Raw genomic sequence first — 72,089 nt, forward strand, 5'->3', positions numbered from 1 at the left:
AGAATGACCACCAGTGGAGAGGCTCCCAGTGAATGAAGTCTAGACCTGTTCCCATGACACTCACAAAACCATATTTCTATCAGTTGAGACATCTGCTGCAATCATTATCTTGTTATTGCATGAGGACTGATAACATAGAACGAAAGCTAGGGAAATAGCAAAGCAGATCATAAAACAAGCTCACCCTCCAGACTCCAGAGTCCAAGGACAGGAGTTTCTGGCCATAAGAGCAGTTGTTCTTGTTCAGATGAAGTTACAAGAATGTACTTTGAGATACATATATGATTACACTGAAAGTAAAACAAAAGCTTTAGATCCATAAGTGATACAGGCACAAAAAAAATGCCCAGGGACTAAGCTGGTAACTAAAAGTCACCATCTAATGACTTAGAGCATGACACTTTCCCCAAATGAAGTTTTTGAGAGAATAAACTAAAAAAAAAAGAGAGCCAAGGACAAACCATCTTATAAGAAACAGGTATTTTAAAACCTACTTTGAAAATATTTTTTCTCAGCTGGAGAAGAAAGGCTAGAGAATAAAACACCCATCTGTAAATATCTTATAGCTTTCCTTATGCAACAGAGAAGTCTGATTTCTGCAGGACACACAATTAAATTAATGTTATTTTTATTTCTGTATCAGTCTGGCAGGATAAAGTTGTATTTTTCTCCTGGTCACATGATCCCATACCCAGCTCCCATAACATACTTGCACCTTAATTGCTGCTTAGATTCTGTGACATTTCAGTGGGCGCAAAAAAGGTAGGAAACAGAAGCTTAATTCAATTAATTAAATAGAATGGGCCCCACCGACTGTTAATGTTGTATCCATGCTTCTTAGCATCAGTCCTGAATTCAAGTCTCCATTTTTCTCGAAGATGGAGACCTGAAGTCAGCAGCTGCTTTTACACCTTGGAAAACTGAACTGCAATAAAGAAAAAAAGAAAAAAAAAACCCTCCAGAAATGAGTACATTTCATTCTACTTTGTCTCTGAGAACAATAAACAAAAGATTGATTAATGCTGCTTGTGATACTTGTGCTTGTGATATTGAGAACTGTGGAGATAAATACGTACATTACTTTATCTAATCATGCTGTATACATATTTGATGCCATCTGGCATCAGATGGCAAGAGGATTACCTCAATGCAACAAATGTCAACAGTAGTAGCATCTCAGAAGATCTGTTGCTCCATCATGTGACACTTGTGTGTGTTCAACTGCTAAAATTATCTTTCTCTGATCAACTGCTCAAGCAGAGCTACTCTTGCCAGTCATCTGCTGTTGCAGCCATGCTAATGAACATGGCTGAGAGTAAGCAATAATAGACTATCCTTCCCCAAAGTGAAATTGGATATTTTTCCAACTTATTACCAACCAAGACACTCATTTGGTTGTAATTGTGCTTATGGCTGATGTTATAGTAAAAGCACATGCAACTGTCTAGGTGTGCTGCTGAAAATCACCTTTGAACAGGGAAGTTGTAATCCACAGAATGACTGGCCTAACATGAGCATAGATCTGGTTGAGGAGACATTCCTTCAAAATAATTGGAACAAGGTGAGGAGAAAGCAGAAAATCACCCTCTAAATAGCTTGAACACATAGCCAAAACTATTTAGAAAATCCTTCTGGGAAAGTAAAATTAAAATCAACTGCATGAGCTGTGCAAAAAGAGAAGTGCAGCATCTGATAGAGTCTGATCCAGAACGGGTAGTTGTAGATACTGGGACACACCAACAGATCACCATCATACAAGGAGAGGATGTGCTTGGTAGCAGAGCTTGGGTTAGATCCTGCTTATCCAGATCAGGATCCTGGTGCCTTCCCATCTCAGGTATTTGGGTTTCCTCCTTGAGGAAACCAAGGCATAAGGAATGATGATGTACTCTCTGAGTCTTAGCTCCTTGTAAAGACTGGGAGGAGAGGAGGGAGTGCAAGACCAGAGGCTCAGAAGCACTTATGGATTTACCAGCATAGATACAAACCATGTAAGTTGCAGCCACTGAAATGGCGTATTTTCAGATTCTTCAGTCTAAATTGAAGTTTAGCTTCAGTTAGGAAAGAAGCCAGAACAAAAAAGTAACAATATATTCTCCAGGATTACAAAGGAAAACACAGCAGAAGATTTGATGTATAAAAGCATCAGTAACAAAATATCTGCTTGTCCCCCAAAAGACAGAAGGAAACCCCATTTCTCAGTTTCTGCCTAACAGGCTTTTGTTTATGAAATACAGAATTAAATTAAATCCTAAATGTGACTAACATCCTTAACTGAATTAGAGAGGAAGGCAGCATTAACTGTGAGAAGAAAAGCTCTTTTCCTTCAGGCTACGTTTTCAGCTCTATTGGTATAACACCATGGTTCACCAGCTTGCACCCCGAACAAAATTTTTTATCTAGAAAAGATTTCTGTGAGACATGCTAGCCTAAGGCACTACAGTACATTGTTTCTTCTTGCTAATTTCCTGCAATTTGCTGACAAAGGTAGCTCTTACTAAAACCAGCTTGAATCAGGACATGACTCTTGTTAGTGCAAACAAGTCAGTGAAGAAGCCTCAGAAGCAAAGGCATGTGGTGGATATGGGGCCTTAAAGTGCTCTATCCATCTTAGAGATTACTGTGTCCAAGAAATATCTCTTGCCTTGATATGTCTAAATATCTTAGGAAAAGCTTCAGTTTCATTTCAAGAGGTGGCTGAGTCAGTACAAGCCCAGGGATGTTGCATAAAGATGTGGAAATGGAAACAGAAGCTGGTGTGGGTGCTGGGAAACATGAATTATCTTATGTTATGAAGTTGTTCTAGCACCACCATAATTTTCCCTTGTGAAAGCAGGGGGTGTTGTAAGAAATATCCTTTAAATTGGACCACTCCAGCAGGTATTTGTTTAACACACTTTTTCTCATTTGTTTTGAAAAAAAGCTTTATCAATGTAAAAAAATCCTTTGGGACAATTAGCTGTATAGCAAAGTTAGCAATAGTTCACAATCTATCTGGATGACACTCCTGGTGTGTCAGGCTGCCTTTTCTGCAAACAGAAAACATGTTGTAGCAGGGCTGCCAACTGTATAATGTCAGGGCCCATATGGACTGCAACAGCTTTGCTAGGATTCACTTACTTTCTTTTCTAGCTGAGCAAGCTAGAATCACTAACTTTCAACCAAGAGTCCTGAAAGAGCTGGCTGAGATCTTTCAGCTGGTGACTTTTTGCTGAGCATGATAGGGGAATGAACAATGGATGGTAACTACGGCTGAGTTCCAACCACAGTACCACGTTCTCTTCACTATCATATACAAACCCTTCACATATCATTCTATAATCATATGAGTGTGGCGGGTGCAGAAGAATAATATTAATTTCACCCTTTTGGTCCTACCTGAGGAAAGGGTTCCCATTCCACCCAGCCACTCTTTGCATGGGGACACTAGTGTTATTGATAATCTGGACGATACTGTCCCCTTTGCAGCACTTTTACTTACATAGTCCAGAACTTTCAATTCTTCAGGCAGAGCTTGACTTTATTCACATGATAGAATACTATTAAACAGCTATCATCATCTCACTGTTTTTTGACTTCTGTGACATCATTATCATTCCCAGTACCCTCCTCCCCCAAAAAGAAGGAAAAAGCTGAGATCTGAGTATATTTTCAGAAATGCTGAGAACTCTGAATCTGTTCTCACTTTCGGGGACCTTGACAAATGATTTGTTATAAAATGCAGTGGGTCGAATATGTGTAATCTGGCAATGGTCTGTTTATGAACCCATCACACTGGCTTGAAGTAATCCTTAATTTGAGGTGAGATGCCATTCTACGTTGTCAGGTGTCGTGGTTTCAGCCCAGCCGGTAACAAAGGACCACGCGGCCGCTCGCTCACTCCTCCCGCCCCCCCTCCGGTGGGATGGGGGGAAGACGGAGGAGAGAAAAAAAAACAAAACTGGAACCTCGAGGGTTGAGATAAAGGCAGTTTACTGGAACAACACAAAGAAATTGCAACAACAACAACGGTACTAATGAAAAAGTATACAAAAAGAGTGATGCACAGTGCAACTGCTCACCACCCGGGACCCGACGCTTTGCCACTTCCCCCACCGAAAGTCAAGACCACCCCCCGGCCCGCTCCCCATTTATATACTGAGCATGATGTCACATGGTATGGAATAGCTCCTTGGCCAGTTCAGGTCAGCTGCCCCGGCTATGCCCCCCCCCTCCCAGGTTCCTGTAAAAAAAAAAATTAACTCTATCCCAGCTGAACCCAGGACATCAGGTTATACTTATGTGGAGCAGATGTGCTGCACATTGATGTATTCAAAAGTGTAACATCTTGCTAAATAAAAATGAAATGTAATTTTAGCCCAAGGTCATTATTGCTATTCCTTAATTTGTGCTTATTATAAAAAGTCCATCAACTGTATCTCAGTGGTCCTAAAAAGTGCCTTGGGATTGTCTAATCTATTCTGCATCTTACATTTCTAATATTTTCTTCTTCTGCTTCATAAGGTGTAGCTTTTTCATAATACAGTGATGCATACCTCTGCAGCTGATTTTAGTATTCTGACTAAATATCCTTTTTTTCCTGCCTTGTGAGGTTAATGGGCACCTCTGTGGATTTTTGTTGACGTGTACCTCAAAGTATTTCTGTAAGCTTTCAGTGTATGCAGTGTAAATGTAATCTGATGTTTGGATCTGTTAGACTAAGACCCAGGAATCATGAACAATTGTGGCAGTATCAGTATATTGACCTACTTTGTCATATACTGTTGCATTGCAAGAGTCTGGAACACAGACTTTCCTCACACACACACAAAAGTTAGTAATAATGATGTTGAATTAGACAAAATTTTAAAAAATAAACATGAAGGTGAAACTCAGACCTCATTAGATTTGAAATAAACTCTTGCATGTGTAAGTGAATGTCATAATCGCTGTGTAACCGGACATGGTGACCTTTGTGCATATTTTCACAAATTCTGTCAGGAAGATGTTTTGAAGATGAGTGGGTTTAAAAGGCAAAACCATACAAGAAAAAATCCTCCTAGATATTTAAGTATAAAAATACCATGTGTTGCTCAAAAAGATTACTAAACTGCACATGGCAGAAAGCTTGCAGACTCAGCTGGAAACATGCTCCTTGAGCATGGCTTATATGCTGTTCTTTTGCATCTATTACTTTTTTTGATATAGGGATCATAAGAACAGCTCTTCTGGGCTACATCGGATGACGAATAGCAGGCTGGTCTGATTTCTCATTTCTCTCTGGGTGCGGGCCTGTGGGACACCAGAGGACATGCCTTGCTGCTGACCTTGCGCCCCCTTGCCAATGTCTGGAAGGTGGAGGCCATCGCCAGCACCCATGGTTCATGTCCCCATCTAATTAAACCACATGGGGTAGGGGTTAACCCCACTGGATGGGGCTTGCTAGCAAACCTGATGAGGGCAACATGTTGGGGTCCTTGGAGGATGGACCATAGGAGACTGCATGGAGCAGAGGAAAGGGATATTCACACAGGGGGATATTCTCTCCCTCTCAGGCCAGCCTTCCTTGCTTTTCCCTGTGTGCAGTTGCCCTGAAACCTCTGCTGAATACCTGCAGATATCTGTCACCAGATTGGGTGCTTGGCTAAGGTACAAACTGAGCAAACCTAAACCCAAGCATCTCCCTCCTATTCTGTGAGGAGAGGTCTCCTCCACATGTGCTGCTGCTCCTGTAGCTGCCTCCTGACGGGGTCCAACAAGTAGACTCTGCTGCAGTGATGCAAAAAGCTCCAGAGAGAAATGACACTACTGAAAAATGTAAGTCCACTAGCCCTGCCGCTGAGTGGTCAAACTGGGTCTACTCCAGACACCTCTTTGACATCTTCAGTGGCAGAGTGGCTGCCTTCTCTTCTGAGGGGTAGGAGGTCACAGAAGTGGTGGCAGCTCACCTACTGCACTGCCAGGTCCCCGTGGTGGGATTACTGTTAACCTCATGGTCTGAGCGGCTGCAGCCAGCAGCCAGCCTTCCTTGGTGTTATACATCCTCATGGGCACCCAGTTCTGGATGGGGATTTTAACTTCACCTTATGGGGGTGGATCAAGACAGAGAGGTATCAGGCTTTAGCAGATGCTTTCAGATAGATCACAAACCATGTAGCAGATTTGGTAGCTCACATGTATACAATACCACCTCTTTCACTTGTTTTTGGGTGGGAAATGGCATATCAAGCCAGTGTTAGTGAACCTGTGTTTAATGCTTTAACATCACGTGGGTCTGACATAGGCTGACCTCTTCCACAAGCTGCTGCCTCATAGTCACAGCTTTTTCTGTTACATTTCAGTACTTGGGATCAGCCTCTTGGCAGATTAACCAAAACTTGGCAGAGGATGTGAGCCTTCTAATTGCCCTGTAGAGTTCTGGCTTCCTTGGAAAAAGGAGAGGCACACCTTTTCCTAAACCTCAACAGTGGTGAGACCTTTGTTGTTACCCACTAGGGCACATCTTATATTCTTACTCTCAGGGCATTTGAGCTACCAGCACTCACACTGGTTTTGTCTTCTTTCAGCTTTTGCACTGGCACCTCCTTTCTCCTTCCTGGCCAAGGGTGCTCTCTTCAGACATGTTCTGGATGCTCCTTGCAGCCTCCCCAGAGGAGCAGTCCACTCTTCAGCAGGATTCCTGATGTGCTGTGCAGTCAGAAACTTTGAGGGTCCCCATGCTACAGACAGCCATTGTCATCCGGTCATTTGGGTGATGATGGACAAAGAGTGGTCAACAGAGGGTGAGGTCCTTACTACCTCAGGGATGAAGGATGGCAGGAGAGAGCAAGTCCATGGCTGTAGTAGGCAAAGACGAACGGTGGCACTGGAGGTGAAGGAGCCATGCCTGGAGAGATGTCCCCCAAGACAGGTGATGCTGCTGGGAATCTGGCAAACAAAAGCTGATGGCTGGGCTGGGGCTGTGGGGGCAGGCTCTGAGGACAGTTAGTGTGCCCTCCCTGGGCATGGAGGAGGGGACAGCAACAAGGCAGGGGAGTCCCTGCCTGAGCCTGGCTGTGTTTCCTTCTCTGGGCTGCCTTTGTGGATGGGGAGAGACATTCACCTTCTGTTGTTTTTACCCTAGTATCAACCATGTTAAACAACAAAACTGTGTTTATTATTTAATAAACAATTAAAACATCTGCTTCTCTGGGCCCAGGTTAAAGATTTTCCATCACAATACAAAAGAATGACAAATAAGCCCTGAAATGTTATTCTAGCCCATTTTTAACGACATTACCACAGATAGCCTTGCAGACATGCCAGAATGGGATGCCGTGACCTCGTTCAAAGCATTCCCTCCAGCTGCAGAAGCTGCCTTGAGCTTTGGATGATTTATTTCCCTTTCTCCCCTAATTAGACTAGATTTTCTGGTTCTGTTCAATGTGACTGTAGCGTAAATGGTTACTCACACCTGACCCTACCAGTGTCTGTTCAGCCCCCTCCCTCTGCCATCTTAGCTGGCCCAGAATTCATTCTGAGAGCCTCTAGCATTTGATAATATTTAGCAATAGATCATATAGAAGGTGTTTTATGATTAATGATATTTGGGAAAATATATACCCTGAGAAGTTTTACACCCTGTCTGTTCACATGCCAGCAAGTGAAGATTTGCGGAGTGAGGTAGTGTCTCTTATTAAACCAACTGACACAACAGGAAAAAAAAAGAGAAATACTTTGGAGCATTCAACATCTTGTTCAAGTCTTAACCAGCAACTGCAAATTTCTAGCTAAGTTCTGGCTGAGAATAGCTGTGCTGAGTTTCACTTATTTTTTTAAATCAGTTTGAAATAAAAGGATGTTTACTAAAAATGTGAGGTGTGATGACTATTGTGGGGTAATAGACATTGCTAGAGCAAGGAACAAATAGTCAGTGGGAATCCAGAGTCGGTCTCTGAATTAGCTCCATGGTGACCTTGCGGACCAATTGCCTATCAGCAGCTCTAGCGGTGTTTCCTTTCGTTTTCATCCCAAAGGAATTTTCCATGCTCTGAAATTGCAATGCAAGCCAGTCTCACAAGGGAGGACAGTCAGAAGACTTGCTTTAAAAAAAAAAAGTGTTCTTGATTTTCACTAAAAGTAGATGCTCCTGATGAAGCCAGCTTTTCCTCCAAAATCTCTGAAGGGCCCAAGAGTTCTGATGAATTGGTTTTCCCCAGAAGCTGAACAAAAGTGCTAAGCCTTCATTCTCTCCTTCAACCACAGATCCAGATGGAGAGAGCTCTTACAGAACAGCACATTTTTTTAGGGCAGGATCCTTTCAAACTGCAGGTCAACCTAGAAAGAAGAGGCTGCCAATGAAGGAACCTTGGTGTGGATCATCAAGGTATAAACCAGGCTTCATCTACCACCAGCAAGGCCTGAACTCAAATTCTAGGAGCTGCGAATGCTGCGTTGGTCTGCCACCTGCACATCTGAATGAGGGAGATTAAACTACAACTTTGTTCCTCAGTGAACTTGTTTTTCCAAAGTCAGATTTGGACTCTGTCACTGATCCTGCTAGAAAGAAGGCCCCATGCAGGTGCTGGCTGACATTATGTGATGACAGGCTCACCACATGCTCTTGCTGACCCCTCTAGCTACTAGCTTCTTCTGTGTTTTGCTGCGTCAAGACTGCACATGGCACAAAGGTTTATGCACGGTCCTTATAGCTCACAGAAAGCCTCTTGAACAGACTTTCCTAACTCCTCCTAAAAAACAAAAATCTGACTTTTGTCTAAGGTTATGACCGATTGCCCTACTCTGAAGTGGCTAATTGCCCAAGGCTAATTGCCTTTAAGAAGAAGAGCCCTGAATAAGAAGACCTGAAGAACTTTTCTTTCATTAAAACACACTATTTTAACAGGCATGTCTCCACACGATAGGAGAAAATGAATGGAAACTAACCCCATTTTATGCCTTCCCCAGTCTCTCTGAGACACAACTCCCTTCCACCTGATGCACATGGGATAGTTATTCTCCCCAGAGGGAGGTAGAGGCAGGTCCTCTCCTAGGCTTCAGCTAAGCCAAGAGTTGAGGAATGATTCTGTACTTTTCAGAGGAGTGATCTCCAAACTGGTGAGGAACAGAAAAGTGAAGATGTCTTGCCTTGCCCTATTGATATATCTTCTGAAGCTCCCAACAGGTGGATGTAGGCCCATGTTGAAAGGGAGAGCTGCTTGCCCATAAGTGCAAGTCACATTATGGTGTCAGGACTCAAGGTGAGTGGGTTTATACTGCAGCAGCGTATCATCAGTGTATATTGCACAGTGCTTCAGTGCGCTGGCTCTGTGAGCAGACAGAAACTGAAGGTATGCTGAGTTGGCCACCACTTGAAGAGGTTTGGGCTCCCATTTCCTGGTAGAAACAGGGTAAAAAATAGGACCTAATGGGGGAAATTAAGGCACTCTTAATCAGAGAAAGGCTCTGATAAGTCTGTGCCCTGGCTTACAGAGTCTGCACTTATGAATTGACTATCATGGTCCTGCCTGTTTGTGACCTGCCCCAACCTTTCAGAGAAGGTTGCTCTCCAAGGAAGGAGTCAGCTAGAGATCCCAGCACCTCAGAGCTGGGCAGCCAAAGCATTTGCAGTCAGAGAGAGTAATGGGGCTTGGACATTTATTCCAGGCATGTTGAAAGAACTGGGAAGCCCTGAGACCAAGCTTCAGAGCTTCTGTGTGCTGGGAACTGAGACTTTCTGACGTTAAGCAATGAGCAAATCCTCAGCTAGTGCACTTCCAGACTCCCACCTCTGCCAAACAGCTTGTGTGTCCTAGGATTTTCAGCTGGAGGGCCTAGCAAGTTAGAGCTACACCAAAGCCTGTGTTTCCCAGCAAAATAATATTTAAAGAAAAGATCAGAACTTGAATACTGAAAATGACTGAGCAGAAGCTGTGTACAGTTCCTAAAATGAGTGAGAACCACCATTAAGATGCAGCTGTAAGGAAGGAAAGTGAGTTCCCAGGTCAGATCTACCTTGCCTTTTGAAGCATAAGGGCTCTCCTTTCAGAAATGTCCTCTGTTGGGAGCAGTCTGTCCATTTCTGAAGAAAAAGGCAGAACAAAAGTCAATGTTTTGAAGCTTTGGAAGCTTCAAAATGGTTGTGAATTGCATTTTACCAATTCATGCAAGTTGGTGCTAGATCAACTAACAATCAGGTGAAGTCTCTCTCTGTCTTTGGAAAGGAAGATCAGACTGAAAGGGAAGTGTAGTCCCTTTGCATTACAGGCAACGAGATAACTACAGAAAGAAGGGACCACCTTGGACTAAATATTTCCTGTGCAAAAGCCCAACAGTTTCAAAATATAGTGTGAGAAGAAAAGAGAGGGATCATTGATATTTCAGTGTCATGCATACATGCCATAGGCAGGTATGCACAGTTCCCAAATGTCTTCAGATACTGAACCATGTCTCATTCTGCAAGAAAGACAGAGCATCCCTGAGAGAATTCCTTCCTGAGGCTCCTGGAGTAATCACTGTAATCGTGAACACTGGGCCAGCATACAGAGAAGTGGTACCTTGGAGGCATCAGTGCTCCTTGCAGGCATGCTGCACCCATCCTGGGCTGCAGAAGACTTTCTGGAGTTCACAGGAGCTCTGGGCTTACTAGGAGATGCTTTATTGCCTGTGAATCAATGAACTAACTCCCTTTCCACACATTAAATGTCTTATTGTACAAAGTCTAAGGAAAGACAGAAGATGGGAAGAGATATTTAGACATTTTTAATGATCTCTTTCCATGCCTAATAGGAAGAGGCTTAAACGTTGGATTCCATAATGCTTCAAAAAACCTTTTTATAAGTACTGACTGGGGTGGATACAAGTAGCCATATTAACTGTGAAACTGTCCAGTCCCTGCTTGAAAGTTTTGAATTTTGTAAAATCTCAGGGCAATGAACTCAAGTTATTAATCTGCAGATGACTGAAACCACCTCTGTGTAATGATACTTCATGACTAGGCATGTTTATATCGATGTGATGCAAGCTATGCACGCACAGATCACAGTAACTCCAAGGTGATATGCAAGTACAGATGAACAGTGTATCAACTAGTCAAATTAATAAAGCAAATACAATTTACAACTGTTAAAAATTAACAGTAATGACCTGTGCTTGGGATGTCCTGTGCATTTGGTCTCTGTCTGTGTCCCTACTATCTCAGTAATATTTGCACCTGTTTGCTTATGAGACTGTGTAAAGTTTATGGACTGGGTGGGATGGAGTATTCTTCTGGGAGTTTTCTTTGCCATGGTAACCCCTGAACTCACAAACTCACAGCCTGGGATATCTTTGAGCATAGCTCTTCAGCTTAAACAAGTTCAACTTCTATCAGCCTCTCTTTTTTCTACGCACTTTATTAACACAGAAACACATATCCCAAAAATCTTTCCGTTCCTCGGTGTGCAAGCACTGCCCTGCTATGATCACCAAATTTTTAACCTATGAACTGCAGATGGAATTAGGATCTGTCTTTCATGCACTCTCAATCCTGCAGCTGATCCTGCAACATATTCATAGTAGATCAGCAATTCTGCTGCCCATCCTCTCATACTACCCTGGGTGGATGATTGAGCAGATTGGGCGTTGCACGCAAGATGAACTGCTGGCAGGTCCTACAGCTCAGCAGTGTATCTTGGTACAACTGCTTTTTTTATCCAAATGCAAAAGTGGAATGATGGCAGTCACCTGCTGATCCTGGCCCATTGATTTCTCCTGCTTTAAGCCAGCCTACCTTGAAAACAGGGAAGGGGTCAATCAAATGAACAGCAAGCCAAGTAAGTCCTGGGAATGCAGAGGCATCGCTGTGGAACACCCTGGCTTAGCAGGACCTGCCTTTAGCTTGCTGGATCCGGCATCTTTTTATCTCCTTTCCTTGCCTGAAGCAGAGGGTGGGAAGGGAGGCATCTGTCTTGAACATATCTCCCTGCAGGAAAGTCTTTTTGGGTAACACAGAGCTAATGCAGGTCCAGGAAAAGAGGTATAAGTTCATGATCTTTGAATGTGTGGTTTGCACATTGATGGATTGGCCAGAAAGGCAGAGGCAAGAAAAGATTTCAGCAGAGGGTCCCACAAAGGGACAGGAAAGAAAGGAAGGGGCTACTTTTACAGTAGGTTTTAATGTCTTCATCTCTACTCATTCTGAGCTGGACAGGAATTTAATATGTTTTACTTAGGAAAGTTCCATTTTGTAACTGATGTAACAGAAAAATTTCTGAAGATTCTCCAAATCTTATCCTTTGTTCCTAGATAGGCTAAGATTTAGGTATACAAAAAGCATTTATGTTTTACTACTATTGTAAAGACATAGGTGGATAGACCATGAATTACATCACAAGTGTAAATGTCCATCTCAGCAACAAATTTATCAAAGTGCCTGTCAGTATTGCTTGAGCAAGAGCTAGAGGAACTGGCTACGAACAAGCACCAACACTTACAGTCTTTTTGATAGCTTTTCAAACCTTACTTCTGCATTACAGCAGGCTAGGTGATGACAGGCTCAGAAGCAGGAGGTGAGAACCCAAATAACTAGTGATATTTCAGTCCAGATTGATTTAAGTGGTTTGTAAGAAATTCACTCATTTTCTTAAAAATGTCCTAGTAGTCATTATGTATGGTAATGGGCGTGCTGACATCACAGGGTTGGGGTTAAAGAGGAAAATATGCCACTTTCAGTATTTCCAATATATTTTACTTACTTGTCTTTTTGAATGCGTGCTTCATTTGGACTTGGCTTCATTCACAGATAAGCATTACTTTTGGTTGAAAAGTCTGTCTGTAACCATAGCCTAACCATTAACAGCCTAACAATTTTTTTTGAGCCTAAGAAGCACAAATAAATTATTTAAATGTTAGAATCCCTTTGAATAAAGACTGAGGAGCACTTTGCCTGTTTCTTTGTTGTTGTTGTTTGTTTACTTTGGGTTTTTTTAAGAAAAGGGCAGAGACGAACATTCAAATTCCTTTCTGTAACTTTGGGTTTAGGTAATGCATCCTCTTGTAAACATCCATCTTGGGGGTGTTTGCACCTCTCTCCCAGGAGATGGCAGAAGAGTCCTGATGATGGAAAATAACAGTCACCGCAAGCTATTTCGCTGGGTGCCTGTCTGATGTTTAAGCAGTGGAAAAATCAGGGAGCTGTTGAGGTACGATACTAATGATGAAAACCTTACAGATTTACAACCAAGGCTTTTCACGCTGTCTCTAAATTTATGCCGTCATGCTATGCATATTAGTGATGTGTTATGGCTTGATTTCATGTCATACATCCCTCTGGCTGAAGCAAAGTGAAAAGTCAGTTATAATGCATCAGCTGGGAGCAAAGGAGGTTGTAAAGGCCTGGGCTATCTGTCAGGAAGATCTTGGGTCAGGAGTGATGGGATGACAGTGTCAGTTTTTAGGTTAGAACTCAGATAGAAGGACTGAATTCCTTAAAATGAGGTCACAATAATCACATCTCGCAAGTCTGTGGGAGATGGCAGAAACTGGGACTGAGGGAGTCACAGTGCCACACTGTTCAGACAAAGCTCCTGCACCTGACTGCGTGTGAAGTGGGACTGTGTATGTACATCAGGAACGGGGCTTCCAGGCAGCCGCACTGGCACAAAGTGCATTGGACTGGCTGAGAGCGATCTGGAGCTGCTCCAGCTCAGGACTGATACCTGCTAAATGTCGCAACGTGACGTTGAGGTATCTTGCAAGCATAAGGCTGCCTGGTCATCCGCCAAGCAACAGTGGCAGTTCATCTTGTAAGATGCACCCAGCCCATGGAACTGTAGGGGGACCAGACGTGACACAGCCAACAAACCAAAGGCTGGTTTAGATGGCCAACATAAAGGGCACGGACCTCACCCTAACGGTTTCATACCTGGAGTGCTTCTCTGCTGCACAAGAGACCTGGTTCACATCCCTCTATCCTGAGCCAGATGTCCCAGCTCCTGGTAACATGCCCTGATCAGCAAGTTATAGGCTGTTTTCCAGCAAGTTGCTCTTGATCTACCAGACTAAACAGTCTCTCTTTAGCTCCATGAATATTTAACTGCTTCATAGGAAGCTAGAAATCTTTAACAGGCAGGAGAGGAAAAGCCTTATTGTAAGATATCTTAAATCTGCTGTTCAATGTTTTTTATGTAGGGGAGCAAAGATGATTCTGAATAACTTAATTGCCTTCTGCTCTTAGCTATCAATCAACTTTTGAAACCTACAGTTTCAAAAGTAAGCTGACTGATATTACAGATCTTACAGATATTACAGATCTACCCAGCAAAAATAAGGAAACTGAACACTAAGGGCATGTTTTAGACAATGCAGAGTTCATAAAGCAACAATTGCCTTAATTCTGCCCTTTAATGATACCATGATGGAGGAAGAGTAAAACCAATCTTCTGTATGTTTTAAACCCCACTTTATCTGAAACTATAAAATCTGCAGTCATAGAAGTAGTTTTACTGTGGTTTCTTTGTACAAAAGAGTTAAGGTTTAACTAGGTTACTTAGTCATGCTGCGTTTTTTTTAAAGTGTTATTTTTGGTTTTTTTTTTTCTCTGTGAGGTCTTTGCATTTACTGCTGCACACCTTGCTCAGATTGTAGTCTAAATTTGATTAATTCAAGAGTTTTCTAGAACATCAGAGGCAAAAGGCCCATAATGAATGATATGAAAATCTTCTTTTCTTTCAAGGTATATAAATAGCTTCCCTTTCATTTTAACAAAGAGCTTCTATCTCATTTTTCATAGATAAGTATAACACTATTGCAAATAAAGATCATGTGTGAAAAAATCTCACTTACTGGATCAAGAATCTAAACTATTTAACTGTTTCCAAGATTACCGTTGAAACTGAATTAATACTTAAAAAGGACATTAATCTGTCTATGACCCTGAAATGCTCTAGTGAAGGATTTTTGTTGTTACACATTAGCTCTGCCCAGGAATTTGTTAAAGCATTTAAGAATTCAACATTACTTGCCTCTGATGGTCAATAAGCCGTGAAGTTACCTCTACAAAACATCTTGCATATCAAACTAACACACAAAACTAAAAGAAAAAAGCGTCTTTCGGTATTTTCAAGCGGCAATTTGCATGATGCAGGTGCAATTGAATCTGGCTTTTGCTTCAAAATATTTCTGTTAGAACCTGATTGGCAGCCAAAAGTACCAAATTCAAAATTTAGCAACCACTGGATTGATCTCTGCTAAGAAGGACCTTAAGTTAAAAGAAATTGAAAATAAACTGCTGTTCACCTGGCTGAGCCTCCCTACTGAGAAAGAATAAACCAATGAGCTCAGTGAAGAACATCTTTTGAGTGGGGGACAAGGGCAACAGAAAGATAACCTGCTTTTTATATATAAAAAACCCAGTTCTCTTTTAAAAGTAACAGCTCTTGGCTGTTTTCTCTGGCATTTTGATGAGGCAGCCTCTAGTTCCTTGGACCGCTGTCCCCCTCGGGCAGTCACCCCTTGCTGACAGCTGGGAACTGCAGGACCAAAGGCTCTGGTCCAGATCTGCTGCGGCTGAAGGCACCATCCAATCTGCGTGGACCTGGCGGTGTCACCCCAGGCTGGCTCACGCAGCTTGCTGCATGCCCTCTCTGCAGCTGGATCTGTTCTCCTCAGCAGTGCAGGCAGCAGACAAAACTCCCCATGACTCCATGAGGAAAGCATCTTCTGTCCTTGCTTGCTTTGTCTATTGCCTAAGGCCAGAGGGACCCCTCGACATAGGTCCAGGAGATCAGAGGTAGATGGCCCATGCTTTACACATCCTCTCCACTTCAGAATGTCGTCTGTGTTCTTGCAAACTTCCTGTATATACATGTAGACCCTTTTAAAACAGGTTTTGATTAATTTCTGCCTTTTTTTTTTTTTTTTTTCTGGCTGCTCTCCCAGTTAGGGTGGAGTTCCTCTGCAAACAGCTCAGAGTGGAGCAGAAAGGGATGCTCAGAGGAGACATATTTTCTTCTGTCAGATCCTTCCACTGCAATCTCAGCTCTGCTAAAGGGACAGAGCAGGGCAGGGCTGTGCACAGACCGTTCTGTCTCTTGCTGCTGCTGGTCACTTGGGTTTTCTGCTTAGGAAGATAAATTTCTAGATTTTTATTTGAACCTGAGATTTTTTGTCTAGTTTAGCTTGAAAGTATTCCCATCTTCTTGGAGTAAGTGATCAAAGCTGTGGTCAGTGGGAGGACATGCCACAGGATACTCTGAGGCTCCATGTAATTCATCCTGGAGCAGAAGAGTGGCTTCCATTCAGGAGGAGATAAAAGTTTGCATGTTAACATTTGAAGGTGTCAGAACTGAGATGATGATGTTATATAAGGGGAATATGTAGAACAAAGGTCAGAGAAAAGGTTGAACAGCACTAAACAATTAGCAGCCTGGAATGGCATTTGCCTTCCTTCTTTCTTCTGCAGAAATTGGTCTCTGCTGGAAATGAGGTTAATGGCCTTCTCCCCACAGCAGGGATCTTGGATACAACCTGCCTTTCACCAGTTCAGGGATCACAGTAATACAGGAAACCACATTTGTAAAAGAAGCTTGTTTAGCTTGCTATGTTAAAAACGGACTCATTTTGCCATAATACAGAACCCTTAATTACAATGTCACTATTTTTTCAAGGAATGACTAAAGCATCTGAAGTATTCCCTAAGATCTTTGTCCTAGTTCACTTGGAATTAATTATTCTGAAAAACCTATAGAGTGCAAACTGTTCCCTTTGTCTGTGTGTATGGGTACACATGTACACCAGTTTAGCCGTAGTGGTCCCTCTATGGATAGAAGCTGTTCTTCAAGTTATCAAAAGCCTGGGAACTGTATGCCTATTGTCACCAGTACCATGAAAGTTACTTTCAGAAATTTCATCCTTGACTTGGCTGAGCACTTTTGGATTCAAAATATAAATACACCTTCCAGATTTACCATGTGCTTCACTGAATGGTTTTGATTATTCATTGACTATTGGTTTTTCATTGATTATTGAAATAATTTATTATTAATTTTATTATGAAACTCTCAAATAAAAGAAAGATTGACACAAGGTAAAAAGATTGCTTAGCAAGATTGTTAGCCTGTTCTTGTAATACACACATGAGATGCACAAATATAGGCAGTGGATCATGGATAGACTGGTTGTGGATAGATCAGCAAGGAGACTTTAGTGTGCTGTTCCAGACACCATAATGCAAAATGAGATCATAGCCCCCTGTGCAATGTATAGGTGAGTGTGGCAACTGGAAATGGATTAAGAGAAAATAATTTCAGATCACCAGTAAATAGCAGTGAGGACAATAATGCTACCCAATCTGCTTTCCTTCTGTGGTTTTGCACTGGCTACTTCAGGCTCTCTTCATGGGTAGACAAGTGAAAGCAGCATTATTCGTTCCACTACCTGTCCCACAAATGTTGAAAATTACTTATTTAAAGGGAAAAATAAATCTATTTTTAATTTTCAGTGGGACCACTTAAAATTAAATGATGTTGAAAACAACTAATTTTGTTGTTGCTCTGTCTTTGGAAAACTTTTTTTTTTTAACTCCACTGTGGATCTTTCATTATTTCACTTCAAAATCTTGCAAAATTGTCGTGGTTTAATCCCAGCCAGCAACTATGCATCACACAGCCGCTCACTCTGTACCTGCAACCCAGTGGGATGGAGGAGAGAATCGAAAAAAAAAAGAGAAGTAAAACTCATGGGTTGAGATAAGAACAGTTTAATAGAACAGAAAATAAGAAACTAATAATGATAATGATAACAATAATAAAATTACAATAGTAATAATAAAAGGATTGTATTATACAAGTGATGCACAATCTAATACACCTGCTGACTGATGCCCATTTAGTCCCCGAGCGGCAATCCCCCCAGCCCCACTCCCCCCAGTTTATATACTAGACGTGACATTGCATGGTATGGAATACTCCGTTGGCCACTTTGGGTCAGCTGCCCTGGCTGTGTCCCCTCCCAACCTCCTGTGCCCCTCCAGCCTTCCTGCTGGCTGGGCATGAGAAGCTCAAAAATCCTTGACTTTAGACTAAGCATTACTTAGCAACAACTGAAAACATCAGTGTGTTATCAACATTCTTCTCGTACCGAACTCAAAAACACAGCACTGTACCAGCTCCTAGGAAGACAATTAACTCTATCCCAGCTGAAACCAGGACAGCTGCCAAATCTCAGACGCTGATCTCTCCTGGACTTGTTCACAGCCAGGCCCATAGCCCAGGCAGCACAGACATAAACCTGCTGCCCTGCTCCAGACTTCCATGTGCTCTGCAAGCCTCTAGCCAACTATGCATGGAGCAGGAGTACATGAAGCAGGTGAGATGCTGAGACTCTGCATCATTGCCTAGCAGGGAATGCTGACCCAGGGACCCTGGCTATAGATCTTGTTCTTTTTCTACAGCCCAGAGCTGCAGCAAAGATCCCCCTTTCAGCATCAGAAGATTCCCCTTTGGGGAGTCTTGTGCTAGCAAGCAATAATAAAATTCTGATCACTGGCATAGCCTGTGGCATGGACCAGACCCACTTGGCTTCTGCTGTTGGTGGTAGGCAGCGAGCTGAGAAATTCTGGGTCAGGCATTACTCTGATTCCTCACATGGGGTATTGGATTCAACTGGCTAATCATCTTCCAGAAGACAGAACCTGATACTTCATACTTCACCCCACACGTGAACATCTGCAGATCACTTTACGTGATGGGAGCAGAAAGTCTGTAAAACAAATATGCAGAAAAGCAAACAGCACTGTCTGCCTCTTTTTGCACAGATGGCATCTTCACTGCAAAAGTGAAGATGACTTCTGTTCACTGTTTTTTTTCTTTATCCCCCCTCCCCCAGCTAGGTGATGAACATTACCAATTCTATTACTCCTAATGGAGATTTATTCTGAAATGGCTAGTCAACGCTCACTGCTGACTGCAACTCTTGGAAGACCTTTCACGTCTTCCTCTTGGTAAGATTATACAGCCTGGGAACTGACAAACCCAGTACCTACATAGATTCACACCTGCTCTAGATCAGCAAGGTTGTGTTTTTATTTTTCTACTAAACTTACAAACTGAAATTTCACCTGTGCCTCTATCTGCTGAGATAATGAATATCATTACATTTCCCTGAGATGACCTCCTGAAAGAAGACATCCTGTAAAAAAAAAAGCCAAGAAACATTGGAAATGTAACTGTTTTCATTCTTTTTGTTTCAGTTAAGGTAGAAAATCAAAGGGAAATTGAGAAGAGCATCCCAGGGAGTCTTTGCTCAGACCTGTGGTGAGGCTTGCAGAAAATCGTTCTAGATGACAGCATTATTATTTAAATCTCTGTGGTGGCATTGTTTAAACAGTGTGGCTATTAAACCAGATACAGAGTAGAAGGAGGCAGGGGAAAGTGCATCTTTTGGTGAAGAAAGGTGACATAAGATGGAGATGGGAAAGGAAAGGCAGCCATCATGGGCTTCATGCTTCAAGCACCTGCTTCCACAGTGCTTCTCCCAGGACCCTCTGAAAGGGGACTTTTAAATAAGTAAAATCTGAAATCTGTTTACTGGGAAACTAGCAAAGAATGAGTAGGCTTTTACTCTTGTCTTAGACATTCTGGCTGGGGGGCATTTTATTCGTATAGCAGCCTGCAATGCTTGTCAGTTGATATCCTGGCTATAGATGGAATTTTCCAACAAAAGATTGCATTAAACCTATATTAAAGCAGAGTTCAGACTAAAAGAACAGACCAATTGGGGAGGGTTAAAAGCCACCACAGGGATGTTGTTGCATGTGTGATAAATTCAAGAAATTCCAAGTGAATACTACACATCAAAATAATCCACCCATAGTTACGGAAGAAGAGACGTTAAAGCACTTCAGATTGCCCTAAATCTTGCCAAAAATGATGAGAAGTATTTTTGTGGTTCTGCTGCCAACTCATGCTATCTTTAAAAACAAACCCACATGTTCTGCAATATTTTGTGCCTAAGAAAGTAACTCAGCTGTGAAAAAAGTCTTATCTGTTTGTGTAGATTGTGTACTTCCCACTTATCCATATTTGAATGTCTTTCAAGTGTCACCTTAACTGAATACTTTGAGTTTATTGTGCTTGTTTTAAGAAAATTATCTCATCATGGAGTAATTACAACATCCTTGTAAGACTGATTGGAGAAAGACACACTCAGAGAGGAGTTATGAATGGCTCACTGTCCAACTGGGGTGTTGTATGAAGTGTGATTCTGCAGGAGTCTGTGTGAGCCAGCACTATTCAATATTTCCATTTAACACCTTGTATTGAACAGATTTTGCTTACATCTGCAGATGAAATAAAACTGTGAAGGAAGACTTATACTGGGAGACACTTCAGAGTAGGAGTGGTCTTTCCCGGCAGCCTGGACATGCAGTCCTTTATTTTTTAATGAAACTGTTGAACATGGGCAGGTACATGACATATAACTTCAGCAGGAGTACTTGGCTCCATGTAACCACATGGGAACTACTGGCCATGGAGCAGTTTTGCAAAAATCTGGGGATTATTATGGATTACAAATTTGATATGAGTCGTGGACCTGAAAAAAACAAAACAAACCAAATAGCATAACCAAGGGCTGTGGAGGGAATAGCATTTCCTTGGCTGGGGAGAGGAAGAAGAACAGTTCATTGACAGGTGAATGGGCAGGCCAGGCTAGGCTCCTGTCTGGTGTGCACTTTACAGAAGGGCACGTAGGTGGCTACTTCTGAGTTTTGGATCAGGCATCCAGATGCCAGAAAGTGGTGAGATTTAATGTCTTTCATTGGCATTTCTTACTCTCAACACCAGCTGTTCAGGATCTCATTTTGAAACACCTCTATCTCTTCATGTATTGGGCAGGTGATGTATCCTGACTCAGCCTCATGTGGCAGGATTGTCAGCTGTAGCTTGGCTTTGGTCATTCACACACTTCTGTAGCTAAGAAATCCCAGCTACCCTTCTTGTGGAAAAAACTGGGTCTCTTCCAGAGCCTCACAGACACTGAACATCATCACAAGACCAACTGTGTGCATGTTGGCAGCCCAGCCATGCTTCAAGTGGATGCACACTAAAGAATGCTTTTGCACTGAATGTTCTTACCTGGCATTTACCCAAAGTTCTCTTTAGTATTCCTCTCAATGTGGGTTGGTGCTTATGAAACATGAATTTGGACTTGCATAGGCTTTGCCAACTATTGTTCAGTGTTGCCAGCTGGACTAGGAGACGACAGTGGCAATTATCTGAGTTAGAATGGAAACCATCCTGTCTAGGCTGTCCATGGCCCAGGCTACCCTGCTTTTACCAACATCAAGAGATAGGCCCTCCAGTTTGTGAGGGGCATGGAGAAGGGTCACCAAGATGGTCAGGCCTGAGACACAAGGCCTATGAGGAGATGTGAGGTGGGGTGGGCTGTGTTAGGCAGGTGAAAAGGAAGCTGAAGGGTATCAAACTGTAGGTATAGCTTGAAGGAAATTACACAGGGCGACAGAGCCAAATGGTTTTCAGTGGTGCCAGACAATGCAAAAGGAACAACAGCCACAAGGTGTGTTTTAAAACATTCAGGCTGCACATTGGGGGAAAAGTGTTTCCTCAAGAGGATGGTGTAGCTTTGATACAGATCACCAGAGAGGTGGAGGATCTCTGTCCTTAGAGAGATTCAAGATATGACTACATAAATCCATGGCTATACTGATCTAGTATTGGGCACAGCCTTAACGTGAGGAGGAGACTCCAGTGATCCTGTCCCACCAGCCCTGCTGGGATCCTGTGACCGTGTTCTTTGAGGTCACTGTATTTCCAGGGCTGTGTCACAGAGCCACAGAATCACAGAATCACTGAGGTTGGAAGGCACCTCTGGAGATTGTCAAGTTCAATGTCCCCACTTAGGACAGGATTAGCTAATGCAAGCTGGCCAGGACTGTGTCTACTCAGGTTTTGAATATCTCCAAGGATGGAAACTCTACAACCTCTCTAGGTAACCTGTGCCAATGTTTGACCAACTTCTCAGTAAGAAATACTTTATGTTTAAGTGGAACTTTCTGTATTTAAGTTTATGCCCTTTGTCTCTTTTCCTGTCAGCGGTACCACTGAAAAGAGTCTGGCTTTATCTTCTGAACTCCGTCCCATCAGATATTTATGTACATTGATGAGAGTCCCCCTGAATCTTCTCTTTTTTTAGCCTAAAGAATCCCAGCTCTCTCAGAGCTCCTTGTAGGCATGGGGGGGGGTGCATGAAATAAGGGAGTTGGGAGCAAAATGCTTGCTGCATACATCATTATTGTCAAAGCATGGGACGGGTCTTGCAGGACAGGGTGTTCCTACAACACACACAAAGTGTGTTCATCCCTGCAGGCCCTGAGTATGGCGGTATAGATATGAGGTCCTCTGCAACACTTGGCCTGGACTGAGAGCAAAGACAAGAGGATGGAGTCTGGTGCTCTTAGAAAAAAGCAGAGGCAAAGGGAAATATTCCTAGTTTATACCTGATTGAAATGTTCAATGAGAAAGGAAACCCTTGGTCTTATTTATCAGTGAAGAAAATATCTGTAGAAGAGGATAGAATTGGCTGAGATTCAACACACGTGATCTGCAAAGCAATTTCACACAGATGCGGTATGCAAAGGATTGAGTAGCGTATAACCCTTTCTGTTTTATTCAGTGATAGGGAACAGTTTGGGAAACAGGAGTGTTCTTAGAAGACCCTACTTTCAGGTTTCTTTTCAAGAAACAAGCAAGGATTGGATGGGATCCTGTGACTGAATTCAGATTCTCAGCATATAAAACTGATACAGCTCAACAGACTTCATGGGACTAACTGCATGAATATTCAAAGAATGTAGCCAAATAGCTTAGAACAAAACCAAGAATCAGGATGAATATTCAGACCCTCATTCATAGCAGAGAAAAGCACCTTGTATTCTGGAGACCACTTTTTGACTGTGCCCACAAAACTATAGCTAATGTTGACACAACAGCAGGTGATATTTCCCACAAACCTGTAGTGACAGGAGCAAGCTTTCTGGATTCCCATCTCTGTGACCTTTGCTATACCCCTTGGAGCCACCTTTAGTATATGCCACTGCTCACAGGAGGAACACAGTGCTTGCAAGTCTGCAGCTTTTACTGGGGTTGTCTGCAAAATCCAAGACCTGCAGCTCTACGGGGATTAACGGGGACAGCACTTCAAATCCAGCTCTCTGCATAGTGATTTGTGTCACCTTCTGTCACCCCACTTGGAAGCTGCTGCCGATCTGGTAGTTCCCAGAAAAATCTGGACCCACAAATGTTCTGATGTCAATATAATCCTGAGAGAGAGAGGCTTATAATATCATCCCCCTCACACAAGTCTTAATCCTGTGAGTTGAAATTCCTTGTCATTGTACATGATGCTCCCCATAGCTCCCAGCCTGTGTGACTCTCTAAAGTGGAATAGCACTCTCTCAGTATTTTTGGACTTTGAGCATTTATTTTATGCTTTTTTCCCCAAAGATGGAGCTGCGAGACACAGTCACAATGATCTATTCCAGCTGCAGATTCTGTAAAGTTCTTGCTCAGTGAAGGTTGCCTGAAATTTTAATTTAATGCTTTGTGGGATTACACAAGGCACATCTTCCCAGAGCAGTGGAGCACACCATTCAGGAGAAGTATTAATCCCTTTTCAAGGCCAGGAGGAATGTGGGTGACAGGTGTCATGTAGGTTCTTGCCTATCTACCTTGATATGCCACAGAAGATCAGAAAAGTGATCTTTCCGTGGGAGAATGAAGGTCACCTGTAGACCCCTGGGGTTTTCATATCCTCAGAAGCATCAGTTCAGAGCAGAGTTGGGCCAGGGTGAGTCACCGCACACACCAAACAACGCATCAAGTATATCAGCATCTCTGATATCTCCAAATCTTCTCTGCCAAGTGTTCTCAAAACTTCAGTGAATACAGCCTCACAAACCCCTGTGCCAAACCTCACCAACCTCTGTGCCAGACAGAAAAGAAACATGGCTAACCCCATTTTTCAGGCAGGTAGAAATGAGAAATGTTGTGTTGAAAAGCTAGTGGGTAAAACATTACGGTAATATAGGGTACTATTACAAAAAACAGTTACAGTAGGCAAGAGAAGATAAGTACACGCCCATGTATATATTTTAGCCACTGGTGTGCAAACCAATTAACCCACAGGTCTCCTCTAAACCACAGCAGGCCCCATACAGTTCCCTGAGTTGACACACTTACCAGTGGCACACTTATCAGTCTTTTCTTGGATCATACAAAGCTTTCAAGGCTTATTAGTTGTGATCAGTTTTACTGTCTACTCAAGTTGCCTGGGAAAGCGAAATCTCTCTGCAAATCCCCAACCTCCTTGTGTCTGACACCAACAATTCTCCATTGATCCCTTCTGACATGTACCTTTGCTTCATCTCAAAGGATCCTTTCTTCATGTCCTTCAGCCAGATTAACAGTTAATAGTGTATGTTGTACACCCTTTTTCTCCTCCCTTGACCTTGAGGTTTATGGTGGGAGTTTATGGAGTTTGGAGTTTCTTTGATGCAGGCTCATGTTCTGGCAAAGATTTCCAGACCTTATTTTTCCCCTTACGTTTCACACACTAGTTGACTCCTCTTGACAGAGATGAAGTTCTGCTGACTTGGGAACCTCTGAAGATATTGGTCACCCAGGGATTTCTCCCTCTTTCCACAAGGAACTTTTTCCTGGGGCAAAAAGATGAGCCTTGAATGGGAACCCAAATGCTCTAACTTCTTCTAAAGCAGAAGTGCCTCTTTTTCTCAGTGAATTTTCCCTTTCCTGTTGGGGTGAAAAGCTCTTAAACCCATTAAGCAGTGCTTTCTAGGTTATTTTGGTTTCTAGCCCAGGCAGGGAGAGCACTACATCCTGCTGGTTCCCTGGCCAGGAGACCAGGCGAGGGAAGACTAAGGCAGAACAAATTCCTGCTCACCTAAAATGCATGATGGGGATGGATACAGGAGTGTGGGACACCACAGAGGATCCATATCCCACAGCACATGTAGCACAGAATGCCATAGGCAGGACTATGTTCTACTTCCTTGCCAGTTTTTGTGCAAAAAGACAGGAGGGGTTAAGCCTGGAGAGAGCACTGCTTTTCTTGTCTACCTGCAGCCTAAGTGGTAGTTCCCATAGTGAGTTTACAAGGATTTCTGAAATTGTGATCATGAGACCAGGAGTGAAATCACAAGTGGAAAATTCTGGCAATTCCAGCCATAATGTGCTGCTGTATTATCCCAGTAGTGAATGATGTAAGCAACAGCAAAGAGTTGCTTATATCATATTCATTAAAAAAACCCCAAACACCTTAATAGGCAATTTCTTTATCTTCAAGAGACTATATTTACATCTATTTACATAAATTTACAGGTTTTAATAAGCATTTACATCTGCGTACAAAATATTTGAAAAAATATATTTACTACAGTATCTTGCAGTGTAGGAGCAAATTGGGTTTGTTCTCAGATTCCAAATATAAAATGACTATTGATTCATCAGGAAAGGCTTCTCAGTTGTTCAAGTAAAATAAGCGTTAGCAGAATACAGTCTAAACAAAAAAAGGAAACTACATCTTTAAGCAACGCGATTGAAATCTCTTCCCATTTTAGTAGGTGTGGCTTCGTTGCCCCAGTACTTACTCTTTTCTAATATTGCTAAAAAAATCAGCACAGATGGCACATGAATTTCTATTGTAATATATAAATAGGAAAGACATTACTGTAAAACCTCCCCCCCCCCTTTTTTTTTGCATGTGCAAAACAGAAAAGTTGAGCCTTGCCAGACATATAATCAAAGGACTCCTCACAATAAAGCTGGCTCCTGTAACTTGTTTGGGGTTCCACAGGAAGCACACACTGCTCTTCCTCTCTCCTCATCTTCCTCACTTCTCTCCCGCAGGACCTCCAACCTGACCATAAAATACTGTGGGTAGCTATCCACCTGGGGTGAGGGGGCTCAGGAGATGTTTTGTAGGAAATCTCACTGTCCACAGCCTCTCTAACTCCCCAGATTTATGCTTGCTGTAAAAATATAGAGAGACCTTTTGCCATCTAAATGATCTCTCTGAGGATATCTGCGCCTAGTGCAATGCCACTTCTACTTTGTGCCATTTTGTTGAGTTATAGGGTTCAAATGTGCAATACCTCTAGAGCTGATGGAAACAGTGAGATTGTTAAGGTTTGACAGGTTAAAAAAAAAAAAAGGAAACTGGCTTGTGAATACCTTTGTAGGTGCTAAACTGAGTTATAAATCTTTAGAAAGACATGAGTCAAAACTAAAAAAATTCTGTATGAAAGATAACTGACAGATGAAGATGTTGAACCTACTATGATCATGGATGCAGTTCCAAAAGCAATATGTCCTAAAGTGGGATGACTAACCCACAACACTGCTGTATTTATGGTGACTGCACAGCCACTTTGCCAGAAATCTGAACTGTGGAAATTACTTTGCCAGTATTTCAGGTACAGGGAGTGGTTACAAATATGTTCTGTTACTCATGAATCCTGTATTTTGCCTGCTGGTTTTCCAATTACAAAGTTTTAGGGAAATACCTGCCTTTGCCAGAAATGTCAAAATTTACCTTATAGCCATGATGAATAATAGAAAAAAAAATAGTCAAGTGCTAGTAAAATTGCCTCAGATAAAATCAAAATAAATTGTTTATTATTAAACTCTTTTGTATAAAATTCATCTAATAAAACTGACAATTCTGCCATAAGCCCAGTGCAGTTCTGTTCCAGTTAATGACTGACTGGCATTTCACAACATCGCATGAATTAGAGAAAAGGATGGGGAAGCAGGTACCTGACAAAGCATAAACCTATCTATTAGGGAAGAAACTGCTTTCCTGGCAGTGTCAGGAGAAAGCTCTTCCTTCTGCTGCAGCTTTGTGTTCCAGACTGCACTGATGACCTTGATTCCCAGTGTAAAGACATGAGCGTATTGAGATCTCTTTCAACACAGCCTGAAATATGGAGCTAGATCTTCAGCCAAGAATAACTGGAAGGCCTCCAACCACTCACCCCAAATGTGTATGGCATTTTTTTTTTTAAGTAAAGAGGCTTAACCCGACTTGCAGAAGGGAAAACACATGGGCAGTGTTTGTTCTGATTCAGGAAGGTTTGTGAGATCGTGTCTTGAGCATTGCCAAAATGCTGTGTACCGAAGTGGGTATTAGCCAGTAATTTTTCATATTGGTGTGAGATGAGTAGCATTGGTCAGATGTACTCCATGATTCTTTCCACAGAAAGAAACACTTATGTAGTGTGAATACATTCTCCAAAGACAAAAACCAGATCAGTGGAAAGCTGAGCAGAGGATCATAGTCCTTATCTACCTATACCACGTCTATGCTTGTCATGTTTGTCAAGTCCCAGAGTTTTAGAAATGCTCCTACTGTTTCTTTTAATTCTAAGTTGGGCTGATCCAACCTGGCCACCAGGATAATAGAAATTTTTGTGGATGATGGGACTCCCACTCACTGCAGGGGAGTGTTCCCTACACTAGATCAAGGTGGCTGAGGCTTTGTCAATCCAAATTTTGGATAGAAGACCTCAAAAGGTGGAAATACCTCACCTCTCTGGTGACCTGTCCAAGGGCTGCAGAAACATTTGGAGAGAGACCTGTTCCTAAAAGCCACCCTGAACCTCCCAAGGTACAATTTGCGGCTGTTGCCCCTTGTTGTACTGTCTGGTACCACTTAGTTTTCCTCTGTCCTCTTTGTAATTGTCCTCCAAGTAGCCGTAGCTGCTAGTAAATCAGTCCTTCAGCCCTCTCTTCATCTGACTTACCCAGTTCAGATCCTACCACCTCTCCTTATAGTTCCTGTGATCCAGGCGTGATCATACTGGTCACTCTCCCTGAATTCTCCAGTTTTTCAGCATTTCAGGATCTTCCTGGGCAGCTGGGAAGAAGCAAGGGAAGATACATGGTAAAGCAATGAATTACAGAGGTCTTGTCAAACTGCTGAGATTATACGGCCCTGTTCACCTGGACACTTGACCCAAGTGCCCTTCAAATCTGAACAGGAGGCTGAATCCATGGCTTACCTTGTGGCCTTGATCTCTTCTCACACAAGAACCTAGCTGCTCTGCACTGGACATAATTAATACTTAGGGCCTTACTTACAGGAATGGATTTGCTATTTCTCTGAAACAAAATATATAGGAGGTTAATGGTCCCTTTCAGAAACCATCTGATATTGTTCAATCAAGGCAAAACAGCAGTGCTTCTGTGAAGCTGGCTGGATATTTTTACAGAATCACAGAATTGTTTAGGTTGGAAAAGACCCTTAAGATCATCAAGTCCACCACTAAAATATGTCCCCAAGTGCCACATCTACACCTCTTTTAAAAACCTCCAGGGATGGTGATTCCACTGCTTCCCTGGACAGCCAGTTCCAATGCTTGACAATGCTTTTGGTGAAGAATTTTTTCCTACTGTCGAATCTAAACCTGCCCTGGTGCAACTTGAGGCCATTTGCTCTTGTCCTATCTCCAGCCACCTGACAGAAGAAACCAGCACCCACCTCGCTACAACCTCCTTTCAGGTAGTTGTAGAGAGTCATAAGGTCTCCCCTCAGCCTTTCTTTCTCCAGACTAAACAACCCCAATTCCCTCAGCCACTCATCATAAGACTTGTTCTTTAGACCCTTCACCAGCTTCGTTGCTCTTCTTTGAACGTGCTCCAGCACCTCAATGTCTTGTAGTGAGGGGCCCAAAACTGAACACAGTATTCGAGGTGCGGCCTCACCAGTGCCGAGTACAGGGGGATGATCACTGCTCTAGTCCTGCTGGCCACAGTATTTCTGATACAAGCCAGGATGCTATTGGCCTTCTTGGCCACCTGGGCACACTGCTGGCTCATAGTCATCTGGCTATCAGCCAATACCCCCACGTCCTTTTCTGCCAGGCAGCTTTCCAGCCACTCTTCCCCAAGCCTGTAGCACTGCATAGGGTTGTTGTGACCCAAGTGCAGGACCCAGCACTGAGCCTTGTTGAACCTCATACAGTTGGCCTCGGCCCATCGATCCAGCCTGTCCAGATCCCTCTGTAGACCCTTTCTATCCTCAAGCAGATCAACACTCCCACCCAACTTCGTGTTGTCTGCAAACTTAGTGAGGGTGCACTCGATCCCCTCGTCCAGATCATTGATAAAGATATTAAACAGAACTGGGCCCAATACTGAGCCCTGGGGAACACCACTTGTGACTGGCCACCAGCTGGATTTAACTCCATTCACCACAACTCTTTGGGCCTGGCCATCCAGCCAGTTTTTTACGCAGCAAAGAGTACACCTGTCCAAGCCATGAGTGGTCAGTGTCTCCGGGAGAATGCTGTGGGAAATGGTGTCAAAGGCTTTACTAAAGTCTAGGTGGACAATATCCACAGCCTTTCCCTCATCCATTAAGTGGGTCACCTTGTCATAGAAGAAGATCAGGTTAGTCAAGCAGGACCTGCCTTTTATAAACCTGTGCTGACTGGGCTTGATCACCTGTTTGTCCTGTACATGCTGTGTGATGGCACTCAAGACAATCTGCTCCATAACCTCCCCCGGCACCAAGGTCAGACTGACAGGCCTGTAGTTCCCTGGATCCTCCTTCCAGCCCATCTTGTAGATAGGCTAACTTCCAGTCAGCTGACCTCCCTGGTTAGCCAGGATTGCTGATAAATGATTGAAAGTGTCTTGATGAGCACCTGTGGATGGATCCCATCTAGCCCCATAGACTTGTGTGTGTCTAAGTGGTGTAGCAGGTTGCTAACTATTTCCCCTTGGATTATGGAGGCTTCATTCTGTTCCATGTCCCTGTCTTCCAGCTTAGAGGGCTGGGTACCCAGAGAAAAATTGGTCTTAAAGACTGAGGCAAAGAAGGCACAAAGTACCTCAGCCTTTTTCTTAGCCTTTGTCACTATGTTTCCCCCCATATCCAATAAAGGACAGCGATTCTTCTTAGCCCTCCTTTTGTTGCTAATGTATTTATAGAACATTTTAAAATCGTCTTTTACAGCAGTAGCCAGATTAAGTTCTAGTTGGGCTTTGGCCTTTCTGATTTTCTCCCTGCATAACCTCACAACAAGCTTGTAGTCCTCCCAGGTTGCCTGCCCATTCTTCCAAAGGTCATAAACTCTCCTTTTTTTCCTGAGTTCCAGCCAAACCTCCCTGTTCAGCCAGGCCAGTCTTCTTCCCCCCTGGCTTGTCTTTCAGCACATGGGGATGGCCTGCTCCTGCCACTTGAAGGTTTCCTTCTTGAAGACTGTCCAGCCTTCCTGGATTCTTTTGCCCTTCAGGACTGCCTCCCAAGGGACTCTGTCAACCAGGCCCCTCAGCAGGCCAAAGGCTGACCTCTGGAAGTCCAAGGGAGCTATTCTGCTCACCCTCCTCCTTACTCCTCCAAGAACTGAAAACTCTATTATGATCGCTATGCCCAAGATGGCCTCCAACCATCACATCGCCCACAAGTCCTTCTCTGTTTGCAAAAAGCAGGTCCAGTGGGGTGCCTTCCCTAGTTGGCTCATTCATCAGCTATGTCAGGAGGGTCTCTTCCACACACTCCAGGAACCTCCTGGACCGTTTCCTCTCTGCTGTATTTCCAGCACACATCTGTTAAATTGCAGTCCCCCCACAAGAAGAAGGGCTAGCAATTGTGAGACCTCTCCCAGCTGCTTATAATATGTTTCATCTGCCTTTTCATCCTGGTTGGATGGTGTATAACAGACTCCCACCATGATATCTGCCTTGTTGGCCTTTCCCCTGATTCGTACCCATGAACACTCAACCCTATCGTCACCATCATTAAGCTCTAGACAATCAAAACACTCCCTAACATGCAGGGCTACCCCACTGCCTCTCCTTCCTTGCTTATCCCTTCTGAAGACTTCATAGCAATACATTGCAGCACTCAAGTTTTGTGAGTCATCACAGCATGTTTCTGTGATGGCAACTATAGCATAGTTTTCCAGCTGCACACTGGCTTCCAGCTCCTCCTGTTGCCCGTGCTGCGTGCATTGGTGTAGATGCACGTCAGCTGGGCTATTGATCCCACCACCTTTTTGGGGGGAGAAGCCCTAATTGCTACATGACCTTCTGTGGTTTCTAATGCATCAATAACGCACAGCACTTGTGGGTATTTTGATGCTTTACAAAGGTCATACTGCTTCCACTAATCTTCCTTTGTTGATTAGAATGGGGCCTATTCTGGTTCATTAATTACAATGTGTATTTTTTAAAGCTGAATTGTTTATTGTGCATTGCATTTTAATTTGCTTAGTAGTTTCCAGGGATCCTGAGTTATGTTATTTGTCAGGAAAAGGTCTTTGTAAAAATATAACTACTGGGCCCAACGGATTTCATGATGTAACACTTCAGTGCTGATATGCAGATTACCAAATAATCAGTCAAGGCTAAACCAGAGCATTATAAGGTTATGAGGGTCTCCTCATAGTAACTGAAATAGGAAGCAATTTCTTAGGGAGAAGCTGCAGACAGCTGTGGATGGCAGAAAAGGAGGTCTTCAATGTACACATGAATCCTCCCTACATACCAACCCTGCATTGCTAGATGGTGCAAGACCACCCTGCCATTCTCTGCTGAGGCTGGGACAACTTCACATCTCAGAGTCTTCAACTGCTGTATGACAAAAGCAATGTTTTGTCTCTCCAGATAATGTCAATATCTACACCAAAGCTGGGCAGAGAAGTCCTTCTAACAAGCAACTAATACTACCCTAGCAGGCCAGGAATTTGTGTGGTCTCTTACCTTGAAAAGAACATCATAGAGAGGGGATACAGTCCTGAACAATTTCTGAGGACAGGATGGAAATGGGAAAGAGCCAGAGAAGAGATTATTCTTCAACTTCCTGTTGGGCAAATAGAGTCTGTGGGACTGAGTGAAGAGTTTACACAGGGATTGTGTTATACGATTGTGCTGTTGAAGTACTTAAAAGATTGCTACTGACTTCCACAGATGACCAAAAAGTTTCTGAATGCACTGAGGGACCAACATAAGCAATGGGATCTAAAAAGAGTATTCCCTGCAAGCTTGCCCCAAATCTGATCACATTTTTAATTATTTTTTTTATTTTTTTTTTTTAACAAAAGCTCCTTCAGCAGAGCACTAGCAACATCCAAAAAGAGAACTGTCATGGTCATGAGCACTTTGCACACACCAGGTCTTCCCTGCAAGGGTCTTCACAGGCAGCCCTGTACACTCACCACATCGGCCTCTGCTTCTCTAAAGTCTGCTTTCACTGCCATCCCTTTCTCCCCTATCTTTTCTTAGTTTCTTGTACAAATATTTAGCTATCCTTTTTCTTTCCACTCCATTTCACCCTCCCTTTTCCTGTGTTGGTGGAAAACTCAATGACACATTTTTAATTAGTTGAAAAAAAAGGTGCTGCAAATATATTAATTTTAAGCATTGCTTTGACTGTTCTGAGTGGGTTCCAGGGGGCATCCTTGCAGACGGTATATAGTGTAAAACCAACACGTCAGCATGTAGTGACTCTAGTTACATAAAAGAAATTGTCTGATGTGTCTTGCCCTTGTGTGTGGGGTAATTGGGGATTGTACCCATGACTATCTTGAGCATTTTTTTTCTGCACCAGTGAGCACTGGGTGGTTTCCAGGACATGTAGTGTGGACTGGCTTACTTCCATACTGCTCATGTTCCAGGCTATTGGAGCAACAGATTAAATCCCAGCTGAACATCAGCAGGAGCACACTGTGGTGCCCTAGCTACCCCAGAAGCCTGCGAATCTCCACCACAGGTGTTCTTTCATATTCATCCTCTTCCCAGTTCATCAGTATCATGTGCACTTTGTGAACATGCTCATGCTCATGCTCTGCTTAGCCTTGAACTCACATTGCAGATAAGCTCCAGATCACTGCCAGAAGCACCACAGCTTCCACTGCAGAGGATCATTTTTGGGACCCCCCCCAAACATCTTGCAAGGACCTCACTCTGTCTCAGAAGCAAAGGTGTCTGGACAATAGAATGTTACCTGTACTTCCTCCCCTCAAGCACATACAAGAAAAGGCTGAGGACAATAATCTTGTTGCTGAAACCACTGCCCTCTGGAAGAATTAAATCACCCTCCATATATAGATCAACCAATGTTGGCTGTGAAACTCTAGGAAGCCTATCACCCTGGGAGCTATCCAGGAGACTGTGCACACGCTTCTTTGTGGGCATCTTCCATTTTTGGATGCATTGCCATGGCAAAAAGTGACTATTACCCCAATGCAATCTGGCCCCTCCTGACTCATACAGATCAGTCAGTAAACCACTCAGCATAGATACAGGACTTTCTGTGGCATCAGATGACACTGGGATGAGGCCAGACTGTGGGCTGACATCTTCCAGACTGGACAAGAGAAAGCGAAGCTGGAGGCTCTTTTTATTCCCTTAGCCCTTTATTTTCCCATGTTTGTTCCTCTCCAAACCCTCTCGATTCCTCCTTTTCCCCACCTTCCCTAAATGTGCCATAGTAAGTCTTGCGCAATCCTCAAACGCTCTTCCTCTGTGTCCTATAATGTGTCCCATACCCCCAGCCAGTAACGCCCCTCAGTCTGTAAGGTGATCCAGAAAAAGTGTGCCATTTTTTGTCCCAGTTTGCCCCAGCTTTCCTGGCATGCACCAGGGATCACATACACACATGGACAGTGTTAAGTTATATGATAAAAGGCTTTTCTGCACACTCACAAGGAAGGAGCACAGAGGGAGTCTATCTCTTACAATAAGCACAATGTCAACAGACTTTCAGGGTTGATGAGATTGATCCCAAAACAACTGCAGTCAAACATGCTGGCTTAGGAGACTCTGCATTGCACACTATCACAGTGAAGAGTTTACTAGCTATTACAGGAGGAGGCATGGTAGCTTAGGACCTGTCTCTCACACAAGTTGTGTGAAGAAACAGCCCATTTTTCATTCTGGAATTGGCCTACTATTGTCAGCAAGAGATTGTTTCACCTACAGTTTGGGTGAATGCAGAGTGCAATGTGTTTCAATTGCCTGTTGGGGAGCACACTGCTCCTATCTGTCAGATTTTTTGTTTAAGCAACTGCTTTTGTTACATCTTCATCAGTATATACAATGATTAGCTAAATGTGATTGGAAATTGTGACTGGACATTTTTATTCCACGCAGCATCTCAGAATCTCTTTACATTCGGCTCCCTCTTGTGCTCATTTCATCCTCCTGCTGACTTCTCTCTTCCCATGTTTTTCCACAACCTTTTCTAAGCAGGATGCTATTGCATCAGGCCACCTAATCCACGGTGCTCAGGTGGAACTGAAATTAAACGAAATGTGCTTGCCCATCTCTAGCAGTAATATCACTCCTTAGAGGAATAAATTGTGAGCTAAATGAAAGCAGACAGAGCAGCTTCCAGGAAGAGTTGGCATCAAACCATGAGTCTGATAATTGGGTTCTGAAAAATGAATGGCTATCAGGGGAGGCCTGGCATCTGCCTGAGAGCAATTATTACCAGACCACAAGTGGGTAGGATGGAGGCATTCCCCTCCCTATTTCCCTCCTGCTTTCCTGCTGTGGCACTGTGCAATGCAGAACCTGTGATAAAGAGGACAGCATGGAAATGAGGGAGAATTGCAGAAATCGGGAGAGATAGACCACTCCAAGAAGGACTGGCAAAGCTGAGAACTGAAGCAAAGGGGAGGACGCGTGATATCTTTGTGAGAAGTTGCGCGGCACAGGTCAGTCCAGACTTGCAAGCTCCATGCAATTTCCTTCCAAGCGCCTAGTAAAAGTGGTTTGGCAGGAGCAACAGGCGGGAGGACTGTCCTGATATGTAAGTCTTTCTCTCTCTCATATTGATCTTTGTGTTTTGATTTGGGATGAATGACCAGAGGTCTCAGTGGCCAAACTCTCTGACGATAGGTGACTTAGGGTATGTAGTGGGCTTCCTGTGGGATGAGAATACAGGAGCTTGCAGGCTATCAGGACACAAGTCTGTGAGTCTCCCAAGTGGCCATGGTAAATAATTAGACTCTTAATTACAGGTTAAGCACGCCATTTCAGTGTTGGCTGGTGACTGCATCATATGCTTGGACTATTGTTGCATTCTTGCAATTCCTGTTTATATGTCTGCTGAAGGGCCTTGAATCTTCCTGTCCAGTTAGGAAAGTGATTTTTTTTTTTCTGTTCTGAGATGACTGTGAGTGTATTTGGGCATGAAAGATCCATTTATACTTTTTTTTTTAATCATTTTTCAGTGTGGCTGATGCTAGAGACTAAAGTATTACTGTATTTCAGCCAGGCAATGCCAGCACTGTCTGTGCAATAATTCTACCTTTACCATTAAAATTATTGTTAGCCATGAGGGGATGGACTGGGTGTGCCAGTGTACAGCAAGTTGAGAAAAAAGTGCTTTCCAGGACAGTGTGTGGATAATGTGAGCTTGGGGGATATGCTCTACTTTAGGGTCTGAGAAGAAAGGGATGGAAGGTGTACTGGAGTAACCAGAAGACACACAATCTTGAGAAGTGAGTGCTGGAGATAAATGAGACATAGCTGCAAAAGAGAATGGGCGAAAAGTCATCCCTAAGTGCAGAGATGGCAGTTGTGACACTTTAGGTGGTCAGTGGGGAAAAAAAACAAACTGCCTGGGCTAGGGACTTTCTATTCTCTTTCTGTACTGATGATTCTTCAGCTTCTGGCTGGTAGCGATCTATTCGCCTGGCTACGAGGGCTCCAGCATTGACCAGGACAGGCAAAAATGTCACTTTGTGAACAGGGAACTGATCTGAGAGAAGCGCTTTCAGGCTCCTTGGACTCATTGCTGTAATGAGAAAAAGACACCTTGTTTCAAAGGAAAACAGTGCCATTGGCACCTCAGTGCAGAAAAGAAGTTACAGAGAGAGGCTGATAGAGTTTTCCAGGCTGAGAATGAGAGTTTGAGAACCTCTCCTGGCTTCAACTGGAGGATGCATAATTTGGGTGTGGGCTTCAGGACATGACACAGCATTTCAGCTTTGCTGCTGTGAACGTTGCAGTACCTTCAGCCCTTTTTGGACTGGATCCTTTGTTTTTTCCTACTATAATCCTCAAAGAAAACAAAACATGCCTTTTTCTGATGACTGATTTTTTTTTTCTCTTTTTAGGGGAAACTGTGGTAATCATGAATCCCTTCCTCCTAAGAAGTGCCAGATAATATGACTATCTGAGAAGTGCTTCACTCAGTAATTTTTCTCCTTCCCTCCATGAACTCAGTTTTGCCAATTAGAGTTGGTTACAAAGTTTTAAGATGGAGGCGTCTTTCCACACACTTATTATAAAGCTGGTCAAATCATCGTCTCTCAGCTACTGATACCCCCGGCTATTCTACTGGAACTGCATTGATTGACATCAAGATGTGAGGACCCCATTTCAAAAAAGACATAGAGGGACTGGAAAAGGTCTAGCTGAGGGTGATCAAGATGGTGGTCAGTGACACATGACCTATATGAGGCCTGTTTTTTCTGGCTGAGAGGAAGGGGTGATGGTGCCTAATAGCAGCCAACAAACTTTTTAAGGGCATTGACAAAGAGGACAGATTCAATTCCTTTTTGGTATAAATAGACAATGTGTAAAAAGCAACAGCCACATTGTATAGGGAAGTTCAGGTTGGAAATCAGGAGAAGTTGCATCTGAAAAAGGTGTTGCAATTGGGATTCAGCTACCAGACCAGTAGGGAATCTTTGTCCTTGGTGGTTTTCAGGACAAAGCCATTGCCAGCCTGATAGAGTGTTGGGGATAGACCAAATATATTATGATCAGTCTCCATGCCACCTGGCCCATTAGCGCGCTTTGAATATTACATCTAAACTGGTGCCATTCCCATCACCTCTCTCCAAGGTTTTTATTACATCTGTCTTCCTTCTCTAGGGAAGATAGAGGAAATTGTCATATGCATTGTGCTGAAAACTACATAGATCTATAAACTGCTTATTCAGATCACTGCCATTGACTTCTTCGTCCCCATGATCATTATCACAGTGCTTTGCCTGATAATTGACTGCCACCTCACCAAGGGGCAGCTGCCTTTGAGGAAGCCACATAGAAACAAAGGAAGATATGAAGATAACAAGCTCAACGGAGATACCCACAGGAACAGCAGAAGGGAAAAATAATCAATAAAATGTTGTGTAAGTGGCCAAGAGAAGATACATGAACCTGCATGATCTCTTGGGTATGTTGAGATCTTGCATTTCACAGTGACAGCAGCTTTAAGTGAGGTATTTAAAGAGCAAATGTACACAGCTTTTAAAAATATTTTGGTATCTCTCACTGTTATCATGCCCTTTCTTAATTAGAATTTTGACCTAGTATTGCAAAATGTTTCCTGGTTTTCTCCATCTTGTTTGCATTTTAATAGGGAGAGGAGAAGATCTATGGAGCTACCAGGGCCTGATGTGATCAGCTTTTATTTTAGGCCCTTCTATAACCGTATCTAATCAGTCTCAGTACAGCTGTTTCATCCCCAGGTCACTGGATAACTCAGTGAGAGGTCACATGCCTGCAGTCCTTTCCCCAGCACAACTATCTGCCCAATGGTTTTGTGCCTCTACAAGCATTTTCTCTGCATTCTGCAGCACTCCATATATGCTCTGTATTCTGAGGCTGGTCTAATAATTTCTGGCATCTAAAGATCATCTGGTAATTGGACAAAATGGTAGCTGGTTTTTAATAACAATAACCTAATTCTGAGATTTTAACCAAGGGCTACCTCAGCCGCCATATTCAACCCATGCCCATTTTTTTTATCTCCTTTGTCCTCAAAATTGCTGCCTATGCTAGCTTTCACTTTTGAAACATTGACAATCATCTTTATAACTACGTAAACAAGTACTGTGCTTAGGCAGACACACAGTCTGGGAGCTGTAAGCCATTCCTCTATCTGGCAGTGATTACCAGGAGAAAGGAAACTGCACACTTCAGATACTGAAAGCTCTTTGTCTCATGCTGAACAACTGAAAAACATAAAATAGGCTACCCACTATGAGGTTTGACTGCCCCCCATGGGTCACAGAATATCACTTGTGTGATATTCTGGGAATCCTGCCTACTGCAAAAGTTATGAATAACAATGCCCCAATTTATGAAAACAAGCATCAGCTAAAGCCTGTTAAGAGAATAATGTGGAAATGCCTGGTTCATATTACCTAGAAGCACTGACTGTCAGGCTCACAGTGCTCTGAAACACTTTCCCTCAGTTCCCTGAGGACACCCAAACCAGGACAAGTCCTACTAAGCCTGAATCTAGGCAGCTCTTCGCTGCTTTCAGAGGACTAGGGCTCAGCTCTTGCTGTACTGTCTTGTTCAGACTGTGGCGACAGATGGAAAAGTGCCTCTGGAAGCAAAAAGCAGAGCCTTTCTTGGTCTCCTCGCTCATTTTTCCCTTTTACTTCAAACCTGAGACCCTGAGTCCTGTTTTCCTTTATCCTTATATTGAGGCCTGATGTTAGTATCAGGCTAGCAGATCTCTTCTTACTTTCTAGGGAATGTGGAGTCCTTTGTCTTGCTCCCTCCCCCTCCAGGCTTTCCAGTCCCTGCTGGGTGATAGTCTTTTGTGGCCATTTTGTTACACTTTTCAGTCATTATATTCCACAATATGAAAACAAAGCCAAATGCCTGATTAAATAGCATCAGACGATTTGAGCTGCACTTCAGCATGTCCCACAGGAGCAATTCCTCATCCATGCAGCTTTTTGCCCATGGTACCTGGCAGTCCAGAAGGACACTGTTAACTGTGTTTCTCAGCCAGTCCTCTCTGCTTCTGAGCTCTGTTTTTGTTTAGCACGTTGGCTTGCTCTCATTCCCTGATTCCTCTTGTCTGCATGTCATGGCAGTGGCATTCAAGACATATTGGATGGTGTTTCAGGCAGAGAGGCTGCTGTGGAGCTCTGGAGTCCACTGGGCAGACCTGGTACACATCGTCTTCCAGGGTGTCCACATCCTGCTAAAGATCTTCTTCTATTTGACTTCTGACATCAGTCCTGTTATCTACAGCCTCTTCTCCTCCCATTTCCATAGCTACTGCCAAGATCAGGTCTACTGCTGAGCTGGGTGTGCAGTCTCACCCTCTCCTGGGATTCACTGCAAGGCCAGGACACCACTACAAGATGCTTTTCACTTGAACACAGTGCTCACCTTATGACACTGGATTTGCACGCTAGCTGTGTCTCTTACTGCTTTGGAAACTGCCCACAGAGTGTGTCCTCCACAGTCACAAGATCAGGAGCCCAAAAGTAAGACAGCCCTGAAACTAAGAGCTCTTTCATGCAAACGCGGGCTATTACCAGGTGAAATAAAGCAGGTGTTGTCTTTGCTGGTCATGTATTACTGTTATGTCTGCAAGGATGAGCCCTACATAATGCTGTTGTCATGAAACCCACAGCTCATGCTCAGCTGGGCTGCACAAATGCCTATTAAATGTAAATGGAGATTGTCTCACTTCTCTGGAGATAGTGTTGGAGATTTTCTGGCATCTATTTTCTTCATGACTGCTGATCTGCAGCTGTGTAAACCAAGTCATGAGATGTCAGACTCTTCATAAAGGCAGAAGTGAATGGACAAGAAAGGATTAAACTTGCAAACAGGCTTCCAGCCTTTGCATTTTGAAGCATACACGACCTTATCTAGAGTGAGAATCACACCTAATAGCAATATATTTTGAAGCTTCCCTGCTAACTGTGAAGCACTTAAACTTTTGTTGGTATTCACTTCATGGGTGAAAAGGAGACAGTGACTGGCTTTGACCCAGAAGCTCTTTTAATCTCTTCTCTCTCTTAAAGGCTGAATGCTGACATTTCTTTTTAAACAAATCCTACAAGCTCCTGCAGAACTGAAAATTCAAAAAGCTTGTTCTTCACATCACAGGGGCTTAACACATCCCTTTGTGACAAGAACATCAATACATTTCTGAGGAGGAAATCAGGGAGCCTGGAGTTAGTGTTTAATGAACTTTTAGACTGTGACACCAAGGCCCAGTCCTTGCTAGCCTGACTTCATCCTTGTTTTCTGAGTCCTGCTTTGGTGGTTGCAGGCAGATAGACACATCATCTTACTCCCATCATCAAAACAAAAAAGCTCTGCAAAGATGCCGTCCAGTAAACAACTGGGCCACATTGCTCTGGTTGAGAAGTGTAAGTATGAAGAAATGAAGCATGTAGGGAAAAATTGCTGTTTTCAAAATGTAGGTTGAAGCTTGAAGCTTGATATCATCCTCACTTGAGCTAAGATTCCTGAAGGTGGAGTTCTTCTAAAAGGGAAGTTGTCTTAACTAATGTTATATTAGCATGGGACCACAAGAAACATCACCATATTCTGCTTTTGGCCTGCTAATCAGTGAACTTCACATCTTCAGGGTAAAGTTGGTGCAAGAAGTTGAGAACTTGCCCTTACCTAGCAGGCAGATTATGAAAGTGTTTCTCTTCTAACTGAAGAGTTGCTTGTGATAGCGAGGGTTGGGTCCATCTGAACCAACTGGAGGCTGGGGATTTATAGAGTATGATTCATCAATTTATTCTAAATATGTGCTTTAAGATGAAATGAATCCACTCTACTGACTAGAGTCATTAATTCTCACTGAGTGGAAAGGAGTTTAAAGGGGCTAGCTCAGACGTAGCTGTTTATATTTTGCCAGATTAATCTCATTCTTCGTGGCCAAAAGCCTTTTAACTTGTAGACTAAATACAGTTTTCAGGGAAACTATTACAATACTATGTGGTTTCACCAGGGCTCCTTAAAGCAGAATTTGGTCTACTGAACCAATGAGTCAGTTTTGTTCTTGTCTCTTTTTGATGGTGGGAATGCTAATGAAGGATATTCTATTTGTTTGGTTCCCTGATGAGTAATTATAAAAGCATTTTTGAGCATGCTGTTTCTATAGGCTGTTGCAGTCACATCTAGACACCTTTTAAAACACACACTTCTGTGAAAAGTGAGCAGCTGGGTAGATTTTTACATGTTTGTTGTACCTATTGTTGGCATCAGTCTCTGACAGGGATGAAATAACATTGGGATATTTTTTAATTCAGCAATAAGCATACATAAAAGCTTAAAAAATTACTCAGAATGGTAAGTTGGATTCTGTATTATAATGGAAAGTTTATGAAGAACTGTTAAAGCTGGTATAAAGCACCTGTTAGCATGAGTCAGGTCACACCAGGTCACAGAAGCTGGTTCTGCTCTTCTTAGGATACTGTTAGGCATGAAGTAACAGAAAGAAATTGGACATTTGTGTTTGTAGCATTGACTCAGCATTGTGACTCTGGCTGCTCCCTGTGGATGACTGGGATCCTCCAAAACTTCACCTTACCCTGCCTGCCACCCACAGCCTCTCCCAAATCCTCTGTACAGGTGTCCCAAGGTCTCCTTTCTCTTCTCCATACCAGTTAAGGGTGGTCTCCTGCCCACACAAAGGGGCAGCGTAGGAAGCTCTTGTTCACCTTCCCAGTGTGACCCAAGGTTTGGTGAAATGAGCTTTACTGCAGGTGTGGGTTCACACTATGAAGAGCAAAGCACTGTGCTGTTACGGGAATGAACAAGAGTGCCAAAAAGTGTCAGTGTATATGTTTGAGGGTGACTCACTAGAAAAGGAAAGACTTGTTAGTGTCTGCATTACTGATGGAAAACAAAACATCTTAATCTCTCCATCAGACAGATGGAGACAGTCCAGTGTGGCGTTTCATCCTGACCAGTGAGTGACATGGGGTATAAATCCCAGTTTTTCTTGGAAGCTTTTAAAGGTAGCTGATGGGTAAACAATCACTTCTTTTGTTCCAAAGCAAAAAGAACTGCCCCAAACTGGCACTTAGCCCTCACTCAAAAAGACCAGGGCTAAACTGCTCAAATATCTTGCAAAACTGCTCAAATATCTTGCAATCAGACATTACATCTTGTGAACTCAAAGCCCAGAAAGCACTGTTGTGTCAGGCATGCCATGACAGAGTGTAGGCACCTCTACAGGAAACCAACCATAGTGCAACTATCTGCCTGCACACATATCTCTGGGCATGATCACACATGACAGCAGCAAGAATTTGCTTAGAGTTTATTGCTGTTGCTATAGCCCAGATTAAATACTTGAACATATGAGGTTGTACAAGGTAGGAAATGTAATCACCTACAAAGTCCAGAGGAAATCAGTACAGCAGCAACCATGACTGTCTGTAAGGCAAGGTTTACTTTATTTCATATGTTTATCAGGGAACTGAAATTGTCTGAAAAAAGGCAGGGAACTGAGTTTGCAAATCATAGATTTCTAGGCCTTCAGTGATGGTCTCTCTACTCAGAACTGAAGAACTGCACACAGAGTGAAAACAGTGAGAGACAAGAGAGAAGGGAGGCAGGGAGATTTATTTTCTCATCCTCTCTGAGACATGTCCACTTTCAAGACTCTGTGTGGACAAGCAGCAGAAGGAGGTGACTCTGCAAGAGGATCCAACCTCATGCTAGTTATGGTATGGGACAATACGCACTTTGAAGGGTCTTTGATTGTGCTAGTATGGCTACCCTTTTGCACTTCCTTCAGGATTTCCATGCTGTACAGCCATTGCCATACTCTGCAGCTAGGCTATTCATTTTAAGGTAAGAGTTATCTTGCCCTGACCCTCTGCTTGCTTTTATTTCAGGCTCCAGTAAGGGCTGCAATCACAATACTCTCCTAAACTTGAAGGGGCATTGCAGGAGCCAAGACTCCTCAGTCAGTGGTACTTGCCCTGTCTTGCAGTCATGCCTGATATTCCCATCATAGTGATATGGTTTTGGCCATTAATGACATATCATCTGTCCTGCCTGACTTAGCACTGAGTGGGCACAAGAAGGGAGAAGAAAATGCACCTGTGGCTTTGCAGATTGCTTGCAGGTGCATCTGTCCTAAAGGTAGTGCTCCCCAGGCTAATGCACTTTCCCTTAGCATGCTCCCTCACACTTGCATAAACACAATGGATATGTACCCATACAGACACTCTGCCCAAAACACACGTAAAGATTCCCATGCATTTGTGTACTTAAATGCCACACTCACACACTTGCCTATATACTGAGATAGTCACAGACCTGAGTCCAGCTGGAATATACCAGCATATGTCCATATGGCCCTTCTCACAGGAGTAAGCTTCAGCTTCTGTACTTAAGTGCTACAATATCCTTTGTGTGACCACCTCTTTTGCAGAAATCCATGGGGCCAAGACATAACCACATTGCTGTCTGGTTTTTCCACAATTTCCTTGTTGTGACCCAGGAAAGAAATGGACCCTCACTTCCCAGGTATCACAAGCAGGGCCTGGTATCAGGCTGGTGCCATTTTCTAGCACATTATGCTTTTGGCAAACAGAGGTGAGGAATCTTGTTCATGGCAGATGGGCTTCTGAAGAGCCCTGGAAAAACCCTTGGACTGAAGAAGAGATATTTTCTGAGAGACACAAGAAATTCTCAGCCCTTTGATGATACCAGTCGATCACCACAATGGTCATTAAATAGAGAATGTAAGTGTGGAGACTTAAGTGCTCAGCTTTTTTTTATGGCCTCCAAACACCATCCATCCAGCACATTCTCACCTCTTTTTTCTGCAAGCATTCCCAGTTGCTAGCTGGCCTGTTGTGCACTGGCAGGGATCACAAGCCATTGAAGTCATTTTAGAAGTGGGACGTGACATATTTGTTGGGCAAAAGAGTCATTTACCACCATCTTTCCCTTTTAAATGGCATTCATAAAGCCATGCAGACAGGAGAGTCTGGTAAGACACCGATTTGGAGCCACGTCCCAGAAGTGGTCAGAAAAGTAGAGGGGACATTTAGCTATAGAATACAGGTTTACGAAGTACACGCACCACATTGTATGTGTTCAGCCCTGGTGCATCAAAGCCAGGAGACAAACCCTTGCGATCAAATGGATAAAAGTTAAAGAGCTGCCCATTTTGGGTCTCCAGTGAGATGGAGGCAGAACCCAGGTGCAGAACACATGGGAACTCCTTGTCAAAAACAACTTGGAAAACACGATCTTCCAGGTGGTGAAGTTTGATTGTCCGGTACTTTTCAGGAATCAGCTCTTCTACATGAGGCCCAAATTGCTGCATGACCAGCACCCCACCAGGTCCAACTTTGATCTCATAGAAAGTCAGGTTGGAATAGGTATAGTAGCCAACATAAGGGCCTGGACTTGGAGGAGGAATCAAGCTTTTCTGTGCCTCTCTGAATGCAGTCTCCATGGCAGGAATAAGATACTCATATATCTGAGTCACAATATCTCCACCCTGTGGCCTGGGCCCTGCCATCAGCACAATGAAGCTCAGGCGGAGCTTGGGGATAAGAGAGAAGGTAGCTGAATAACCATCGAGGTCTCCATCCTTCCTAATGACATCATATCCCAATTGCTCATTAATCTCCCAGGGTGTGCCAGTCTTGTTAGCAAAGTATTCAGTAGAGCACTTAAACAGAGGGGTCAGCATCGTCTTCACTGTGTCAGGCTCTAGGAGACGGCGGTGGTAGGTGCCTAAGAAGACCATTGCCAGCTTAGCAAGGTCGGCAGCTGTGGAGTACATCTGGCCAGAAGGCCTGTACCAGCCAAGGTCATAGAGAGGGGCTGGCTGCCGGCTGCCGTAGAAACCCACAGCCATCTGGGAGCGGATCGGTGGCGTGATGTCAAAGCCGGTGTCCTCCATGCCCAAGCGGTCCAGGATGTTCTCTGAGATCCAGCGCTGGTATTGCCCCTCAGCTGCATGGTCAGCTAGCACGTGTGCCATCAGTGAGAAAGCCAAATTGCTGTAGTGGCATCTGAAAAGGAAGAGCAATATATCTGGATCAGCCTTACCTCAATGATGGAATGTGGGTATGACTATGCCAAAACAGTTGCTATGTCTTTCTTCTCTGGGGAAAATTCTCATTTTATCAGATGACATGCTAAAGGAAAGGAGAGGTGAAGGAGGGAAAGAGAAAAACTGAATGTTGTTGCCTTGATGTGTTGTTATGTCAAGAAAGATAAATTTCTTACGGGAGCATCAGCAGAGCTATTTAACCAGTATGTACCAAAAGAGAGCCAGACATTGAAAACGAAAAAAAAAAGAACCCCACCTTTATGCAAAAACCTATATATTTGCATATCCTGACTTACTGTTTATAATTGTTCACCAAAGAATATATCCATTCTTTTTAAGAGCAGAATTGCGAGTTACAGGTGCTTACCTTAAATGTCTCAAAATCCCAGGTAAGCCTCTTTGGAGATTTAACATGGTATAATCACTTAAGCACCTAAGCTACCTTAAGATGGTAAAAACACTTAAAAATCTACAAAGCAGCATCCAGCAATGTTGAGTCATTAAAGACACCTGAGTGCTTCAGTCTTTAATATCCATAAAGTGATTTAAGTCTTTAGACTTGAATGAAGTTTAATGACATGAAGACATGAATGGGTAATTCTTTTCAAACGTGTTCAAAATTCATGATGTCTTCAACATTCCTTGGTTTTTTTTTTTACTTGTATGAAGCCACACACCTCACTGAGGCCTATTTAGATCATAAATTTGGTACCACTTCAACAACTTCCAGCTCATATTGCTGAATAAAAGCATGATGAGTATATATATTTCGACCCCAAGAATGCATACATTCTGGATTTAAAATTTTATATCTGAAATGGAGCTGAATTTCAACATACCCAGAAAAATATGTTAAAATTTCTATATCAATGAATGGGAATTTCTTTTAGGAAGAAGGATCTGTTTGCTGTGAAGTATATCTGGGAACAGGGAGACAGAGTTAAAACTATCAACATGTCAAGTAATAAGGGGTTGAGAGACTATGAGTGGATGTCCTTATGTATCTTAATGGTAAGCATAATATGAATACCAAAGAAGATGATGGTATTAAGGTCTTAAAATCCTTTATGGAACATCTATTGTAACAACCTATATGACATGGGACAGAACTAATACAAGGTTGCCATGATAGAGCCATTGAATTCTCTAAGCTTGCAGACTTCAAGTCATGGTGAATCCACAAAAACGCTAGGCAAATTATTTCAGAATGTAATTCTATTCCCTAAAAATTTTGCAGACTTAGAAAGTTTTTCCCAGTTAGTTGGAATCCTTTCCCTCACCTGCTGTCTGTTGGATCTCGTTCATATTTCTGAGTGTTTGCAACTCAGGTAACAGACTTTTAACAAGCTATATAAATTGTAACAAACATTAATAGAACTTACAGGAAATTTAGAGACATGCAAATATCTACAGACATAGCATGATTTTAAGTGAAATCTATGATGGTTTAAACCATTTAAATTAACATGCCTTTCCACTTTTGAAAATCTGCATCCTTCACAATTTAAGGCTTATTAGACCTAACTATAGCAGTTTAATTTGCCTTATCTAGGCTTCTCACTTAGACTCTATACACATTAAAAAAAACCCTGGCACCTCCAACAGGCACTCTTTCCAGCCTAAGACAGGTATTTGGGTAGATGGCTGAAGCTCCCTTTAGGAATGGCTGTCTTTTATCCATTGGCCATAGAGACTGCAAGGTGGGGCTAATATCAGTGGAGAACACAAACCCAGACCAAAAGCTCGTAAGTGAATATATGTGACCTGGTTCCAGGATCAGCAACCAAGACATCATCTTTCAGGAGAGCTAGAGCATCTTGCGTATTGCCCTTCCACAGCAGGCTGGTAGATCGCAGTCTCCTGGGCAGACCTGTACCATGAAGAAAAGAAGTTAATAGTTTGAGACAAATCATGGTCCAGGAAACTTTGAGTCTGGTAAAGAGTGAGCAAAAGGCAAGATTCAATGGCAAGATGGAAACAACAAGGATGCACACATGTGCTTTATACACATAGCAAATGTGCTGCAAGGACCTGTTCGTACGGGACTGCAGGACACTATTCAAGTCATGGACCACTGAATCTGGGTAATGGAACTCCTACCCCAGGACCAACTCTGGGTTTCTACATTTCAGTAAAAATGCTTTGATGATTGATTAAAAATACCCTGTATCCCCAAGTGTATTTTGGAAGAGAAGGGCATATTGGGTGTTGGGGAAATCCCTGTCCATATTTCCATGTAACTGTATTCCCTTGACTACAAAGGTGTGTAGCAGCTCCTTTAAACATATTTTTGTTCTTTACAACTTGCTACAGAGGGCTTGAACTTTCTGAACCATTCCAGGCTTGGCCTAAAGTATTTTTAGCTTTTATTTTTTCAGCTTTAACAACATTTATTCAGGGTTTCTGAATGTAGAAGAAATGAAGTTCTTTTCACTTTTAATTTCACAACACTGAACATGGATTCCCTAAAAACTTTTGGCCAGGACTTTTTAAAATGCCACAGCTCCTTTGCACAGGATCTACAGCTCACCAAGTCCAGAACTTGGATTACATCTGGAATGAAATCCGCATTGCAGTTTACAGCTGACTTTGATTTAGAGGTTGGGAGGAAATCAGGAAGGGTACATGAGAGAAAAATGACTTGCAATAGTCTGCTCAGTGAGCATGTGTTTAATCATGGCAGAGCTGAATGAGGCCCTATTCTTTTGTAGCAGCAACACCTGTTTTTCTCAATTGACCTGACCTTGGGATTTGAACTGGAATGAGAACACTTTTTCTGCTTCTGGGCTGTGGTTATTTGTGCAGCTGAATGACCAGATAAGAGATGCACTGAGCACCTTCAAGTACACAATGGGCTCCTTCATTTCCTACTTGCCACAATGGCAGCAAAGAAAACATTGCACCACTGGGAGAATTCAACCAGTGCCATGACAACAGTGCAATGTCTCTCTTGAGGTTCATTAGAAATGATAAACCAGACAATATGTGAACATAACAGAAAATCCACAGTCATTGATTTATACCTCATGTGCTGCTAATTGAAGTGACAAGCATGCTGTTAATAATTTACAATAGCATCTCATACTGTCATTCATATATATTTGAAAATCTTAGTCTTAACAAGCTGGAGCTTCCCTCTAGCAATGTACCCATCAAGTCCTGAGGAGAAAAATCTTTGGAGTTACTTTTGTAGTGTGCAATATAGAAAAGTCCAGATAATGAGGATATATTATAGATAAGTTTCCACTGGAAGAATTTAGATGAAAACCACTTTACATTATGTCATGCAGTGGCTTTGATCTTGATGCAGAACCTATTCCTTTTTGGTTTTTGACAGACAGGAAATGTAACATGTGACCTCAACATTCATTTGATTTTCTGTTGCGATTTTGAAACTGTGCTTTTCCTTCTACTAAATTGTCAGAGTCCAAGCTGGTTGGTGTGCCCTGCTGGTGTGGTCTGGGAAATTTGGGCCACATTCTAAAAAAAAAAGAAAAAAAAGGACATAGGAACGTAAAAGAAGCTAAGAAGGAGCACAAATCCAGCACAGTGATGGAAGCACTGGAATGGCTGCACATTACAAGCAATGCTATGACCAGGTACATTTTTGACATATGCTTCCTCCAAGTAATTCTAGGGCATACCTCACACCTCACTAGGTGACAGGAAACTGCAGCAGGACTGGGAGATGTAGCTCCAGCACAGACTGCTCCTGCAAGGAGCAGCCACACCAGCTTCAGGTGCTCCTGAGAGTCAGAGAGGAACAGGCAGAGCTGGTGCCCATGAGGACATCATCAGGTTGGCTAGAACAAGACCTTGTCTGCAGGGAGAGGGGCTGTGCAGCATTGTGCACACATCTTTCTTTCTGCCTCCTGCTGCCACTGGCCACTTTGGGTTGGTTGGTTGTTTCTAGATTTCAGTTACATCATTCCTTTTGAGGGAACACTTATCTTGACTTTGGCTTGCTTCAGGTGATGCTGTACCCTTTCCTGAGGTACTGCAATTTGCCTATAAGCTATTTTGATCTTAGGTCCTAATTTTAGGGCATTTACTGCAATCTGGAATAATGCAGGTGCTACAGAGTTTAATCAAAATGCCACATGAGGTATCAGCACAGTCTCTTTGGCCATTAAATTCTGGAATCTCTGAGTCAAGTATTAGCATCTTTATTTCTGAGAAAGCTTAAAGCTCTCCTGAGTCCTGTGAGCTCCTTCTACCTTAATGTAAGAGTTTCCCAATTATGAAGGTAACAGTAGATTAATAGTCTTCTGACAGCAAGTACAAAGCTATTAATAGCTCAGGAATCCCAGATCAGGAGCCACACTGACAGCTAAATTTAACTCAGTGCTCAAGGTCTATCTGTTCAAAGCAAAGAGGTTTGGTGCCACTTTGACCCTCAACTCTACATCTCAGAAAAATGAGAGGACTCCGGGCTGAAGTACAAAAACCTGTTATGCAATTGGAGCCTGATTTCAGGTCATGCTACTGTGTTAAAAGAAATATATATTCACCTTGCACAGGAAAAACCAATTCCCCACCCCACAGTGCAGCTTGGGCCCCTTCCTAGCAGATGGCCTGGACAAGAGTTTCCTCTTAGCACTTCATGAAGCTGCTGACGGCTTGCCTCCAAGGGTCCTGCCTGACCTCTGGGAAGTGCAAAGGTGCAGGGTCCATACTGGGAAATGGCCTCAACAGCAACCTTTTCTATCCCTGGCGTATGGTCTGTTCTCTCTGTGGTCTCTTTCAGGTGGCGTAATGGTGGGCAGAGGGCAAGCAGGTAGCAGCGTTGTCTCACCTGAGAGCTGGCTGGCCATTCTGCGCAAGGTAACAGGTGATGGCTTAAGTGGCATTGAGCCTTTTTCCAAAAAAATCAGCCCATCTGCTGTGTATCTCTGTTCTGATTCCTTGAGCCTTCCCAGAGGATTCTTAATAACAAAGTTCTGGGCATAACGTTCCAATGGGTCATCAAGAGACGTGACTTTTCCTTCCTCCCACATCTTGTACAACATAATGGTGGGAAAGATCTTGGAGACACTGGCAATTCTGTCAAGGAACAAACATTTATAGAAATTAAGCATTAAGAAAACCATCAATCAAGAGGATTGATGGTCAGTACATGAGATCACCCAACTGACCCACTGCCTCTAGTTTTACAGGCAACACCTTTGCTAATTCAGAACAGAATGGCTAAAATGCAGGTAAGAAGCTTGAATTAATATCTTTAACTCTGGTTTTTATGGACTGCAACATAACATTCAGTAGTATCTCCCCAATAGTGCAGTGGGCTACAGAACTTTTTCTGTTCACTTAGTATTCATAAGATGACATATTTTGTAAATTATTGCTTAGTAAGTACCATAACAAGTTACAAGTAGTTCACTGGAATTTTAAGGTTAAAATGCCATAAAATTTTACATTTCATGTTCAGTGTTGATATTTGGGTGGCTTCAGAACAGAGTCAAATTTACAAAAGGTCTACTGGAATAGGACTCCGGTTATATTTTGTTGGTTTTTGGCAACAGGGCCTTGATTAAGAGGGATGGCTGGGGTCATCTGTATTGTGCTGCTCGAGGTGAAATTCTTGGACTGGTGCAAGAAGGCCTAGAGTGAAAGCATTTGCCAAGAATGTTTTCATTAATCAGAAATGAAATTCAGAGGTTCAGAGATGATCAGATATTGTCGTAGTTCCAACCATAACCAATATCGACTGGTAATAAATCTTTTTCAGGGGAGACTCTGTGGTGCAATTGGTTACTGTGTTTGGCTGTTAACTGAAAGGTTGGTGCTTCAAGTCCAACCAGGGACACATTCCCCTTTCCTTGCCAATGGCAGGGGGGTTGGAACTAGATGACCTTTAAGGTCCCTTCCAGCACAAACCATTCTATGATTCTGGAAGAAATGAGGTCATCTGTGCAGGGATTTTACCATGATACACAGGGGTGAAAAAAATGGTAGTCACAGCTGCTGAAACTTTCCAAAACTGTTTATGCTGAGGACAACATTTGATAGTCAGAGTACAGCCCAGATGTTTTATATATAGCACAGTTATAAATCACTGAGAACAGAACTTTAAAGGAAGTGAACACTTCCTTTGTATTTGTTTTTATTTTTTAACTCACACTAAGAGCTTGATTTTATCTTCATCTAAAAAATAATGGCAAATATGACTTTGACTTCACTGGGAGAATGAATAAGCGTACAAGTCTACTGTGTGTGTTCAGTAGATACTCTTCCCAAACACCATTTTTGCTACACTGAACTTTTTTTTTTTTTTTTAATTCTATGGCACTGTCTCCTCACTGCTCACAAAACCTGTGCTAGCTCTCAGTCTTCAGATTTGTGCCCTAGGCCTCCTCAAAGCATGGAGACATTCCTGTGTAAGGAGTAGTATGTTTTCAGGTTCTTCAGGATGGTCACTGCTATTCCAATTTAAAAGATTGTCAGATGAAATAAAAAAAAAAAAAATCCAAAGTAAACAACTCAGTAACCCACAAGCATATGATAATTTACGGACTAGCTGAAGGATTGTCTCACAAAGTTTCAGTGTAACCCAGAAGCGGTTTCTGCAGTGGACCCAAGCCAGTAGAAGATGTGGTTTGTGACAGTGGCTCTATTCCTAGATATCAGATCTCCATATGTGTATCTCCTATTTCCCTAGCTCTCATGCCTGCAATACATCCGTCTCACCTGTAAATAGTGTACTCATTGGGCACCACTGAGGAAGGGTCCGAACCATTCTTCTTTCCGAAGTTGCCTGTCCAGAGCACAGTGTCGTTGTAGATAACAATGGCAGACATGGCAGGGAGACCAGAGCTATGAATCTTTTGACGCAGCATCATATCTACCTGGAGAATGATGGGAAACTATGAATTTCCAAATGAAGAGTTTTGTAATGCATCTAGTCTGTAACAGGTGGTAGAAGATGCGGACCATCAGCCCTCCTTACTTCCAAGCACATGAGAGTGATTTTTTCAAATGCGTTTTGGCAAAAGAAAATATTTTAACTATACTGTTCCTTTGAATTGCTTATGCTGAATTATCCAGTATCTATCTTTCAGTCTATATATCCACCATGTAGAAGAATGTGGTGCTTATCTTTCTAATACCTATGATGCCTATATGATTAAAAACAAATGCTAAAACCTAAGAATTGTAATTTCTTCCTTTTTAAATTGTACTGTGCACATCTGTTGTTTGCACTAGTATTTTAGGTTCAAAGATGTATGAGAAAAAGATCCAGACTTTTCAAATATCCCATGACACTTTTCATGCCATGAAACATGCTAAAGCTATGACTCCTGTTTAAACAGCAATCTGAGAAACTGCACTGAGCAACTAGAGGGCTGTGATTGGTCTTTGCTCCCTCTTGTACTAGGATTGTGCAGACCTAATGTCCTGGTTTCAGCTGGGATAGAGTTAATTGTCTTCCTAGGAGCTGGTACAGTGCTGTGTTTTTGAGTTCGGTACGAGAAGAATGTTGATAACACACTGATGTTTTCAGTTGTTGCTAAGTAATGCTTAGTCTAAAGTCAAGGATTTTTGAGCTTCTCATGCCCAGCCAGCAGGAAGGCTGGAGGGGCACAGGAGGTTGGGAGGGGACACAGCCAGGGCAGCTGACCCAAAGTGGCCAACGGAGTATTCCATACCATGCAATGTCACGTCTAGTATATAAACTGGGGGGAGTGGGGCTGGGGGGATTGCCGCTCGGGGACTAAATGGGCATCAGTCAGCAGGTGTATTAGATTGTGCATCACTTGTATAATACAATCCTTTTATTATTACTATTGTCATTTTATTATTGTTATCATTATCAGTTTCTTATTTTCTGTTCTATTAAACTGTTCTTATCTCAACCCACAAGTTTTACTTTTTTTTTTTTTCTTTCTGATTCTCTCCCCCTTCCCACTGGGTGGGGGTGGAGTGAGTGAGAGGCTGCATGGTGCTTAGTTGCTGGCTGGGGTTAAACCACGACACCTAATCAGCCAGCTGTGCTCCACCCACCTCTTGCAAGCAGAATGCAATGGTCTTGCTCTTTTATGATTTTTTCAAAGCTAAGTCATCATCATGCGTAAGTTATCTTTTGCACAGAAAGTTTACGACATAAGAAATGGCTTTCCAAGACCAGCATCTGAGACAAGAAAGGCCAACATGAGTCCTGTCCTCAGGACCTCTTCACTGGATGGACTGGTGATGTGCACTGACAGCCAGCAGTGGAAACATCCAAACACCCAACTTGTGCCAAGTCCTTCTGTAGAGGTTCTTTGCCCTCCCCTCCCCATGTGCCTGTGGCCCATCTAGTATGGTTAGGTACATCAGCACCTCCAGAGAACAGACTGGAGTTGAGACACCACCCACCACCTCAAGCATGGTCCTCCTCAGAGTTTTCTCAGTCTGGCATGTAGACCTGCCTGGACCTGCAAAAAGTTGACGAAAATACGTGATGCTTTTCTAGACTTGAGTGTCATTGAATCCAATACTCAGTGTTTGGATTTGGCCACTAGCAAGACTATTCTGAGGAAAATGTAGGCTTTTCTGATAAGCAAAAGTATTTACTGTTAGAAGAGAAATGTTTCCTTAAGCCTCATGCATGACTGAATATCACTCTCCTGTTTCAAGCTGCCATGGGCTAGGAAAAAGTCTTCCCCTGTATGCATCTGGTCCCTGGCCTGGCACAGGATGGTAGTTTGTCTTAGGTAGTGCAGGATCTTTAGTGTGGGTTTGAGTGTTCACAGACTTAGGCAGAACCTGAGGGCAACTGAAGATACACTTCTGAGGTGCTAGTGCCTAAGCCCCCTTCAAATACCTATGTCTTCCTATGCATGTAGTGTTCAGGTTCTCTGTGCCTTATTCCATCTGCAAAATAAGAATAGTTTCACTAGCCTACTTTGAAGAAGTGCTTGGATACTTCATTCCTGAGGAGCATAAAGAGGAGAGGTTAGATGATAGCTGGACACCCAATGCTCTGCACATTCCCCCACCTCTCTGACTAATCCTAATTGAATAATAAAATGCTTCTCTATAGTAACCCTGGAGACAGTGGCAGAGACTTCATAAATGTGAATGTGAAGTGATAGCAATTGAAATTCTGCATAGGTAAATTGATGTGCATGCTGGAAAACAACCCTAACTTCACAAAACATACTCACAGATGGGCAGTGAGCTGGTCATTAACACTCAGGAACAAGATCTAGGGGCTATGATGGATGCTCCTATGTAAACATTTGCTCAGTGCCCCGTGGCAGAAAAAAAGGTAAATCAAATATGAGGGATTATTAGAGAAATAACATAAAATAAAACAGAAAACACCATTTTATCACTGTATAAATCCCTGATCCACTTGCACCTTGAATACTGTATACAGTACTGATTTCCCACATCTACACAAGAGCATGCTAGAGCTGGAAAAGATTCAAAGAAGGTTAAAAAGAATGATCAGAGCTGTGGGACTCCTTCTGTTATGACTAATTAAGCTATTCATGAGAAAGATACAAATGAGACAGTATATTATATGATAAGGGTCTACAAAATCAGGAGTGTCCTGTCAGAGCATGGCTGTCCTTATGGTCCCTACAGTCAAGGCAACACTGCAGTATTTTCTCATTGCAAATAGAGCCTACCAGAATTTCAGACAGTGCTAAAATTTCAGAGACAGTGTATCATACTGAGGAAAAGCATGTCTCTCTTTCATTCAGATGCAGGTCCCCTCTTCCTCTTCCCCTTCCCCTCCATTCCCTTCCTTAAGTTACCTACAAGTAACTTTTTAATTTTTAAATGGTGGCATGGGGAAAGCCAGCAGAACAATAAAATAAGGAATTGACAGTTACTGATGAATAGGAACTAGTTACATGAGTCACCTACTTTCCAGGACATGAGGGCTGTCTAAGAGCAAACAAGATGCCAAAAGCCATCATTTTGTGCTGATGTATGCTCACCAGACCTTCTGATGGAAAAGTAATAATGTTTCTTCATCATGGCTTACCCTTTGGATAAGATAACTGCTTATTGACCTGTTCTGCTGTATGTTCAGTGAGAGTTTTATATACCCGTTTCTAGATTCACATGTTCTCCACCTCCTTGATTCCCCACCTCCTTCCCCAGAGATGCTCAGGGGCAAAATACATATTCTCCCCTTTACACTTTCAGAAAAGTAGTCATGACCGCTGTCTCCCTCTGTTCCTCTCTCCTCACAGACCTTCTCCAACGCGTCCTTCAGAATGGGGATTGGGTGGTCCAGCTGTACTGGTTCAGGATAGCGGGGGCACATCTGCACAGCTTCTGATCTCACTTCCCTCACAGATGGACCTGGAAAACATTTCAATGATAGCATATGTGACTTCAATAGACACACTAACAAGCTTTAACCTCATCCAGAAGTCAGCACTAGCTTTCTTGCTTGTGTTTTCCAAAGCTGAAGGAAACTTCTGGACAGGAAAGAGACAATCTTGAATTGTTTCTAACTCACATAAACAGGACTTGAAGAGGGCACTGTGCCCTGTTATTGCTTATTCCAACATGGGATGGACACAGGATGGGCAGGAGCTGCAATAGGCTTCAACTGACTGCAGCCTGGAAGAGTAAGGAACTGGGAGTACAGAAGACTCTGTAGGGTACCTGACAGTGGGTTTAGACCCCATGAAAGTGCCCTGCCCATGTCTAGGAGAAAGTCTGAGTTTGGGTTCAGGAGCACAGAGTTGTCCCACGCATATTGTAACCTCAGAAAATGGATGTAGAAGTGAATTGTGAGTGCCACCTGAAATCTTAACACTGTAACAACAGTTGGTAGGCTGCATACCTAGTATATTAGCTGTCTTCTGAATTAGCTGTATCCTGCATATGCCAGAGACATATCTTAAATTTTTGTGGCAGGCAAAGATCTTTAAACTCAGTAAGAGATGGGAACTCTCTTACTTGGAGGCACTATTTTCCCAGTTGATCCCAAGGTGTTCATAAACACAGCTCCTCTGCTCTGTAAGCTGTAAACACAATACTTATTTATCTTTTCGCTTACCAACTGAACATAAGACATTAGAAATACAGATGAGAAGAGAAATGGCACTATGAAAACTTTGAGATGAATGGTGATGGATACACAAGAGCCTACAGGCAGCCTCTGATACTCTGCGGTAAAAATGTAGGGTCTGAAATCTTTTCAGACATTGGTCTATGAAGTACCTCTGGCACCTTCACTGTGGATTTTATGTCACCTTTGGGCTCTGATCCAGTTACACTGTATTTATTGCATCTCTGCACAGACAGTGCCTTCAGTCTATGTGTTGAGTTTTCTATAATCAACATAAAGGAATTCTAGTGTTAACTGGGGGCTTGAGCCAGTTCAAAGATCTAGGATTAGGGGAATAGAAGAAAACCCATAAGCTGAAGCACATGGTAAGGTGTAAACCAAAACCCATTCTAAACCGCAGTGACTTTTATGACAGGATGCTAAAGAAAAAGGTAGAGAATGTAAAATAAAATGTCTCCTTGGTATATCAATTAACATAGGTTAGCGCCAGAAGTAATGGAGCTTCTCTGGACACCAGCAGTGTTACATGGTACTCCATCAACCCAATGTTCACCTCTTCTGTGTCCTTGCACCAGCTCAGAGGAGGCAAATTTGTGTGCTGTTTGGGGAAATGCTCTTTGGGGAAAAATGTCCACACAGGCAGAGGGGCGTTTATTGGTCTCACAAATTTCTGTGCCAACCTATGACCAAACTTAAAGATAACTACTCACTGGGCTCCGCCTTGGGGAGGCTGTACTGCCACAGAAAGCAGCCTGTCATTGCAACAGACAACAGGAAGAAGAAGATGGCCAACACATGAATCCGCTTCACCTCCATAACAATGAGCTTGAGGAGGCTTTGGCTGCTGGATGCCTGCTGTAAACAGAAAAGACATGATCTCAGAGAGAGAGAAACTGCCTTTCATGCATATCAGCTAGGCGAAAGAGGCACACTACACCAGAGAATAAAGCTACTGCAGGGACATGGACTAATTCCAATACTATTGTAGCACCAGAGCTGGGCATACCAGCCCACATTGAAATAACTGGAACCAGAGATGACTTCTTGTCTTCCAATGAGGTTTGTAAGACGTTACTCTCCTTACCTTGTTGGCCTTGTTGGTTCTTGTGGAAGAACACCATCTACTCTTTTTGCCTTTTCCCCTGTCTGCAGGTGAACCTCATCAGCCCAGGCTAGCAGGATTCTCTGTTACAGCTGTCATTTCCTCCCTTCTCAACCATCATGACTTATTCCTGGATATCTTTCCAGAGTCCAGCATCTGTTCATGGCAGCCACCAGTCAGATCATCTGAGCAGATCCAGCTTTTATAGATGAATGATGGAATTTTTTTTTACCCTTCCATTTTGTGCATGTAATTCCCATTATATTGTGTACCATCTGTAAGCCTGGCATTTACAGATGCCATGTTTTGGAAAACTGGCTAATATTTTGGGTTTGTGCAGCTCTCACAACACTGGAGACCATCCAGGTTGGTGATACTACCATATAAATGTTGAAGAAAAACAAGGAATGGATGATAAATTATTAGGTGCCTAAGCATGAGCTGTGCTCTTTCACTGACTATAGGAGGTCAATAGGGTGCTTTCGAAAGTTTGGCAATTAATGTTATAAAACATATGGCCTGCCATTTGCATCCAATATGGTCCACATTCCAAAGCTGTTTCAGATTGTCTGGACTCACGTGTAGAATAGACAGACTAAAATACTCCCTTTAGATTTCCACATGGCCCTTTTTTTCTTTTTTGAGATACAGGATAGGTCATGCAAAAGCTTCTGCAAGTCAACTGAGCCTTGTCACTCACAACTAGGGAACCTGCAGAGCTACTTCCAGATTCGCACATGGCTCTGTGGCTCTGTAAGGATCCAACTGGGGAATCTAGCCCCTGCTGAAACTCTTGGTTGAAATTCCACTTTCTGTACAATAACAGAAATACATCACAATTATTTCTGAGGCCTTTTAGCTTGTTCAGGCATCCCCACATAAATTTCTGAAGGCAGCTTACTTCAGGTTATTCCATAACATGATTTAAAATTCAAGAATGGCTTAAGACCACACAGGTGCCTGCAGACCCACTCAGACCTAAGCCTGCCAGAGCACACATGCAGTCCATACTCCAGCCTCAGTGACATGTGTTCCTAAATAGGGGAATGCCATTTTGACACAAAACCCAGGTTGGTATAGATACACCAACCACATACAGTGCCTTAGTAGGCTGGAGATCATATCCATACAAGGAGAAGCCTGTGTACTGAGATCTCTTTAATCACCCCCACGCTGGCAGGCTTCAGTTTATGTAGGAGGATGTTGCCTAGAGCCGCAATGAGATGCTGTTTTCCTGCAGCAAGGAGTGGGATAGGGCCCTCTTTGCCCTGGAGTAGTCAAAGGGTGACTTTCTTGGATTTAGTCCCATCATAATAAGATGACTTCCCCACCAACCTGCAATTCCTCTGACCATTTTTCTGCCTCTTTCCTTGCTTCACTGAGAAACCCTGATTCCTGTGTCCCTAAAAGCAGGGTGAAAGGAAAAGATTTTCTGGTATATGCCTCATCTGTTGAACTCCAGGCTCCCTAGATCACTAACCAAGGACTCAAAGATACCAACACTGAACTCCCAACCTTTAGTCCAAACTGGCCTTTACCTCTTGTGGATGATGAGTGCCCTGAATGTCTCTTTCATTAGTGGCAATGCAGTGAAACTGTGGCAATGCTATGAAACTAGAGGCATGGATCTCTCTTTTATTGATGGGGCACCAAATATGCAAAAGTGTGACGAATATTCTTCACCCTGAGGAGATGCTCTACCCTCTAAGCTACCTTTCAGGAAAAATACCACTCTTTCACTGTACCTGGGAGACTGTCAGACAGATGGATAGATACCTACAAACAGACTCCTCACACTTCCCACTCCAGGACCTGTCTGGTCTTACCTCCCCTTCCGCTGGTTTCTCCATCTCACATACATTACTTAGTGACCATCACTGCTAACAGCATAAGCACAGCAAGGCAGGGGGAGGAAGGCTACCAAGCACTTAGACACATGCAAATGAATGCAAACACACACAGGAACAAGTGCACACAGCTTCTCATGGCTAGGTTAGCTGTATGCTATGTTTTTATACCTGAGCTTTGAAAAAATTAGGATGGGGGGGCAAAGAAATGGGGATTTCACATAGACCACCCAGGTACGCTGTCCTGCCCCACCATGCTCATCTAGGCAGACTATCACAGACACTGTGAGCCACTCAGTCACAGGCACACTGCAGCACTGGCTAGGGAGAGCCAGAAAGAGCCCCAGTCCCCTGCACATACCATCGCCAGAAGCCGTCTCAGTCCCAGAGGCTGTTGTCAGGCATCCCAGCGCATGCGTGCCGTAACAAAACCACACTGTCTGATCTCAGCCCCAGTCGGGGGGGAGCAGAGCACCTTGCCATGCTCCTAAATGCAGTTGCATATCATGGACAGCTCTGCTCAGTTGCTCCAGCTGAAGTGGCCGTTTTTAGCTCCCTGACAGTCCAGGGTTTCCCTGTCCATTTGACCCATTCAGACACCCCAGAAAGTGCTGCTCACCTCCCCTGAGCAAAGAGATTAAGCCACAGGGACAGAATGGCATTTGTGCTCAGGAAAGTGCCTGAGAGATTGAATGTTAATTCTTCCTAATGCTTCTCTGCCATGTGTGTGAATCACAGCTGAAACCATGAGGGCTTCACAATCTATTTATAGCAGCTTCATCTCCTCCTGACATCTGAACAGGAGGCGATTAACTCATGAGATGGACAGCCCCTGTGTGCCTCCAGCCGGCCATCCCTGGGTGGGCTTGGGAGGGGGCAGGCTGGGCTGTTTGCGGGATGGGGAGGTGGGGCAGTTTAAGCCAGGAGCTCAGGCACTCTCTGGGCTTAATCCTGAACAGCCTCCTGGAGTTCCCCCACAGAGATAGACAAGGGAGTCATTCCCAGCTAATAGGCTCACTAGACATAAATAGAGCTGGTATTTTCTTTCCCCTTAGCTGCTGGGGACTCTGAAGGATGGTGGCAGGTTGTGATTTGCATGAGGTGAGCCTTACCTGCAGCTGTAACCCATCCATGGCTGCTCAGAAGTTTCTTCTCATCCCCTGTGCTGCCTGTCTCCACAAACAAAAGGCTCATAAAACCCTGTGATGAAGAGAAACAAAAAGTTAATGAAGGAGAAAAATGGAGTCAGAGCAAGGAGGGAATCCCAGAGTAAAAAAGCCTAGCTCAGATAAGCAGACTGGCAGGGAGGGACTGGTTTTGGATAGGGAGATGTAACCACATAAGGAAAGTAACAGCTTCGCTCTACCTCTGGCTTGGCAGCACCTTATGTTTACTGCAAGGGCTGGTCCCAAGCTCTGGGACTTGCCAGGGCCCAAAGCCATCCTCACCCCACCTCCCAAACATGAGGAACTGGAGCTTCGAGACTTTCAGGGCTGACACATTTCCATCGTGCCTGCTCTGCAGGGTCTTTCCAGCCCTCTCCCTGGCTTCTCAGCCTTGCTCTCTCTACGCAGCCAACACCCTCCTTAGTCCTGGGAATCACAGACACATCCAAAAAACTGTATGGCAGGTTTGGAAGTGCCAAGATAATGGCATGGCTGCCACTTTCCCCATAAAATCTCCCTCTTGTCTTGCTATTTGGCAGCGGCAATTCAATAGGCAACCCCCCCCATAAGAGCTCTTACCAGCCTTGCTGCTACCCTCCAGCTTCCAGTGCTGATGAATTTGGGGTTGTCCAGAGCTGCAGATGTTAAGAGCATCTGAAGCACTAATCCCAACAGTCAGCCTCTCTGAGCACAGATTAATCAGCCATGCCTCACTCCTCCTCAAGCAATGCAGCATCTGTCCAGGGATGCAGGCATAAGGGACTATTGCTGGTGATTTCATGGCTCAAACAATACAGCAGAGTGAAGAATGGGGAGCTGGAGAGGCGGGTATCCTTAACACACGGTGAGCTGGAAATGTTAATAATGAACTGCCATTATTATGTAAAGTACATATAAACATTCTTCAAAGAAGAGGACATTGCCATGCCCCCAGTTATGCACCAGATCCAGGGGGATTATGCACCTCAGGGGTCTTGCTGTCCTATTGCCTTCTTCAGATGTTCACAGGTAAGGGTATTCTCTTCAGTACCATCTCTTCATTTCAGTATCTCCAGTAGTGGCCCAAGATCTGGCAGTGCCCAAAATACTCAAGTGGAGCCTATGTAGCCATGTGCCTGTGCCCCAGAGTTGTGCCCAAATTTTGCTGAATGGGGCTGCAGATGACGTCCTTACTAATTAGAGTAGATAAGCTCCTCACAGTTTTGTTGCTCCTCATTTCTGGGAACTCCTATTTCCTTCTGTCCCTGCTACCAACCTTCCCAGGCCTTCCTTCACAGTCTGTGCAGTGATCTTCCCTCAAAGCCAAGAGAGGAAGTGCACATGTAGGTAACTCATGCTCTTTACCAATTACACATTGTCATCCTATTCCCTCTTCATTTTCATTCCATTTTTGCAGAGTTCATTAAAAAACTTAGAAGTTTTCAGTCTCCAGCTCAGTGTAATTTGCAGCAATTCACTCATTATCCCCTTATTTCTTGACCTTCTCTCTGAGAGCTGTTCGCTCTGTGCTTTCCCCCAAAAAGGACCTGCGTACCCACAACCAATGACAGAGTCTCAGTCTTTCCTGGCTCAGCAGTGTTTCTTAAGTTTCACTTTCATGTTTTTCAGTCCTTCCTTGCAACTGAATATCCTTCCACTGGCTCAGAGAAAGGTCCCGTCTTAGAGAAACCTCAAATCACAGCAGAAGGGGAGGGGTAAGAAGAGCTTGTGCCCACTCTGTGTCCTGAGCGGGTTTCCAGGGCAGTATCTCCCTCCTGAGCTGCTCTCTCAGAGCATCTCTCTGACCCAGAGAACCACAACTAGGAAGGTAAAGAGCAGTTGTCCTCCCTGCTGCCTGATGGAACATATACTGCACATAAGTGACTGCACACAAAAGATTTTGTGTTTCATAACACAAAACACAGTAAAGCGACAGAGCCTCAGGCTGTGAAGGTGAATCCATGAAATAGCTTTGACCTGGAAGCACCCAGGAGTCCAGTGGGATAGGGAACAACCAAAACAGACAGCTGTCCAGGGGCTTTTTAGGCTTCTCTACCCCCTCAGCTGCAGATCAACGCAAAGACCTGTGCAGGTCCCGGGCCACTCCTGCAGACAATCTGGCTGCATTCCTCTCTGTTTCTAGCTCATTTGGAGCCAGCCAAGAACTGCCATGATCACAAGCACTTTGGCAGGCTCTCTGCAGCTAAATTAGTTGGCCAACCCTGCCCAGAAACACTCTTTGTCATTGGCACAAATGGAGCTAATGCAGAGATATTGGAAATCAGCAGTGTGACGTATCACCCCCCCACACAGCCCCTTCCCACCTGCAGCATCCTGCTGGGCACCCCAGGCATTTCATTATTCCAGAATCTCAATCTTCTCCTCCTTCTTGAGTTCCTGTCCCATCCCATTTCCCTAGCTGAATCTGGGGGATATAGCTTGCCATACTGTATGGGGTAAATGCAGAAAGGATTTGGCAGTGGGTGGCTACAGACATGGCCTCTGGGGAGAGGTCAGGGCTGACTTGTGCTGGCTCCAGTCAGCTCCGTAACGGACCCACCACAGGCCAAAGCTGAGCCCATCAGTGAAGCTGGTGATGCCTCTGAAAACATATTTAAGAAAGGGCAGAAAACGCCAGATGGAGGGAGGAGGAAGGAACAAAGTGAGAAACAAAAGAGGAACAGTAAGGTCAGAGGAGGAGAAGGAGGTGCTCCATGGTGGTGCAGATATTCTCTGCAGCCCATGGAAGACTCATACCAGAGTAGATATTCCCTGCAGCCTGTGGAAGGGACCATGCCAGAGCAGATAGTCACACAGCAGACCATGGGGGAACCACTCCAGGGCAAATGGATATTTCTGAAGAAAATGCAGCCCATGAAGGACCCACACTGGATGAGATTTTCCTGAAGGACTGCAGCCTGTGGGGATCCCATGCTGAAGCACAGGAAAGGTGAGGAGGAAGGAGCAGTAGAGAGAAACCACTTTGTACTGACCTTGACCCCGTACGCATCACTTTTGGGCAGGGGGGTGGGTATGGGAGTCTGGAGTGAAGTGAAATTGAGTCTGAGAAAGGGGGGGGAGGAAAAGTGTTTGTTTAATGTTTGTCTTTTTGTTTCCCATTACTCAAATTTGTAATTACATTATATTTTAATTGGCAATAAAAGAAGTTGCTTTTTCACAAATGGTGTGTGTTTGCCTGCAACAGCAATTGGTAAGTGACCTCCCTGTTGTTACCTCAACCCACAAGTTTTCGTACTCCTGTTTTTTTCCTCTTTTCTCCCCCTTTCCTGCTGAGGGAAGAGAGTGAGTGGGCAGCTAGGTGGGCGTTTTGCTGTTAGCCAAGGCTAATTCACCACAAGTGCATAAGGAAAAGCTCTCCCATATGACTTTTTCCTAGTACTGTTCTGCAAGGTCTCTGCCTTGAAGGGTTTTCCTGCCACAGGAAGGAAAAAAAAATCCACCTGGAAGTCTTCAGGAAGGTTCCCAACTGCTGCCCAGGCCACTAGTTCAGAGCGGATCCCTATACAGAGAACTTGTCAAGGTTTGGTTTTGCTAGCTAGCAGGAACTGATGTGAATTTTTGTGCTCAGAGGTGTGCTGGCTCCTAGACTGTGAGAAAAAACACCTCTGAGCTATTCCTTTATCTACAAAGTAAACAGGCCCAGTGACTAAGCGGTGAATAATCCTGTCTCTGTGAAGTATGGCAGTGAAATGCATACAGAAGCTTGGGCTTAAACAGACCCTATCCCACTGTGGGAATGCCTTTTGTCCTTCTCTAAGTATCTGATGATTCAAAACCAATAGAAGCTGTCTTGGTGAAATTTTACCCAAGATACTCGCACAATCTCAAATGAAACCGCCTGAGTGGATGAATCAGGTCCTGATGTATAGTAGTTTAAAGAGAAGGAAAGAATTAGAAAATAAACTGGGACAGGCTCTTGAATAAATGGTCCAGGCACTTTCTGTCTGCTGGGGAGAGCAGTGAGCATGTTTCAGGGACATGGGCTCAGCCACACTATCATCTCGTTATTGGGCTGTCAGTCTTTTAGCAGTGACAAAGGGGAAGCTGCAGCAGGAAAAGCGATTGGCAGCTCTAATTGCTTGCCTCTCAACGTCAGCCTTTGAACCAGCATGGGGGTGAAGGGGGATTTTCCCCCTTCCACAGTGCCACATTGCAGAGCTTAGCCAGGGACTCTGTTGTCCCACTGGGTGTTCTTTGTCTCCTACTGGGCACCATTGTCAGTCTTTGTGTCCCATTACCAGCTGGTTCATTTTCTTGCTAGTTTTGTATGGTTGAAGTGAGCTTTGAAAGTCAAAAGATAGAGCAGAGTGCCAAATGGGCTCCAGCTACACGTTCCCGTATCCAGGCATGCTAGCGATGGTGTGGACTTAGATGGCTATGGAGGGAGTGGCCAGCATTGCCATTTGCTGGCATTGCCCAACTCAGGAATTCAGAGAGTAAGTAAGTCAGAAGCTTCAGAAGAAATATTCAATATTGGAGACAGATGGGACATGTTTCCAAAGGTCTCTCCAAAATAAGTAGTACAGAGGCACACTGTTTTTACAATTTTGTTTAAAATGTCATGACCACGTGACCCCAGGATTTGGGAATTTAGTGAAAAACTGTTCATCAACAGATTTGTGATAAAATCAAACAAAAGTCTACAGAAATGGAAAATGCCGCTCCTTGCTAGAGTATGGGATATACTGCATTATGGTCTATAAGGATTTGTCAGGGCTCTGAGAGCATTAATGGCCCTGACCAGCCTCACCTGCAGCCTCCACCTACACGCCCTGCCTCTTGGCCCAAAGGGCTGCATTTAAGCTCAAGACCTGAGCCTTTAGCCCTTGCCTGAGATATGTTGTAAAACTGCTGGTCCCCAGTACAGCCATGCCCACTCCCATGCCTGGCCGTGGACTCTACTGATCTTGATCCCGACGTGTGGATTGACATTGGACCTGCCTCATCAACACCAGCTCCCCTGAGGACAGAGACTGTTGACTGAACCTGGCCACGATGTCTGGTGCTGCTCTGCTCACCTCGCTTGGGTACTGTGGGGCTGGGTCCTGGCTGGTGATGTCCCTGCCCAGCTGGCTGTGTTATTGCCCTCGACTCCTGGCTCCCCATCCCTCAGGAAGCAGACAGCCCTCTTGTTCCCTGACAACAGTAAAATCCTTTCAATACATTTATTTTATTTAACACATTTACAGAAAATGCATTTTTTTCTTCCTCAGCTTACTAACATGTTGATGCAAAAATATCCTGCTTCTGGAGCAGTACACAGACAGCAAACATACATCTCCTATATGCCACAACCTTACTGAATATCTGCAAGTTGTTAACACACATGAGGCAGTCCAATCCTTCTGCCACTGAAAAACTACAGACTGCCTGCTGTGCATTATGAGATTTTTGACAGTTACCTCAATCTGCAGGCCCTGCAGTCATGTGATTAGTATCCACCATTTCAATGAAAACCTGTATTTCTAACCCTCTTGGTTAGAACATGAAAATGCCATGCTAGAGGCTGATTCCAGAAAATAAATGGAAAACCAGAAACTATTACTCCTGGCCCTGAAGTGCCATCCATTTCTTTTATGTTTTAGACATGCTGATGTTGAAATTGTTTTTTTAAACACTGGGCAATTCTCTCCACTTTCTGGACTATAACTATGGCAACCTGGCACATGCCATTGTCTTCTCGGTCTAAAGCTGCATGGAGCTATACTGCATTTAGACTTTGCAATTCCAGGTATATAAAAAAGTTTAGCATCCCAAACAGGGATCTTCAGCATGTCTGCTTCAGGGAGAATTTCACGCAACCAGAAGGACCACTGCTAACATGGGATCTGTGATGCACAGAGTGTTTGCACTGTTAATGGGACCCCATGTGAGAGCGAGATGCTCAGAGGCATTCGATCACGGGCGCAGTGCCTGTCACAGCCTGGGCAACCCTCCAGGCTCTGCCAGGGAGAAGCAGAGCCCTGAAGTTTCAGGTTTCCTCTCTTTTTCCTCAGTCACAAAGCAAGATGAAGACTTTCTCATCTCAGAAAAGGAAGGATGAACATGAATTCCCATCAGTGCTCTCACAACACAAACAAACAGAAAGGAAGAAAAAGAGTAAAACTGAAAGCATGATATTTGCCTTATTTCATCCAGCTGCCTTGGGCCTCAGAGAAACTGCTTCTCCCTGAGGATTAGGCCTGACCACGTGCCTCTGTGCAAGGATCTTTGCTATATCTACTGCAGATTTAGTTCAGTGGAGAGTAACAGGAGGATCATGGCATTTCCCTCCCTTCCCTTTTGCTGTCTGGTGAGATGCTTTTGGGCTGCCAAGAGATGCTGGGTTGGTGTGGGGGCATGCGGCACCTCCATCCAGGCAGCAGCTTCATCCAGCTGGATTTGCTGCTCTCCCAGATCCTCTCTGCTGCTGGAAAGACATGGTGAAGAGACCAAAACCCAGCACAAGTAGAATCATAGAATCATAGAATCATTTAGGTTGGAAAAGACTCTAAAGATCACTGAGTCCAAGAGTAAACCTAGCACTGCCAAGTCCACCACTAAACCAACCATGTCTCTAAGTGCCACATCTACACCTCTTTTAAATACCTCCAGGGATGGTGACTCAATGCCATCAAGTGATGCCCACTTCCCTGGGCAGTGTGTTCTAATGCTTGATAACCCTTTCAGTGAAGAAATTTTTTCTAATAATCCAATCTAAACTAATATCCAATCTAGAAGAATGACTCTGTGATGTAAGAACTCCTTCACAACCCCTGCCCCAGCTTTTATGTGTGCTCTCTCATGGCTTAAAGACACATCTGTATTTTCTTGGCTCAGCAGGATGCTGGTATTGGCTCCAGCCACAGGGAGAGGTTCTGGACTCAGGGCAGAGAGCCCTGACCTGTCATAGGTCAGCACAGCCCCTAAAGCTCTGCAAAAAGCCTCCTGTGCTGGGTCTGAAAGGGGCTTCCCTCAGTCCGTGGAGCAATAGTGAAGCCGCCACCACCCCATGTCTGCACAGGTCACAGCTGGATCCAGCTTTGGCTCCCTTTCCTCTTTCATAGAAGTCTCAGAAGTCTGCAGGGAAGCTGGATTTTTACCGAGCCATTTCAAAGCTCTCTCATTAACTGCTTGCCAGCAGCCAGTTCTCTGATAATGGGCATCGCCTCTGGAAATTGCAGCCCCATAGCAACAAGGAGTTTAATGGCTATTATGCCTAAATGAAGGACACAGCTCTAGTAATCCACCTCTTGCCTCTAGCAAAGCCCCTTAGAAATGATGATTTCTCTTTGCAGTTAAGGCAGACAAATACACACATCACAAGTATGTTAAAAAGACAGTCTGGCCTGGAAGTGCAATTTTTAACATTTCAAAATACTGCTTTTTTTTTCATGGAGTCAAATGAAGATAAGGGAATCCTGTAAGCATTGTGAAAATTGAAAGGTTCTAATCTTCGTTACAAGAAACTTGATTTCATGGGGAGGACTAATGTCACCCGATTTGCAACAGAGACTTTTGGGACCCTGTTCCAGTGCCTGTCCACTCTGAAGTTGAAGAAATTTTCCTGTATGTCCCATCATACGGCAACATGTGCCCATTGCCGCTGTCCTTTTTCTGCGCACCTGAGTCTGTCTCTGACCCTTCTCCAGCCCCTTCAGGCAGTGGAAGATGTTGTTAGATCCCCCTCAGCCTCCTCTCCTTCCACCAGACCAAATCCAGCTCTCAGCTCCCCTCATGTGTCCTGTGCTCCAGCTCCAGCCATCTCAACAACCCTCTTCTGGACCCATTACGGTTCAGCAACATCTCTGCCCTACCAGCGTGTCCCAAAAGTGGACAAGATACTCAAGATGTGCCCTCATGAGTGTCAAGTAAATGGGAAGAATCACTTCCTTTGACTTGCCAGCTATGCTTGTGTTAATACAGCCCAGTATGAAGTTAGCCTTCAATGGTAGAAGGGTGCATTCAAGGCAAGGGCAGGAAAAGCTGGAAAGATCATCCAGTGATGGGCAGGCAGCATGCATGACAGTGACGAAGATGCTTCGAGGCATCCTGAGGGACTCTGGGCCTCATCAAGCACTCAGGTTATTTTTCTGTCCCCAGTAAGTCCAAGCTGACAACTTCCCTCTCCACAAGACAGACACACAGACTGTCCTCCTCTACTGCTGGGACCCCTGGTGCACCTCTGCTCAACCTTGTCCCCATGATCTCCATGGCACCAGCTCTCAGATAAATTCCCTTTCCTATGAATTTCTACCCACGCAGCAGCTCCATCAACCCTGGCATGGCCAGCAGGGTTTTTTAGCTTCCTTGGACATGATAGGACTGAGCTTGGTAAGATGAATACCTTGACCAGCTCCAGCCAGAATGAGTTAAAACTATAAGTGGCCCCAGAAGTCCCTATGATAGGTAGTAGCCTTAGCCTGCACATGCCCAGGACCACCCTGTTACTTTCCTTCCCTGCCTCCCATGTGCCACCTTCCCCCACCCTGTCACCGATGGGGAGAGAAATCAGAATAATTTGGAGCTATGGGGAGGACTGGTAAAATTGGAATATAAGCTTCCTTGGGTGGAGAGGAAGAGTTTAGAGGTGTGCATAGGTAAGCAGCAACCCTGGAGAGGACTGAGAGCAACCAGCAGAGAAGATACTGGCTGCATGCAGTCTCCAACACTCTCCAACATACACTCTCCAACCAACCTTCTTCATCACCAGGGAAATCACAACACCCCAGGGTCATCCTTTTTCGCAAGTAAAATTCCACCCAGTGAAAGCACTGTCATCCTGCAGGCTGGGCCTGGCACATGGGGAACTTGCATGCATGAGTGTTTGTGTGTCTGTAACACCCCATGCAGGACTCGGTGCATGTGTGGATGGGGGAGCAGCTGACTGTGGAAGCAGCTTCATGCAACACTTGTCCTGGGGTGCACCAGCTCTGGCAGAGAGGACAGCGACAGTGCCTGACCCCTGTGGCCACCTGCACTCACCAAGACTGATGGCACTGCATGTCTTAAGAATTATGCAGCTTCAAGGACCATGACTGGCTTAGAAATATGAAGTTTCTAAGAGTGTTTCTCTGCATTTGGCTTTTGGAGATCTCAAGATTGCATCGCCCACCTTTTTTCTGTGCCAATGGGGCTGCAAAAGCTTTCCAAATTTTTTAATGAGAGCAGCATTTCTCCCACAGTCATCATGGGACTCCAAGAACTGGGAAACACTGAGTATTATAAGAGTCATAATAACCTTTTAATATCATTGTATATCCTCTGTAGAGTGGACAGAAGGCTTGAGCTCTATGTCTCCCTGAAGAGCTACCTAAGCCAGCCAGGCAGTTCCCACTAGGTACCAGTGTGACCCCAGGGTGGGGTTTCACAGCAGCTGTGCATTGCTTCTAAACAGAGCAATAGCCTGTGACATATTACAGGATGCTGGAGCTGGTGTCTGAATGCCTCCAAGACTGACTTTCAAGCCAATTAGATACCAGCATACAGTTAATCACTACACCCAATTCCCATGGTTGTGCAAACCAAGTCACTGCAAGTAAGAAGAGTTTATTCAAGTCTTAAAAACACAGCTTGAAAAGCTGCAGACCAGTGGCAGCGAATGCAGGGAAGCTTCCCCTTCCCCATGCCCAAAGAAATGTGGGGAAATTGGGGTAGGTGCTGAGGAAGGATGCACAGAGCTCCCCAAAGCCTGGGTGTGCAGTCTGGGCTCTCTGTGCTGGGAAGTGACCTCCCAGAGCCTGGGTACCGCTGGTGGTGGCTGGGCTTGAGCAGCCCCATCACTCACCAGGCACCCCAGCCTCTGCCAAGCAGCACACCCATGGCACAGAACCTGAGCAGGGGCAGAAGCAGAACGATGCTGCCAGCAGAACCAGCCTTCCTGCTTGCACTGTCCAGGCTGAGAAGAAGGTGTGGGCACCCTGTTCCCCAAAAAGGCAGCACTGGGATGCCTCACCTGCAGCCTAACCCTGGCTGCTGTGGGCTGAAGCAGCAGTGACCTGCTCTGCCCTGCCTCTGGGTACTTTAAATAGGTCAGCAGCAGGTGACTGGATGAAATTACCCTTCATTTTATTGTAAGGGAGCTGCAGACAAAGTCCTTCCCTGTGGCTAACAGCAGGGTTTTTCAGTGACAATGTAATGATTTTAATCCAGCAGTTTTTATTAACTCCTCACATGCTGTGTGCCTGTGCCAGTTCAGCCTTGCCCTGAAGCACCACCAGTCAGGTCAGGAGGATGTTGTCACTGCTTGTAAATGTACACAGGGGCATGTCCCAGTCATCATTGTGGGCCACAGTGGTACAAACCCATCACTGGGGAGCTGGTGAAAAGCCTTTTGCTGTGCTTCCCTGACTCACTGCAGAGACCAGCAGCCAGTGTGGAGGTCTATAACAGTGAAGTGCCAGTTTAACCTGGGGATGAAAATCTCTCCATTTCTGGAGGTAAGCAGAGAACAACGCTGGTCTTCATGTGTCACTGGGTGCCAGTGGACTTTCGTTGTGGCAGAGAGCAAGTGGAGTGACAGTAAAGGGCATGACTTGAGCATCAGGGTATGGACATTATGGGGGCAGCAGGATACCAGGGGACGCAGGGATAGGGATTGACTGGTGGACAAAATTAGGTATGATGGTGGGTGAACATGAGGGCGGGGACACCTCACTGGAGAAAAAGAGCAGGATGAGGGCTAAGAATAAGCTCAGAGCTGGAGCAGGCTTGTGGTGTCAGGTGCTTAGTGAGCTGCATGGGGTAGAAAGAGTAAATCATGATTGTGTGAATCAAAGGACTGACCTGTCTTTATCCCCCATGTTCTGATGTTAAATCTGCCTTCCTACTTTCCCAGTCTCCAGCAGACCTCTAGGAGAAGCAGGGCTGACATTCCACCTGAGATGAGATGAGATGAGATAGCCCTGAACAGCGCTGCTGGGAACTTCTCCATTTGGCTGTGGTCTTGGCTGTGGTCACTTCTGCTCCTACAGGAGCCAATACTCCAGTGGGAACATCTTTCCTTCGCTTTCCCAATAGACCAGGTGACGGTCATGGCTGAGAAGAATGGAGTCAATGGGGAAGACTCTATGTAGTTTCTTCCAGATGCCTGCACCCAGTTGTTTCCACCTGCCCTCATTAGCCAAAGCTCCTTTAGCACCCAGCAGAGATCAAACAAGCAAACCCAGGAGAGCCCAGGGCACCATTTCCATGTTTTAAGGTAGACATTTATAGCAGACATTTGAATGGTACCCTATAACTGGCCGTAGTACTTAACGGGATGGTCTCAAACTTAAAAATCTGTCTTAGCTGGTCCCAAGAAGACAAAGAGGCTCCTGTGGTTCTGCATGTCCCACAGTGCCTACCAGGAAGGGTGGCAAGTACCCCTGAGGACAGCAGTGGCAATGTCTTGAACTGTCAACTCCATTTTTCACCTTTGGATTTGCCAGTCAAAAGCAATGTAAGTGAAATTCCCAAGTAGGGGTTCCAGCCCCTCATACTGCCCACTTTTGAGCACTATTGAGGCTGAGATTCATGCAGCTCTCATGCATTTCTCCATTTTAGTAGTGGACTGCCCTGCAAAAGTCTGAACATTGAATGCTTGACCTCAGCAAGTGCAGTGAATAAATGCTAAAAACCCACTCTCTCTCTTCAGTGAACATGTAGAATTTCCAGCATAGACAGCAACATGAGGGACCCAGGTATAGCAGGTGTGGCAAAGAGGCAGGAGACAGTCTCTGAGGTGGGCAGATCTGCAGAGGACAGTCATGGCATCAAAAAAATTGAGTTGACTGTGTCAGAAGCTGTCCCAAGTAAGGTATTTGGAGACCCAGTGCTGCTATCCTTGCACATGCATGGGCACAGGAGGCCGAGCTGACTGAAAGGTGACCAAATAGAACTGTTATTCGTGAAGGTAAAACCAAACTAGTTGGTATGCAGAAGTGACCCTGTGGAAGAAGTCTTCTGTTCTGCACAGGTCAGAATTAGTTGGTTTGGCCTGAAGACACTGAGAATGACAATGTCTGGGGCAGCAACTGGCAATTAGAAAGGTTAGCTGACATTTTTGTCACCCTCCAGCATGCAGTGCTGAATTGCTCCTCTCATTGGGTTGAGAACCCCCTAAACTTGTCCAGAGAAGTGTGGAAGCACCTTCAGCCATGATAGTTTATTTGAGACTAGAAGTTATAAAACTGGGG

The 72,089-nt window shown here is 44.0% G+C and overlaps 1 protein-coding gene across 1 annotated transcript; it reads right to left on the reverse strand.

The window, feature by feature from the left end:
- Positions 1-43,779: 43,779 nt before the first annotated feature.
- On the reverse strand, positions 43,780-56,635 carry LACTBL1 (lactamase, beta-like 1). Its single transcript, XM_010577149.1, has 6 exons — positions 56,530-56,635; positions 54,992-55,101; positions 51,487-51,644; positions 49,595-49,842; positions 46,564-46,669; positions 43,780-44,758 (listed from the first exon to the last, which is right to left on the reverse strand). Exons 1-6 carry the CDS (start codon positions 56,633-56,635, stop codon positions 43,780-43,782), a joined length of 1,707 nt encoding a protein of 568 aa, XP_010575451.1.
- Between the last annotated feature and the right edge of the window lie 15,454 nt (positions 56,636-72,089).

Source organism: Haliaeetus leucocephalus, unplaced genomic scaffold (genome assembly GCF_000737465.1).
Source record: "Haliaeetus leucocephalus isolate CR32 unplaced genomic scaffold, Haliaeetus_leucocephalus-4.0 Scaffold556, whole genome shotgun sequence".
NCBI classification, from domain to species: Eukaryota; Metazoa; Chordata; class Aves; order Accipitriformes; family Accipitridae; genus Haliaeetus; species Haliaeetus leucocephalus.

Excerpts from the sequence above, each read along its gene's own strand:
- LACTBL1 (XM_010577149.1), bottom strand. The coding sequence starts at position 56,635 with ATGGAGGTGAAGCGGATTCATGTGTTGGCCATCTTCTTCTTCCTGTTG. Across the intron at positions 51,645-54,991 it reads TGAAGGACGCGTTGGAGAAG|GTAGATATGATGCTGCGTCA; the intron begins GTCTGTGAGGAG and ends ATCATTCTCCAG. Across the intron at positions 49,843-51,486 it reads AATGAGTACACTATTTACAG|AATTGCCAGTGTCTCCAAGA; the intron begins GTGAGACGGATG and ends GTTCCTTGACAG.